The sequence below is a fragment of the Macaca thibetana genome, chromosome Y (genome assembly GCF_024542745.1).
Source record: "Macaca thibetana thibetana isolate TM-01 chromosome Y, ASM2454274v1, whole genome shotgun sequence".
Lineage (NCBI taxonomy): Eukaryota > Metazoa > Chordata > Mammalia > Primates > Cercopithecidae > Macaca > Macaca thibetana.
The window spans coordinates 3,568,341-3,640,429 of record NC_065599.1 but is presented as its reverse complement, the minus strand read 5'-3'; the positions used below and the strand labels follow the sequence as shown (position 1 = coordinate 3,640,429).

Genomic DNA, 72,089 nt, shown 5'->3' with positions numbered 1-72,089 from the left:
CCCAGGGGGCCCTGGGGAGTCCCAGAATGAGGTTTGCTCACAGCTCCTAGCCAGCTGGCATGCTATCTCGCCCTCTTCCTCCAGTGCCTCCTTTCTCCCCCTTTCCTGGCCATGGGGGTATTTCAGGGACTGCTTGGAAAGGGAAGCACGGGTACCTGCTCAGGTGCAGGTTGGGTGCCTGAAGGGAGCCTTGCTCTGCCCAGTGCATGCCCTGGAGGCCAGAGGGAGCCCCACTCTGCCCAGCGCCCACCCTCTAGGAGTCCACTCACCTGTCCTCTTGCTCCCCTTTAGGACGCCTGCTGGGGGGAGTTGTAGGGTCTCTGCTGTCCAAGACATGCTGGGCCCTCTCGCACTGCTGTTGCTGCTCTGGCCTCTGGGACCCGTTGCGAAAGCCTCGTCCTCATGCAATTTCAGGGGTTTCAGGCTGAGGTTGAGTATAGCATGAGGGAGCTTAGGACTGGGTGGCTGCTGTCTCCTCTGCCCAGGGCCCGCATTCACCTCAGGGTGCCTGCTTATGCCCTGGGCTTCAAGAGTGGGAAACCCTGTCTGCCACAGAGCTGGCTCTGGACTGTGTCTCCTGTGATCAGAGAATCCCTGTGGGCAAGACTGCCTCCCCTATCAGTCTGGGGCTCCTTGAGAACTTTGCTTCCCCTATCAGTCCAGGACTCCTTGAGACTCCTCAGGGCTCTGCCTCCTCCATCAGTTTAGTGCTCCCTGAGGGCAGGGCTGTGCCTCTTCTGTCATCCTGTGGCGTCCTAAGAGTAGGACTGTGCCTCTCATCAGTCTGGGCCTCATTAGGGCAGGACTGGGCCTCCCACATCTGTCTAAGTCTCCCTAGAGCAGGGTTGGGCTTCCCCTGTCAGTCTGGGGCTTCCTCCTATACACTAATCTGTGCTCTGTGTGTGAGCTTATGTTTTCTGGACATTTCCTTTTAATGAGCTCAAACGCTACATGAGTTTTTCTGTCTCCCTTCCTTCTACCGGATGTACTGAAAGTTCATTTACATCACAGCACTTCACTCCTTACACAAGCTGCTAACCCATTATTTTTGAGAGTTGTTTCCACCACAGTACTTCTAGGCACAAGTATTAGTTTGAGTACACTTACTCCATTCTGGGTATAAATGAGTGGAGTTTCTCAATCATATGATAATTATGCGTGTTTTCTTGAGGACCCTTCACATGTTTGCATAGAAGTTGCATCATTTTCCATTCCAAGAAGCACTGTATCAGAGTTCCAATTTGCCTCTATCCCCTCAAAGACATGATATTTCCAGCTTTTTACAATTTTTTAGTGTTCCTGTATGTGAGACGTGCAGTGTCTCATTTTGGATTTTAAGTGCATTTACTGAATCTCAAATTATGAGTATCTGTCCCACCTGCTTTTTGGGTATTTTCATATTATATTTGGAGAAATATCTGTTTAGAGGTCTAGACCTTTAATTTTTTTATGTTGTAAACAGGTTATGATTTGGATACTAGAAGCTGATCACTTAAAATTTGTTGCTTTAGCTTATGCAATCAGACATCGTCCAAGTTCCTGACACGCCAGAGATTATGCTCCACCAAGTAAAGACTATGCATGCCATGATTATGGTCATTCTCTCCGAGATGAACATTTCTGTAGAGAATATGGGTACTATGGCACTATAACATTTTCTGATTTTGTCCAATAGATCTCTTATATTATTATTATTATTATTATTATTATTATTATTATTATTATACTTTAAGTTCTAGATATATGTGCACAACGTGCAGGTTTGTTACATATGTATACATGGGCCATGTTGGTGTGCTGCACCCATTAAGTCATCATTTACATTAGGTATATCTCCTAATGCTATCCTTTCCCCCTCCCCACAATAGGACCCAGTGTGTGATGTTCCCCTTCCTGTGACCAAGTGATCTCATTGTTCAATTCCCACCTATGAGTGAGAACATGCAGTATTGGTTTTCTGTTCTTGCGATGGTTTGCTGAGAATGATGGTTTCCAACTACATCCATGTCCCTACAAAGTACACGAGCTCATCCGTTTTTATGGCTGCGTAGTATTCCATGGTGTATATGTGCCACATTTTCTTAATCCAATCTATCACTGATGGACATTTGGGTCGATTCCAAGCCTTTACTATTGTGAATAGTGCCACAATAAACATACATGTGCATGTGTCTTTATAGCAGCATGACTTATAATCCTTTGGGTATATCCCCAGTAATGGGATGGTTGGGTCAAATGGTATTTCTCATTCTAGATCCTTGAGAAATCGCCATACTGTTTTCCACAAAGGTTGAACTAGTTTACAGTCCCACCAACAGTGTAAAAGTGTTCCTATTGCTCCACATCCTCTCCAGCACCTGTTGTTTCCTGATTTTTTAAAGATTGCCATTCTAACTGGTGTGAGATGGTATCTCATTGTGGTTTTGATTTGCATTTCTCTGATGGTGACTGATGATGAGCATTTTTTCATGTGTCTGTTGGTTGTATGAATGTGTTCTTTTGAGAAGTGTCTGTTCATAACCTTTGCCCATTTTTTGATGCCGTTGTTTGTTTTCTTCTTGTAAATTTGATTCAGTTCTTTATAGGCTCTGGATATTAGCCCTTTGTCAGATGAGCAGATTGCAAAAATTTTCTCACATTCTGTAGGTTGCCTGCTCATTCTGATGGTGGTTTCTTTTGCTGTGCAGAAGCTCCTTAGTTTAATTTGACCCCATTTGTCAATTTTGGCTTTTGTTGCCATTGCTTTTGGTGTTTTAGACATAAAGTCTTTTCCCCATCCCTATGTCCTGAATGGTATTACCTAGGTTTTCTTCTAGGGTTTTTATGGTTTTAGGTCTAACATTTAAGTCTCTAATCCATCTTGAATTAATTTTCATATAAGGAGTAAGGAAGGGATCCAGTTTCAGCTTTCTACTCATGGTTAGCCAGTTTTCCGAACACCATTTATTAAATAGGGAATCCTTTCTCCATTTCTTGTTTTTGTCAAGTTTGTCAAAGATCAGATGGCTGTAGATGTGTGATATTATTTCTGAGGGCTCTGTGCTGTTCTGTTGGTCTATATCTCTGTTTTGATATCAGTACCATGCTGTTTTAGTAACTGTAGCCTTGTAGTATAGTTTGAAGTCACGTAGCGTGATGTCTCCAGCTTTGTTCTTTTGGCTTAGGATTGTCTCAGCAATGTGAGGTCTTTTTTGGTTCCATATGAACTTTAAAGCAGTTTTTTCCAATTCTATGAAGAAAGCTGTTGGTAGCTTAATGGGGATGGCATTGAATGTATAAATTACCTTGGTCGAAGTGGCCATTTTCACGATATTGATTCTTCCTATCCATGAGCATGGTATGTTCTTCCATTTGTTTGTGTCCTCTTTTATTTCACTGAGCAGTGGTTTGTAGTTCTCCTTGAAGAGGTCCTTTACATCCCTTGTAAGTTGGATTCCTAGGTATTTTATCCTCTTTGAAGCTATTGTGAATGGGAGTTCACTCATGATTTGGCTCTCTGTTTATCTGTTATTGGTGCAAAGAATGCTTGTTATTTTTGCACATGGATTTTGTATCCTGAGACATTGCTGAAGTTTCTTATCAGCTTAAGGAGATTTTGGGCTGAGACAGTGGGGTTTTCTAAATATACAATCATGTCATCTGCAAACAGGGACCATTTGACTTGTACTTTTCCTAACTGAATACCCTTGATTTCTTTCTCTTGTCTGATTGCCCTAGCCAGGACTTCCAACACTATGTTGAATAGGAGTGGTGAGAGAGGGCATCCCTGTCTTGTGCCAGTTTTCAAAGGGAATTTTTCCAGTTTTTGCCCATTCAGTATGATATTGGCTGTGGGTTTGTCATAAATAGCTCTTATGATTTCGAGATACGTTCCATCAATACCGAATTTATTGAGCGTTTTTAGCATGAAGGGCTGTTGAATTTTGTCAAAGGCCTTTTCTGCATCTATTGAGATAATCATGTGGTTTTTGTCTTTGGTTCTGTTTATATGCTGGATTACGTTTATTGATTTGTGCATGTTGAACCAGCCTTGCATCCCAGGAATGAAGCCCACTTGATCATGGTGGATAAGCTTTTTGATGTGCTGCTGGATCCAGTTTGCCAGTATTTTATTGAGGATTTTTGCATCAGTGTTCATCAGGGATATTGGTCTGAAATTCTCTTTTTTTGTTGCATCTCTCTCAGGCTTTGGTATCAGGATGATGTTGGCCTCGTAAAATGAGTTAGAGAGGATTCCCTCTTTTTCTATTGATTGGAATAGTTTCAGAAAGAATGGTACCAACTCTTCCTTGTACCTCTGGTAGAATTCAGCTGTGAATCTGTCTAGTTTGGGACTTTTTTTGGTTGGTAGGCTATTAATTATTGCCTCAACTTCAGAGCCTGCTATTGGTCTATTCAGGGATTCAACTTCTTCCTGGTTTAGTCTTGGGAGAGTGTAAGTGTCCAGGAAATTATCCATTTCTTCTAGGTTTTCCAGTTTATTTGCATAGAGGTGTTTATAGTATTCTCTGATGGTAGTTTGTATTTCTGTGGGGTTGGTGGTAATAGCCCCTTTATCATTTTTTATTGCCTCTATTTGATTATTCTCTCTTTTCTTCTTTATTAGTCTTGCTAGCAGTCTATCAATTTTATTTTGTTGATCTTTTCAAAAATTCAGCTCCTGGATTCATCGACTTTTTGAAGGGTTTTCTTTGTCTCTATCTCCTTCAGTTCTGCTCTGATCTTAGTTATTTCTTGCCTTCTGCTAGCTTTTGAATGTGTTTGCTCTTGCTTCTCTAGTTCTTTTAATCGTGATGTTACAGTGTCAATTTTAGATCTTTCCAGCTTTCTCTTCTGGGCATTTAGTGCTATAAATTTCCCTCTACTCACTGCTTTAAATGTGTCCCAAAGATTCTGGTATGTTATATCTTTGCTCTCATTGGTTTCAAAGAACATCTTTATTTCTGCCTTCATTTCGTTATTTACCCAGTAGTCATTCAGGAGCAGGTTATTCAGTTTCCATGTAGTTGAGCCGTTTTGATTGAGTTTCTTAGTCCTGAGTTCTAGCTTGATTGCACTGTGGTCTGAGAGACAGTTTGTTATAATTTCTGTTTCTGTACATTTGCTGAGGATTGCTTTACTTCCAACTATGTGGTCAATTTTGGCATAAGTGTGCTGTGGTGCTGAGAAGAACGTATTTTCTATTCTTTGGGGTGGAGAGTTCTGTAGATGTCTATTAGGTCTGCTTGGTGCAGAATTGAGTTCAATTCCTCGATATCCTTTTTAACTTTCTGTCTCATTGATCTGTCTAATGTTGACAGTGGGATGTTAAAGTCTCCCATTATTATTGTGTGAGAGTCTAAGTCTCTTTTTATGTCTCTAAGGACTTGCTTTAGGAATCTGGGTGCTCCTGTATTGGGTGCATATATATTTAGGGTAGTTAGCTCTTCCTGATGAATTGATCCCTTTACCATTATGTAATGGTTTTCTTTGTCTTTTTTGACCTTTGATGGTTTAAAGTCTGTTTTATCAGAGACTAAGATTGCAATCCCTGCTTTTTTTTGTTTGTTTGTTTTCCATTTGCTTGGTAGATCTTCCTCCATCCCTTTATATTGAGCCTGTGTGTGTCTCTGCATGTGAGATGGGTCTCCTGAATACAACAAACTGATGGGTCTTGACCCTTTATCCAATTTACCTTTCTGTGTCTTTTAATTGGACCATTTAATCCCTTTACATTTAAGGTTAATATTGTTATGTGTGAACTTGATCCTGTCATTATGATATCAGCTGGTTATTTTGCTTGCTAGCTGATGCAGTTTCTTCCTACTATCAATGGACTTTAAATATTGACATGTTTTTGCAATGGCTGGTACCTGTTTTTCCTTTCCATGTTTAGTGCTTCCTTCAGGATCTCTTATAGGGCAGGCCTGGTAGTGACAAAATATCTAAGCATTTGCTTGTCTGTAAAGGATTTTATTTCCCCTTCACTTATGAAACTTAGTTTGGCTTGTTTTGAAATTCTGGGTTGAAAATTCTTTTCTGTAAGAGTGTTGAATATTGGCCCCCACTCTCTTCTGGCTTGGAGAGTTTCTGCCGAGAGATCTGCTGTTAGTCTGATGGGCTTCCTTTTGTGTGTAACCCTACCTTTCTCTCTGGCTGCCCTTAACATTTTTTCCTTCATTTCAACTTTGGTGAATCTGACAATTATGTGTCTTGTAGTTGCTCTTCTTGAGGAGTATCTTTGTGGTGTCCTCTGTATTTCCTGAATTTGAATGTTGGCCTGCCTTACTAGGTTGGGGACGTTCTCCTGGATGATATCCTGCAGAGTGTTTTCCAACTTGGTTCCATTTTCCCCGTCACTTTCAGGCACACCAATCAGATGTAGATTTGGTCTTTTCACATAATCCCATATTTCTTGGAGGCTTTGTTCATTTCTTATTACTCTTTTTTCTACACTTCTCTTCTTGCTTCATTTCATTCATTTGATCTTCAATCGCTGATACTCTTTCTTCCAGTTGATCAAGTCAGTTACTGAAGCTTGTGCAACTGTCACATAGTTCTCATGTTATGGTTTTCATGTCTATCAGTTCTTTTAAGGTCTTCTCTGCATTGATTATTCTAGTTATCCATTCTTTTTTCAAGGTTTTTAGTTTCTTTGCTCAGGTTACATAGTTCCTCCTTTAGCTCTGAGAAATTTGATCAACTGAAGCCTTCTTCTCTCGACTCGACAATTCTCCATCCAGCTTTGTTCTGTTGCTGGTGATGAGCTCTGTTCCTTTGGAGGGGGAGATGCACTCTAATTTTTTGAATTTCCAGGTTTTCTGCACTGCTTTTTCCCCATCTTTGTGATTTTATCTGCCTTTGGCCTTTGATGATGGTAATGTACTGATGGGATTTTGGTGTGGGTGTCCTTTCTGTTTGTTAGTTTTCCTTCTAACAGTCAGGACCCTCAGCTATAGGTCTGTTGGTGTTTGCTTGAGGTCTAATCCAGACCCTGTTTGCCTGGGTGTCAGCAGCGTAGGCTGCAGAAGATAGAATATTGCTGAACAGCGAGTGTTGCTGTCTGATTCTTGCTCTGGAAGCTCCGTCTCAGGCTTGTACCCCTCCATGTGTGGTGTGAGGTGTTGGTCTGCACCTAGTGGGGTATGTCTCCCAGTTAGGCTACTCAAGGGTCATGTACCCACTTGAGCAGGCAGTCTGTACATTCTCAGGTCTCAACCTCCATCCTGGGAGATCCAATGCTCTCTTCGAAGCTTTCAGATGGGGCATTTACCTCTGCCGAGGTTTCTGCCACTTTTTGTTTAGCTATGACCTGTCTCAAGAGGAGGAGTCTACAGAGGCAGGCCAGCCTCCATGAACTGTGGTGGGCTTCACCCAATTAGAGCTTCCCTGTGGCTTTCTTTACCTGCTTAAGCTTCAGACATCCCTCCCCCAGCCTCGCTGCTGCCTTGCAGTTAGATCTCAGACTGCTGTACTAGCAATGAGGAAGGCTCCATGGGCGTGGGACCCTCTGGGCCTGGTGTAGGATATGATCTCCTGGTGTGCATTTGCTAAGACCCTTGGTAAAAGACAGTATTAGGGTAGGAGTTACCCGAAAGTCCAGGTGTTGTTTGTATCAATTTCCTTTGGCTAGGAAAAGGAATTCCCTTTCCCCTTGCACTTCCCGGATGAGGCGATGCCTCACCCTCCTTCAGCTCTTGCTGATAAGGGCTGCATCCACAGACCAGCACCAACTGTCTGACATGCCCCAGTGAGATGAACCTGGTACCTCCGTTGAAAATGCAGAAATCGCCTGTCTTCTCTGTCGCTCTCGCCAGGAGCTGGAGGCTGGAGCTGTTCCTATTTGGCCATCTTGGGTGCCAGCAACCCCAGTAGATCTCTTAAATTTTAAATTGTTAATTCTGAAATTAAAGAAGTTTTCTGGGTTTTTTTTTTTTTTTTTTTTTTTTTTTTGAAAATAATTCTCACTCATTCTGTCACCAGGCTGGAGTGCAGTCGTGTGATCTTGGCTCATTGTAACCTCTGCCTATTGGGTTCAATCAATTCTCTGCCTCAACCTCATGAATAGCTGGGATTACAGGTGTCTACCACCACACCCAGTTAATTTTTTTGTATTTTTAGTAGAGACAGGGCTTCACCATCTTGGCCAGGTTGGGATTGAATCCCTGACTCCATGATCCACTCGCCTCAGCCTCCCTGAGTGCTGGGATTACCTGCATGAACCACTACACCCAGCCTCGTTTTTGTTTTTTTGTTTGTTTGTTTGTTTGTTTGTTTTAATATACTGATCATGTTGGCCATGGTAGAGATCATTCTGAACGTCCAAGTGGAAGTTCTTAGAGAGATGCATATCAGAGTTATAGTAAAAGTCCAGGTGTTATTTGTAAATTATAGAATTATATTTAATAGACCAGATCATTGTTTTAATGAAATGTTAAGGAAAATTACAAAGAAAAAATAATGTGAAAATATTGAGAATTGTTAACAGTATAAAGCATAGAGATTTACACGAAGGTTAGAACTTCAGTTCATTTTCAGAAAATATGACTCAACCATTATTTTAGAATAAACTTTCTTAAGCTTCAAAATACTACTCTTACACTTCTTTGAAATAAAACATTTTGACTATTGCAGTCACAGTTAATATCCACAACAGAGGCAGAGGAAAGCAGATATGCCCAAGTAGTACTTTAACTGATTCATGGTTTAGTGATACCATTAAAAATGTTCAAATATAGTTCAACATAAGTTCTATTATTTTATCAACCCTGAAGGGACCTCTCATGGTGCAGCACATGCACCAGGTCCTCGAATGACTTTCGGGGGAAGGAGTTGCCATGATTATAACAATACACAAGATAGAGATGACAGAAGCTGGGAGAACTATTCAAGGAGCTGTGGTGATTTCTATTCCAGTGTTCATGAGCACAGTGACAGAAAAGAATGAATGTATCCATCTTCAGTGGATAGGGTACACTGTGATTCTCATGAAGAATATGGTAGCTCAAATTACAGGGCTTCTAGAAAAGGTGTTGGGGGAAGTCAATCTGAAAAAGGAGACTGAAGCAGATATTTAAAATAGTCTTTCTCACATACGAAGTTTTGTTTGTATATTGAAAATTAAAATGTTTTTGCATAGTTTCCTGAGTATCACCATAAGAAACAGGTTTGCTTTGCGTGGAGAGGTAGATACTAACCTCCTCCATGAAGTTTTTGAGATATTAGGATGAAAGAGATTTTTTAAAAGTAATTATATATATAATGTATGTATGTATATGTATGTGTGTGTATATATACACATACATATATATGTAAAATTTTTTTTATGATTAAGTCTCACTCTGTCGCCCAGGCTGGATTGCAGTGGCACAATCTTGGCTCACTACACACTCTGCCTCCCAGGTTCAAGTGATTCTCCTGCCTCAGCCTCCCAAGTAGCTGGAATTACAGGTGCGTGTCACCACACCCTGCTAATTTTTATATTTCTAGTAGAGATGGGGTTTCACATGTGTTAGCCAGGTTGGTCTTGATCTCCTGATTCACCCATCTCGGCCTCTCAAAGTGCGGTGATTACAAGCATGAGTCACTGCACATGGCCAGTAATTTCATAATTTTTAATGCTATTTGAAAAATGCCAGCTTACGTGTAATGTCTGTATTAAAAGTTTTAGAATGAAATTATACATGTAATGCAAAATGCCAGATTTTATTGTTACACAGGCTCAAAAGCAAATGCATTAGGAGAGTAAATTGTGTTGTTTGTAGAAAATTGACTTTGTTGCTTTGCACATAAATAGATACAAAAGTAAGCATATGTGAAGTCTCCCTTGGAAACTGCACAAGTTTCCTAATTAGGCTGTGTTTCTTTTTAAAAACTTAACAGCTTCGACCAGGCAAGGTGGCTTATGCCTGTAATCCCTGTGCTTTGTGGCGCAGAGGTTGACGGATCACAAAGTCAAGTTTCAAAAGTCTTCAGAAAGACTACAAAACTGTCTGCCTCAGCTTAAAACATTTATCCTTCAGAGGAATAGTAAACGTCAAAGGAAATAATTAGATATGGTTGATAACTAGAGTTTAAAACATCCAGAACATTCTTCTTGAAGAATTCTGTGACTGGAGTGGAACAATAGTTAAAAACATATTTTGCACCAAAATCAAAATGGAACCAGGTAAGTTTCTTAAGTACATGGCTTAATGAAAATAAATGTTCCTAGTTTAAATAGTGGAAAATTAGTGTTTAGATTTGGAAGATACTCACATTAATATTGTCTTGAAATATTTGACATTGGTTGTTGTAACCAACACATTAGTAAGATATTCTTACCAATAGGAATAATCTGGGAGTGTTGAAAATTTATCAGAATTTTTTTTTTTTTTTTTTTTTTTTTTTTTGGAGATAGTGTCTAGCTTTATCACCTAAGCTGTGGTGCAGTTACTCGAGCTTGGCTCACTACAACCTCCACCTTCTGGGCTCAAGCTATTGTGCTTTCTCAGCATTCCAAGTAACTGGAAATACAGGAGTGTGACACCACAGCTGGGTAAAGTGTTGTATTTTTAGTGCAGACAGCATTTCATGTTGGGCAGGCTTTTCTTAAAATCTTGATCCCTCCTCTTCTGCCTCCCAAAGTGTTAGGATTACAAGCATGAGCCACCATGCTCGGCCTATCAGATATCATTGAAGATATGAATAGGAATATTTTAAACCTTATGCTTTTGGGGAAGTTAAGTGTATAAAACAACAGAATGAAGATTCAGATAGGGGATGGCTTAAAGGTTTAAGAAATGATCTAATGATAAAAGTGTAAGAAATAGGACCCAAATAAGAAAACCAAATAACTTTGCTGAACCTACAACTTACAGAAATAGAATATATGCACTTCCAGAAGTTTTACAGTGATAATTCTTGTAATTAACAGCATAATCTGCAAAGAGGAAGCATTTTCATGGAAAATTTTGGCAAGATCATCAATTTTTATAGGGAAAGTCTGCAAACAATTTTAAAGGAGAAGATACCAACTTTGATTTTCAAGTGAGTTATTTACATTATGAAGTTATGTTTTCCTTCACATATAATGTAGAACTGTGAGGATTAAATGTAAAGATAAAACTCCCTAGTCTTGTCTATCTTCACAGTGGCAGCATAAGAATTAGTGTCGGTCAAGTTGTGATGGTTCAGGTCTTTAATCCCAGCATTTTGGGAGGCTGAGGGAGGCATATCGCTTTAGCTCAGGAGTTTGACTCATGCCTGGGCAACATGTAGAAATCTTGTCGCTATAAAACAGACAAAAATTTGATGCAGGTGGTAGTGCATAAATTTAGTCCCACTGCTTGGTGGACTGAGGCAGAAGGATTGCTTGTGGCCATGAGGACCAGGTTGCAGTGAGCGTCTTTGCTCCACTGCACACTGCATTTTCACCTGGGTGACAAACTGAGACCCTGCCAAAAGAAAAGAAAGCAAAACAAAAAAGACAAAGTGTCTGTGATACTCCAACCATGGGAATTTTGCACACAAATTATCTTCATGAGGCATTCTGTCATAATGATTTAAAGGAATGGGAGACAGAAGTATAACCTGTAAAGGACAATTCATCAATCTTCGAATAGGGACTTCAAGTTAGAGTAAATCGTGAAAAGCCCTTCTATAACAAGCCTTTCTATAAAGCCTTATTCCTTAATTTTCATAGGAAAGTCATGCTTTCTAATGAATAATAGAATACGTTTTATCGTCTTCGGCCACCAGGATTGCTATGAGAAAATAGCTAGACTTGGTGGTTTATAACCAACATTTCTTGTAATACCAGACCCTGAGAAGCCAAAGATGAAGGAATCAATAAGGATAGTGTTCTGGCAAGGGCCCACTTTGTGGATTTTAAACTGACATCTTATTGAGTCCACACATGGTAGAAAAGGTTGGGAACTCTTGGGTTTCTTATAGGAGGGTACTAATAACATTTATGAGATTTATGAGGGTGCTGTCTTCCTGACCTGATCAGTTCTAATCAAAGGCCCTGTTCCCCATCCAGAGGCCAGCCAATTGACATTTCTATATGCTGAACTTAAAGTGTATTTTAGATGGTGGAGTGAGGATGGCAGTGATGATTGAATGAATTTCCTGGTTTGCAGTTTTTAGTGACTCTGGTGTTGCCATCAATTGTTAAAGGCATTAAGATGACTGTTTAAAATGTTGGTATAGAGTCATCCAGCTTCAGATTACAAGGTTTGGGGACAACTGGGCAGTTTTAGTTTTCAGTGGTGCTAAATCACTATAGGGGGACACAATGTTGAAATTTTAGTTTGGAGAGTTGTAGTTTTATATTGAATAAAATGAGAATTGAAAATGTAGACTAATAAAAACTTGTAAGATATCTCATGTGGGTGCTCTATAGTTTTCCATTGAAACACAATTCTGCAGTTACTTCTCTTGACTCTTGTTTACAAAATAAGTCTGGTCTTACTAGTTTCGTCATTATTTACCTAAATGCAGTAACAGTGGTCATTGACCACAAAGACCTTTATTTATTTATTTATTTATTTATTTATTTCTTCATTTATTCATTATTTACTTTTTAAAATTAGACACAGCATCTGGCTCACTGCAGCCTCAACGTCCTGGACTCAAGTGACCCTCCCACTTCAGCGTCCAGAGTAACTGAGACCAACATGCCAGACTAATTTTGTATTTTCATTTGTTTGTTTTTGGATATTAGTGATCTCCTGGGCTCAAATATTCCTCCCACCTTGGCCTGTGAGAGTGCTGGGATTACAGGTATGAGCCACCATGCCTGGCCACAGAGGCCTTTCCAGTTCCCTTTGTGAAAACTTTCTATAATTAGTCTCAGATTATATTTTGTAAAACTTTGAGACTAGATGCCAAGCCAGGAAATTGCCACCAGCCTTTTCTGTGAGAACCTGTATATTGGGTTGAATTCCTGTCCTCTCAAAGTCACCAAATATTGTGAGGTTCCAGAACTTGCCCATTCTTTCCCATCGTTTAGTCTAAGAACTCCATAAACAATTATGAGGCTGTTTTTACCAACAGGCCTTTGTAAGTTCCCACTGTCAACTTTAGATTTTAATGCTACCTGGTTATATCTGATTCTATGGAAATCATTCTCAAATGTATTTGATATTTTAGAAAAGGTTTGGTAATAAAACCAGTTTACAATAACGTTCTGTTAAAAAAAGGACACTTTTTTACTGAATAGCAGAAATGCCTCTGTTTTCATAAAAATGTTTATAAAATATTAAATGTTGAGTAAATGTAACACAGCTCAATTAGTGAATTAGCAAATCCAAGAAGAATGCAAATGTATTCTCTTTTTTCATGTTTTTTTTTTTTTTTCTTTTCACTGAGAGTCTCCCTCTTTCGCCCAGCCTGCAGTGTAGTGGTGAGATCTCAGCTCACTGCAACCTGTGCCTTCTGGGATCAAGCAATATCTTTCCTCAGCCTCCTGTGTAGCTGGGGTTACAGGTGTGCACCACCATTCGTGGCTGAATTTGTATTTCTAGTAGAGTTTGGGTTTTGCCATATTGGCCAGACTGGTCTGGTCTCAAACTTCTGAATTCAGATGATCAACCTGCCTTGGCCTCCCAAAGTGCAGGGACTATAGACGTGAGCCACTATACCTGGGCAACAAATATATTCATACACTTACACCATAACAACTCGTGATCATTTAAAATAATTTAATAATTTAATTTTTAATTTTAAATAAATAATTTTAAACTAATCTCATTTGCTAAATATTTGCATGAGACATGTGAACTTGGTCATCTATTTCTGGGATTTTAGGAGTATATAATTCACAATAGTGTTCATTTGTCTCTAAACCAATTAGAATACCACCTTTTTAAGTGATATTCAAAATTAACATGGTAATAACATATATGGTAGAAATATAACACACACAAAATGCATATGCAAAAGATATAGATAATGGCAAACAAATTTTATAATTCTCCTAAAATTTAGTCATGAATAAAGCAATAGAGTAATGTAAACTTCACTGGTTTTTATCCATTATATATTTTATCTAAATTGTGCTTCCAAAAAATGAGACAAGTTTATCTACTCAACAGGAGGTCTAATACCTTTTCTCTGTATTGGTAAAGAAGAATTTGCTGAGATTATTTAGCCCTAACATTTAATCTAGGGAGTCAGAGGACTACATTTTGCCCATAGGATACATTCAATGACAGTCTGGATGTCTTCAAAACCTGGGTAGTTAAAATTCTCAATCTCTTCTAATGAGCCATTTTTCTTTTCCACTTCCATCAGATAATTTTTTGGAAGGTGGGCAAGATCCTTGAATCTCTCAAGAGCCTCTGATTTTGAGACTCTAAATTTCTCATGACGATAGTGGGTTGAGTGGCTGAAATAGAAAGAAAAAGACTTGTTTAGTGGTAGACAGAAGGATGGAAGATGAGAGACTTGAAGTGGAATATGTTAAAGAATTCAAGGGAGCTCAATGGAAGATAGATGATAGTAAAAGGACAAGCAAGGATCACGAATAATAGGAAGGAATACATGAAAGATGCACCAGTGTAGGGAGATGTTAAGTTTCTCAAAGATCATTGAAGTTCCAGATTACCCTACAACAGCATTGCAACAACAAGGATGCCTATTTAGCAAAGCCTGAATCGACCAGCGTTCAAGAAGATGGGTTTCAGTTGACTGAGAGAATCATGTGCAGAAGCAATAATCCAAATAAAGAGCAAAGAGGTGTCAAACAGCTTCAAATGAGATAAGGATAGAGTTAAAGAGGTATAAAGATAGAGATAGAGACAGAAATAGAGATGCAGACAGAGACAAAGACGGACAGAGAGATAGAGATAGGCATAGATAGACATAGATATAGATGTAGACCTTGACATAGACATAGACATAGTGACAGAGACAGAGAAGGTTCCAGGCAAATGGGAAACATCCCATTAATGAAAATTGGTCTCAAACATAGGGAGTCTTTAAATAATGTCCACTCCGGAAATATGCTAGAAAGAAGGGAACCAAACACATGATGTTGCCCCGCTACTTGGATTGCTGGATCATATGATGGGTGGTTCTGCTTGTAGATTTCTTAGGAGTCTCCATACTTAAATGGACATAAAGCCCTGTGTAAGGCCTGCACTAATTTACATTCTCACCCAAAAGAATGCACGTATATCCTTTACTCTGCAACCTCATCAGAAATATGTTTCTTTTGTCTTTTGGATAATAGCTATTCTGACTGAAATGAGATGACATTTTGTCGTGGATTTGATTTGCTTTTGCCTTACGTATTAGGGATGATGAGCACTTTGTAGTATGCCTGCTGGGCAACTGTGTGTTTTACGTAAACAAATGAATATTCATGTCATTAGCCTATCCAGTTTCATGCTCTTTAGTCATTTGAGTCCCTATGTACTGTAAGTATTCACTCATTGTAAGATGTATGGTGATCCAATAATTTCTCCCATCCTGTAGGATGTCTCCTCCCTCTGTTTAGTTTCCTGTGTTCTTCTGAAGCACCTTAGTTTGATATAACCCCATTCTCTGTTTTTGATGTTCTTTACTGTTCTTTTGCAGTCACTTTGAGATCATCATTACCAACACCATTGTCATGGAGCTTCTTCCTTCTGATTTCCACTGGTGTTTCTATCGTTGCATGTATGACATTAAGGACTGGTGAGAAATTGTCTACTCTTTTATTTTTTATTTTTGTGGTAGAATTTTGCTCTTGTTGCCCTAGTTGGAGTTCAGTGGTGTGATCTTGGTGCACTGCAATCTCTGCTTCCATTGTTGAAGAAATTCTTCTGCCTCAGCCTCCCAAGTAGCTGGGATTACAGGTGCCCACCAACACTCCTGGCTACTTTAGGGTATTTTTAGTAGAGACAGGGTTTTGCCATCTTGGACAGCCTGGTCTCAAATTCCTGACCTCATGTTTGAGACTAGCCTGCCTCGGCCTACCAAAGTGCTGGAATTACAGGCATGAGCCACCACGCCTGGCCAAAATAATCTAATTTTAAAATCCTTTACGTAGACATTCAGGTTGTTCTTCGCCTAGTTTATAGAAAAGACTTGATTTTGCATTGTGCGTTCTTGCTTCTTTGGGAAAAGTTCATGAGAGGCAAAAGCAGTGATGTAGTTCTGTGCTCCTACTGTTTTTCTTTAGCTCATCTACCTTCTTTTCCTTTCTTCTGTGCTATTTTAGGTAAAACTTTGCAGTATATTGTAAAGTTAGGCAGTGTGCTGCCTCCAGCCCTATGCTGTTTACCGGGTTGCTCTGGCTCTTCAGGATCTTCATCGATTTCATAGCAAATTTAGGATTTTCAGAGTGTTTTTGCATGAGGAATGGATCACTGATATTTACACAAGCGTTGCATAAAATCTGTAGATCACTTAGGTAGTATTGATAAACCCTGTATCCTGGAGGGGAGGACTCCCTAAGTCTTATGCTAAGCATACCCTTCCACATACCACCTCCTCTACCATGCCAGGAGGCATTCCTTTAGGAGGACACCAACACAATGCTCCTTAGTGATCACTTCCTTGCAGAAGTAAGTGTTGTGACAAGAGGAAAACTTCATTCTGCTGCCAGGACCCAGGATGGCCGAGTTCCTCCACCTGCCTGGCTAAGAAGGAGAAAGAGGAGAGACTCAAAGCGACCATTTCATCTAGATGGGTGAGGTGGCTTGCTAGCTGGGGTGAAGCAAGCTTTTCTTCTTCTCAGCTCTCCTGCTGAGACACCCGGAGGTACCAGGGGGACATCAGCCTGACTCAGAAACCCGACCTCTTCTCCAGACCGAGTCTCCACAGCCTGACATGCAGTTCCATCATGTAGCTAAACAGGACTTCATGTTGTGTGATCCGGGCTGATTTCTGGGTATGCACATTGGGTTTCTGGCATGAGCCTGCTGGAAACAGGCATGGGGAGTGGGGATAGTTTCATGGCTGGCATGGCCATGCAGACTCCCCTTCCTCCAGGGACTTTCCAAGAGAAAAGTGCCCTTCAACAGTCTGCTGTGTGTGAAGGGTCCTTGGTGCCGTTATTCTCCATTGTTAGTGATGATCTGGGCTACCCCTTCCCTACCACGTGCTCTCACAGCACCCGCAAACAAGCTGCCCTCCTATCTACAAGAGCCTGGACTTGGTTTCTCCTCTGTCCTCCATCCCCTGTCTTCTGTCTGACCCCCTGCAGCTCTGGCCTGGCCCCACCCCATCTTGCCTTGAGAAGCATAACACCCAGCCCCAGCTGCCAGCCATCCCGAATGGGCAGCTGCAAAGTTTAGGATCTGGTCTAGAAACTGGGGATGCCCTGGGGCCTGGGGTGTTCAGATAGCCAAGCTCCAAGAGTTGGATGTCCAGAGAGTCCGTTGCTGGCTGGGGCCAAGGCCAGGCTGTGCCCTCTGGTGCTTCTGCCACTTCTCATCGACCTCCTCCCTGGCCACGACCTTGACCGTCGCCATTATGTTGTCCACCACCAGCACTGCATCATCCCCCAAGGCTGCCTCTTTGCTCTGCACCCCAGATGCCCTCCCCTGCCTCTAGGCTGAACAGGGGCACCCTCCTCCAGAGCTCCCACATACCATGGCCTACTCCTCCCACCCCACACCACCGCAACCCCTGGCCTCTGGGGGCTGCTCCCCTGGAGGTCGGTGGGCGTCCCCTGCTGACAATCCTTTGCCACACCTACGCTGACCCAGGGTTCCTGGGAAGCCCTGCCAGGCCCACAGCCCGCTGCACTGACTGTGGGACCCTGGGCCACAGCACGGTCTGCTGCGTACAGAAGTCTAGGAGCCATAGGCCAAAGTCCTGGTCTTGCAGAGCCCTGCCAGCAAGCATCGCGGGTGCCTCTGTGCTTACAGGAGCCTCGGGCTTGGCAAGGCAGTGCACAACAGCATCCACACATGCCATCCATGGGCATCCCTAGCTGCTGGCCTCTGGTGTTCACAGGGCACTGGGTGAGAGGTCCTTCAGAATGCTCCTGGGAGTTCAGCATGGTATCATGCTCAGGGAGGAACTATGGTACTGGGAGACTCTATTTGCCTAGACCTGCCAGAGTCCCTGCAGGATTCCTGGCCTCAAGAGCAGGGGAATTCCACTGTACAAGGCGACTTTCCTCCCACACTCCTGCCCAGGCCCAGTGCCCCAAGATGCCCAAGCAACCAGCACTGATCCCTCTCTCTCTCCACTAGATCGGCAATATGCAGTACCATCTTTCTGGCCTGCCAAAGGAAGAGAGATGTTTCATGCGTTCACTGTGGATCAACGGCTTGCAACTGTCAGGATGCCGGTTAGGGCATGGGACATCCAAGCACCCAATTCCAAAGTGCACAATGCCGGCGCCACCTGGCACAAGCTCTGATGGCTTCTCGCAGGAGGTTTTCCCCAGGAGGGTGGAACTGCAGGCCACCAGGGTGCGGGAAGCCTCAGAAGATGCCCACCGCCCTCGCACTGATCAGCCTCAGAGAGAGGCTGGGTTTTTCCAGCACTTTCGGCATCCTTTAGGTATAGTACGGATGTGACATCTCACCCCGCGGTTGGCCACCTGTGGTTCCAAAACCAGATGCATGCGCCGTGAGGGCCCTGTGACCCAGAGGCTGTTTGTCCTACTCTAAAGCAACTTTGTTTTCTATTTCTGTGGTCAGGTTGGTCTCTCAGCAAAAATACAAAGACAGCGAGGTTTTTGGATGTTGTCTATAAAACAGGCTGGGTTTTTAATGTGTCTGTATTGAATTACGGGAAGAGACAGTAGGGAAAGAAATCGCTAGTGTTATTTAGAAACTCATTTTTGTAAACTCATTGTCTGTTTCATGAGGATTCTTGCTTCTACTGTCAGCCATGTCTGACAGGTGGGCAAGTTGTGGGACAGCGAGCTAGGGCGCCTCATGTGCACTTTTTATTAAAGCAGTTTTCCTTTGTGCATGTGGCCATAATTTAAATAGACAGGCAATCTACTTAACCACTGTGATTAAAAACTTGTCCTTTCAGTTAGCACATGTCAGATTTCTAGTTTGCTTGACAGAATTTTATAGATATTTTACATAAAATGCGTTACTTTAGTGTACGTAGAAGTCTGGGACCATGAATAATCACAGTTTAAATTTCCCTCTGTAAAGCCTTGAATTGTCTCCCTCCTTACATGACAGGATTTGAAACTTGTTTCCTGTATCTCTGGCATAGTAAATAATTTAATCCGAATCAGTGAGTGCAATCAAGATAAATGGCAATAGCCTAAAACAGAAGCAAAATAAATGTGCTTAAGTTATTTTATTTACCTGGGACACTGACTTACTCTTGTAATCCTGGCATTTGGGAAGGTGAAGGTGGGAGGATGGCTTGTGGTCAGGAGATGGAGACCAACCTGAGTAACATAATGAACTCGTTTAATCTGTTACCATTTTGGCACCAAGGACTCGTTTAGTGGAAGATGATTTTTCCCCAGACTAGGAGTGTGTAAAGGGAGAAGGCTGTGAGTTGGACACGTTGGGGAGCCTGGAGGGCGTCAGGGTTCCAGTGCGCACGGGTTGTGGCGGGGCTGCGGGTCACAGCAGTGTGACGGGGGTGGGGATTGGGCAGCGGATCTGTGAGGAGGACAGGGCGTGGCAGCGGGAGGATAAGTAGGACGGTTTGCAGATGAAACTGTTCCACCTCAGGTCGTCCTCAGATATTACATTTTCCCAAGGAGAGCGCCACCTAGATCTTTCGCATGCGCAGTTCACAGTAGGGTTCCTCCGCTGATCCCACAGGTGGCGCGGCTCAGGCAGTGCGAGTGGTTCACCATCCAGGTTGCCAACGGGCCAGAGACAGGTACCCGCTGGAGGCTAGTGTTTGGGGATCTCTGATCTCTCGTATATTTGAAATCACTAAAAGTTAGTAAAATATTTAAAATATTATCCCCAAGAAAGCATGTACTTGAATTAGGTTAATTTAGTCATATATCAAAATATCAGGCTTGGCGTGGTGTTTCACCCTTGAAATCTCATCGATTTTATAGCCCCATGCCAGCAGTTCACCTGAGCCCAGGAGTTTGAGACCAGCTTCGGCAACCTGGGGAAACCTGTGTGTATTCACGCGCACACACACACACACACACGGACACACATGCACATACACATACACACACACACACACACACACACACTCAGCTAAGGTTGCGAGCGCCTCTACTCGCAGTTACTTGGGAAGCTGAGACTTGGCACGATCACTTGAGGCTGTGTGGAGGACGCTTCAGTGAGCAGTGCACTTTGGCTAAAGGAAATTGAAGGTTCTCGAGGTGGGGGCGAGGGGCGGGGGGCGGGGGGGAAGACAAGAAAACAAACAAAATCACTTTGTACCTCCCAAATGCATAATTTTCAAATTAAAGTGTTTAAATAGGCTTCCTGTGTATTGCAACTTTAGAAAATCACAAGGCTTTTCTTATCTGATTTTCACAAGCAAGTTTTTGTGAGGTACATAGTAAAATGCAGCGTTTGTCCATGAAGTCAGTGCTGCTTTTGCTCTGTATGTTACACATTTTTCATAGTTCAAGTAAGAAATACTAAAAAGATGTCAGCCTCTGTAAGGGTACTTCACTTCAGTTTTCAACACCGTATGTAATAAAATTTTATCTTTTGGGCTTCCTTATCGTTAGCTAAATATAGATAATTTTTTACCATTTACAGCAAAATGATGGAAGTGAATCAGCCTGGCAAGCTGTTCATTTGTGGTCTAAGTAGAGAAGCCAAGGAAAGGATGCTTAAGGCAGTATTTGGGAAACATGGTCCCTTATCAGAAGGTAACTCTTAACACCAACATCTATTTTTGGGTATTCTGTAAACATATATTTTTACAAGTACAAGTAAACATATACTCAATATATTTGCTTGAATATATGCGTCCAAAGTGATTTTTTGTTGTTGTTTTTAAACTGCTGTTTTAAGTTTCAATTTGATATTTGAAAAAATCTCATGGCCTGCAAGTGAAGGGTCTGTGGTAAGGGTCACCTACTACTGTGAAAGGAAAACAAGCAAAAGTACATTATTTGTGCAGGTAGCGAACAAAATGAAGTAAAATAGGCACACTATACGGGTGACTTAGTATTAAATCACAGTAATGATGTAAAGTGCATTTTTTTTTTTTTGGTTTGATGTAACTTTCAGATGGTTAGTACTATGGTTATTCCGTTACATAAATGTAAAATGTTTTCATATATTTTAGTTCTTTTGAAGAAAATCGAACCGACAAGTGCAGAGGCTTCACATTTATTCCTTGTGAGAACGCTGCAGATGCTAAGAATGCTGCCAAAGATAGGAATGGAAAGGTAAGGGTCCCTAGTGAATAATATCCTAACTCCGTTTTTTCAGTTAACAGTATTAGTAGGTCTTTTTAGTAGGATTAAACTTTTGAAGATAGCAGAATGCCACATGAACTGAAATGCTTTAGCCATCCTCTTCCTTTTGCCATATAAATGCAAGTGTAGTTGAAACGATATAGGAATGCACATTACATAAATTAGTATATGGTAATCCAGTTTCCATGTTTGTATTTCAATAGGAGTGTCAGCAGGTTTTCAAAGCGTACAAAGAGCGGTACAACTTAGAAGAAATCCTCAGGAAAATGAGAGAAAGCAGTCAGTATCTATTAAATGCTAGTAATGGAATTATTTCCAATTACAGAAATAATTGTGTAGCATATACACACTGTGGATAGACACCGAGTCTGACTTACCAGAAAGAAATCTTCTGTAGAAGACACCTAGACAGACTCACGTGATGGAAACATTCTTCCCCACTCTCTGAAAGTACATTCTAGAGAAAGTATATTTAAAGAAGGCGTTTTCATTTAAGGAAGTGTTAAGAAGTTGAAAATAGAAAATAATCTGAGGACATTGAATTTGGATAACAGAACAACTAACTGGCATTTTTACCCCATCGTTGCCCTTTTCTCCTAAGAATGTCTTTAGTCATCAGAGTGGTTTATGTAACATGCATACGTAATTACTAGTTTTCCCAGTGTATTGGATAACTTGTTTTGATGCAATCAATGGTCTCTTGTCCTATTGAGTCTTAACAGTCAAGGGATTGTTTGTTTATTACAGCTTTAAACTCTTCTGTAATACTATTAACTACAGAATTCCTTTACGTTGCAGTCAAGATCATTCCATTCTGGACCCTTTGGAGCTTTTTGTTTTATAACATTATCACAATCTGATTGTAGTTTCTGTTACCCCTCATGCTATCTTGAATATGCTTTCTTGAACTGCGTGAGCATTACTGTTCTCTGTAAATGTCTCAGAAATAACAATTTACGCTTCAAAAACAACTTAGAATTTATAGTTTCTTCTTCATCCTATATAGTAGGTATTTTGTACTCCCTGTACCATGTGTATCGTATCTCTTGATTGTTAAATTGCCTTTAGTGTATATTTAAATTTTCCTAGTTGCTTATATTTCTGTCACATGTAGCACACTTCCCAGTACATAGCAGACAGAACATGTTTATTTATTCTTCCACTTTTGTATCTGAAGGTGTGGTAGAACCTGAGAGTTTCTTTTGGTTCATTGCATGGTGTCAGGACTGGAGGTGTTTCTGACTTATGTATAATAATCTGTGATAATATTTTTCCACTAGTTTTCAAGCAGAAAACAGGCAATTTTTGTAGATGTGATTTCTAAATTACTTCATGTCACAAGGTTTATTGTGTGTGTGTATATATACACTATAGGTAGTATATATATTTATATTATATTATACATACATGTGTGTGTGTGCGCGCGCGTGTGTGTTATATGCACCTAAGTATTAAGAATGGACACAAAGGAGGTACTTTCAGGGGCAAAGAACAGTTTAAGAAATTTTGACTAACCTCAGAATACTAGGAAGCAAGCACCCATATGCAAATCTGGGGAAAATCTTTTAGGACTAGAAATAACAAAAGAAGTCTCAAAGTAAGAAAAGTTGGCTATGTGACTGAAAGAGATCTTGGAAGGGATTTAAGATCTTCCACCAAGGACCAAAGCCATGTAATTTTTAAATAGAGTTCTTAGCTGAACTGTTTTCAAACATTACTTTAGACTATAGAAAAGATTAAACTGGAGAAAGTTATTGTGAATTTAATTAGGACATTTAAACATTTCTGAGAAATGACATGTAGTACTCTACTAAGAGTTGTTTTTTAGGGACACATAAGAAACGAGTAAGGCTGAAAACATGAACGACACCAACCAAGGATCACATTTAAGGAAACAGAAGTAGAGTAAGTGTAGAATTTTAAATCATACAGAGACATTGTACATAACTATAAGCAAATAAACAAGAAACAATACAAAATCAATAATGTGACTAATCACTTTGACTAAATAACCTCACCTCACTTTTTCTTTTCTTTCTTTTTTTCTTTTTCTTTTCTTTTTTTTTTTTTTTTTTTTTTTTTTTCCAGATGGGGTCTCCCTCTGTCACCTGGGCTGGAATACAGTGGCGTGATCTTGGCTCACTGAAAGCTCCACCACCCAGGTTCACGCCATTTTCCTGCCTCAGCTTCCTCTAGTAGACTACATCACACCCAGTTTTTTTTTTTTTTTTTTTTTTTTTTTTTTTTTTTTTTTTTTTTTTTTTTTCTGTAGTAGAAATTCGGGTTTCACTGTGTTAACCAGGATGGTCTCCATCTCCTGACCTCATGATCTGCCCACCTCGGCCTTCCAAAGTGCTGGGATTACAGGCATGAGATACCACGTCTGGACAATAACCTTACTTTTCTAATGAGACATTCTTTCATATACACCTGAGACACTGACGTTTTTTAGTTAATGATGTGGATGCAAAGATGAAGTATATTATGCATTGTAAAAAAAGATGTGCTACCTTGTCTTATAGAATTTATGACAGGTTAATTTTTCTTGAGGTGTTATTTTTTAACACTGGAGGCCTTTCAAGAAATTTGAATAATGGAATATGTGTGAATCCCTTCATGGAAGGGCATGTACTCCGTAAATATCTCAAGTTTCACCTTGTGAATGGTGTGGTCATTTCAGGAAAAAAAAAAAAGAAAAAAGTTTGTTTCAAAGAAAACATCTAGACCTGAAATACGGTTGTTGAAAAATGTTTGTAAAATGTGTTTAGGTTAAATGTAACAATTGTATTGATAGTATACTTAATACTTTTAGTTTTTGCATGGAAAAGCGATAAAAGTAGAACAAGCCAACAAACCGTCTTTTCACAGTGGTGGTACGTGGAGAACACCATCTCCTTCAGGACACATAAGCCCTTTAGGAAGTCTGAGATTGAAAAGAGGATGTAGCGGAGGAACAAGAGGATGGCATCCCTCAGGTGGAGGACACTAGGGTAATATTTTAACACATAAAGATGAAACCAGAGTAAATGAAAGACAGCGTTTGGAGATGTAGAAATTTCTCAATTATATTTACTTCCTATGAAAAGTAAATTAAATTCTTGTTAATGAACAAAATGGTTTGTAAATCCTAAAGAAGTATTACAAGAATGATTGAACTTATATCTAAAAATTGTTTTCAAATCTTAATTACTCTGCATAGAAATAATGCAAATCTCAAACTGAATTGAGTTTATGATTGCTGATTGTCTATACTCAACAGGATTTCTGTAGAACTCATTCCCATTCCTAATACTTTAGAGTTTCTTACTTTGGGACCCCAAAGTTCATAAAAGTTGCATTGTCAAAATACGACGAAATCATGGAAACCCTCCGACAGGACATTAGTAACTCAGTGTTTTAGAATTGATTTCACAATATTTGTTTTTCTCTGAATACATGTGCACACACGTAGGCAGATCTATTCCTTTTTCATTTTGATATGGAGAAGATGCACATTGGCCTGCCATACAGAATCTTTCATTTAAGGAATGTAGAACTTTAATTTCTCCGAAGAGTCTATGACTCAGGAGAAGTCTAAAAACCACTGCTTCACAAACAAGTATGTAACTTTCCTCGCTGGAAGATGAGTCACTGAAAATGGTATTTCTGAGAGATTTACTCGATAGGAATGAGGGGCCAATTTTTACTTAAAAAAACAAAAAGCAAACTATGCATTAAAAATATACCTATTGGTTAGATTGTATTATCTATCAACCAACCTTCAAAAACCTAACATGTCATTTGGAGTTTGAACAACTAGATGTGTACTTCATTGAAGATGTTTTCTCAGGTTGAAATTGCAGTGTATGTTCCACTCTCTTATAAGAGACAGAGCTTTGTGTCCTTTTTAGTCTCAATTGATCTTGAGGTTGAAGTTTAATAATACTCTGCCATGCTAGGAGAATGTCACTGTTGATGCCTGTGACACCACCAGGGAATTGGAATATAACTACATTTTTTGTAGACATATAAAAATTTTTCATTATTTAGAATGCAATTCTTAAAGATTATTAAAATGAGCATAGCCTAAGCTGAAAATTACTGTGTTTCATAAAGGAACTGTAGGAATGCTAAATTCTGTTAGCACATTTTACAGAGAATTAATTTTTCTGAGGTGTCACTTTTTGATTCTGTAACTATTTGATTTCCTTTGAGTGGAATTTGGTTTAACATTCTGATGTTTTGATGAAGCTTTTTTCATACCACAATGATATGAACAGCCATTTATCATTGATCTCCTAATACGTTTTTCTTGATTTAGATTATAATTACATATTTAACTGATAGCTTTCTGCTCTCCACTCTCCACTTATCCCATATCTGTCTCACACACCAATATATAATGATTCCTGATTATTTTTGTAGATTTTCTAAACGGACTTTTATTGCTTGAATTACACTAATCTCATATAGAAATGCTGAATTTTATTTAGAGAAATGTGCAATTTTAAGATTGCAATATGTAAGAAGAAAGATTTATAACATCTAAAATTTAGCCATTTAAGAAACAGTGATACTTCTCAAGATTTTGTTTGAAACACAGATAAGGGCAGATACACTGCTGATCTCCACCTGAGTTCTTCTAGGGAACATTTGGAGTTAAAAGAGGTCCATCTTCAAGAATTGGAAGTCCTCCTCCTAAAAAAGCTGCTCCTTCGACTGTGGCAAGAAGCAATGGTGGGATGGGAGGCCAAGGTAAATGCTACCTGAGAGCCAGACCATAGTTTTTGTGTGACTGAAAATGAACTATTTACCTGAAAGCTTAAGATTGAGAAACATATTAGAATTGACACATACATGGACCTATTTATTGATAGATAGCTTTTATTTTAGTTTGAATCTCACTAGGCGAATTTCAGATTTATGGTGAAGAAATACTTGACCTTCTAACTGCAGATCAAAGAAATGATTACAGAGGCAAACGCTCCATTTAATGCTTTGTTTGCTAGAGAATTCCTCTCAATTTTCCTTAAAGTTCCTGGCAGTATTCTTTGATGACAGGCTTCTTAATCTAATCAATTCTTCCATTTCCTAGGTCCCGTTTTATTGGATCCCCGGTGTTCCAACCTAAAAATTGCATGTTCAGTTTCTTTGTCAGTTTGGAGTCTTGCTCCCACCAGACCAGGCACTGGTAAGATGATGGCTCACTGCAGCCTCAAATTCCTGAGCACATGCAATTCTTCTGTTTCAGTCTCCTGAATTGCTGTGACTAGTGGCATGCACCACCACACCTATCCAATAGTTTTTTTCTATATTTTTCTAGAGACAGCATTTCACTACATTGTCAGAGCTGACATTAAAGCCCTGGGCTCAAGTATTCCGTCTGCCTCAGTCTTCCACACTGGCTCCAGTGTGAGCCACTGTGCCTGGCCATAGTTTCTGTGACTTCAGTATATGCAAAGCATTCTTACTGGTTATGTGAGGATACTAAGTACTACAAGAGCATTTAGCAGAAAAGCAGTCACTGGGCTTAAATACTATTTAAAAAGGAAAGTATTTGTAAGCCTTCAAATGTGGACACGGAAGAGTCCAACATTTTTCAGTTAAGTGGGTATCACCGAAACGCAGAGTTATGAAACACGAGGGGGCTGTATATTTATCATTAATATTGTACAGGGAACTTTACACCTTAACACAAGATCCTTAGTGCAGGATTTGAAATTATTTCAGGAGAGAATTTAGAACCAAGCAACATGAAGCGAGCAGTAGGATAGAATAGAAGGAATAATCTTGAGGAGGAGAAGAGTAAGATTTCAGACTGAACAGAAAAAAGGAAGACAAAACAGTCACAGTTCTCAGCAAGAAGTTTAAGCAGAACAAATTGAAATTCTTACTCGAGCCTGCATCATAACATGGAGGAAATGGAAAACTTCCATTTTCAATTTTACATTTCAATTAGAGGATTGGTGAATTTAGGTAATAATTGAGTTCACAATACACCAGCTAGCACGTTTCCACTAAAAGATTAGCCATGAACGCATCATTGGTGAAAGACTGACCTCTAAGAAATAGCACGTGAAGAGTATATTAAAGGAAAACTTTAACAGACGTTTCTGTGTGTGTGTGTGTGTGTGTGTGTTGTTGGGTCTCAAGCACCTGGGATGATGTTTCTGTATGTGTTTGTGTTTTTGTGTGTGTGTGTGTGTGTGTTCTGGGGTCACACACCTGAGATGATGCTTGTGTGTGTGCGTGTGTGTGTGTTGTGGAGGGGTGATTTTGTGTGTGTTTATGTTATGGGGTCTCACACACCTGGGATGATGTTGCTGTGTGTGTGTGTTGTGGGGTCACACACCTGGAATGATGTTTGTTTGTGTGTATGTGTGTGTTGTGGGTTCACACACCTGAGATGATGTTTCTGTGTGCGTATGTGTTGTGGAGGGGTAACGCTTTGTGTGTGTGTTTGTGTGTGTGTTGTGGGGTCTCACACACCTGGGATGATGGTTCTGTGTGTGTGTGTGTGTGTGTGTGTTGTGGGGTCTCACACACCTGGGAATATGTTTCTGTGTATATTTGTGTGTGTGTGTGTGTGTGTTGTCAGGTCTCACACACAGGGTGATATTTCTGTGTGTGTGTTCTGGGGTCACACACCTGAGATGATGTTTGTGTGTGTGTTGTGGAGGGGTGATATTTTGTCTGTTTGTGTGTTGTGAAGTCTCACACACCTGGAATGATGTTGCTCTGTGTGTGTTTGCATTGTCGGGTCACACAACTGGAATGATGCTTCTGTGGGTGTGTGTTTGTGTGTTCTGGGGTCACACACCTGAGAAGATGTGTGTGTGTGCGCGCGCATGGTGGAGGGGTGTTTTGTGTGTGGGTGTGTATTTGCTCTCACACACCTTGGATGATGTTGCTGTGCGTGTGTGTGTTGTGGGGTTACACTCCTTGGATGATGTTTCGGTGTGCGTGTTTACATGTTGTGGGTTCACACGCCTGAGATGTTTGTGTGTGTGTGTGGCCCCCTCATGCCTGGCTCCGCCTTTCTGGGGGATGGCAAAGTCTCCTTGGCAGCCTTGCCCTCCTCTCTCACCCCCTCCTGAGGCAAAGTTTCTCTGCCCCCAGTGGATTTAGAGCTAGCATGGACGGATGGGGTCTGGGGCTGGCGGTGAGGTCTGCAGATCTCTCCTGCATGAAGACCCCGTGGAAGTGGAGAGTAGAGGGGTCTTATAGGCTACAGCAGGAACAAAGCCGACATTTTAGAGGAAAAAGCCATGGGCAGCATCTGATGGGCATTCGGGCACTGCCCTGGCTGTAGCAGCTGGTGGCACATGCTGGCCAGTCCTCTCCTCAGCTGGCCTGCAGGTGGCCAGGATGCTCTGCCTTTGGGCAGCCCCTACCCTCCCTCACCCCATGTCGCCCAGGGCCCCCATGCAAAAGCAAGAGCACACTGTGGAGGGAGGTCTGAGGCTTTATTCACAGGCCACGGGAGGACGGAGGCAGCGAGGACAGAGATGGGGGCGGTGCTCCAGGATGGCCTCTCCACCCCCAGGATTGTCAGGGAGCCCCTGATGATAAGATTGTGGGGCTGGAGGATGCGAAGTCCCAGGAGAGGCGGAGGGTCTCTGCCTTGAGGGTCCTTTCTGGCCTCTCTACTTCCAGCACCCACCCACTTTGCCCTTGGCCCAGGACCCAGCCTTCTTGCTCTTGCAAGTGGGAAGCAAGTGGTCCTTGAGGGTCAAGGCCTCTGGCCATACCCCTTTCACTCCCCGACTCTGGGAGGACTGTCAGCCCAATGCCAGGCCGCTCTCAGGGCGCACACCCAGTTTCAGTCCAGGCAGTGCGCACTCACCTGTGCCTGGTGGGCCTGGGTCGTTAGTGTGGTTAGGGGGCTAGCACGTGAGCCCGGGACACACTCCCTCTGTCCTTCCTTCCTTGCCTGAGGTACCACTGCAGACAGACCCCCAGCTGGGGAAGACTGTCTTGGCAGACAATAATCCTCCCAGATGCTTGGCCTCAAAGGAGCTCATGGCCCTCCAGGCGGTGGCCTCCGAGGGGTGATGATCCCAGGAGCCTGCCCCATTTGTCAGAGGGCTTCACATGACCGTGAGTGAGGAGGAGCTGGGTGTGGCTGAGGGATGGAGGCAGGCGGGGGAGAGGAGTGCTTGGGCCTGCCAGGCCAGCCCCTTTCAGACAACGCTACTCAGCAGGATGCGTGGCTGGGAAAGGTCGTGCCCTCACACGTTCCTGAGCACCCTCAGCACATGCACACGTGCACACACGCAGGCACATGCACACCACGCCAATTGCCTGCCCTCAGAAGGGCCTGCACAGGATCCCTGACAGCACAACGGGGAAGCTGTGACGTCACCTGCACTGTGGAGGAGACTGCCCTAGGCGCCGCAGGGAAGCCAGGGCCACAGGAGGAGGGAGAAGAATCCCAGAAAACATCCAAACTCCAAGTAGCCCCCAAACACGGCGATCCTTGGGGAAATGGAACTGGCTGCACAGCTGGGCTTGGTGACAGGATGCCCAGCGTGACATCGTTGGGAGCACCCTGAGTGCAGCCCCGTGCAGGTGGTCGAGTAGCTGTGCCAAGGGATTCCACAGCCTCCAGGGACACGATTTTATGGAAGAGGCATCACCATCCTGAGGAGTCCATGATTTTGCCCAGCGTCACAGAGGGGCTGGTGACAAAGCCCTGGCTGCTTAACTTCCTGTCCTAGGTCCCTGGGAGGGCGGGTCACTTGAGGGATGACCCTGGGCCCCGGTTGGCCACACCAAAGGCCACCCTCGCAGCCCCATCCGGAGGTCCCTTGGCTGCCTTCTCCCTGCAGCCAGTGCCAGACTCGGGGCGAGGGCATGATGGGCGAGTCCCACTGGGCTCCCTCCTCCTGACTCTGCCATCCGCCAGGGCTCCCCTGGGTGCAGGAGAGGCAGGAGGCTCCAGGTCGCTGGTCACAGGCCTGCAGATACTGGCCCGAGTGGCCTGGCCAGATTAGTCTTGTTTCTGTCCTGCTGAGACCGGCCACCACCAGCCCGTGTTAGGGATCAGCAGCTGGTCCCACAGGCCCCGGCATGGAGCAAGGACGGCAGGACTACTCATTGCTTCTGGGCCTGGTCAGTGTACCTCCTGAGCATGGTGATCTGTGAACAACACGAGTGACTCACTGTGACGACCCGAGGGTCAGGCCTGCGTGCGTTGGTCAAAGGCCCATCTCCACCACAGGGTGGGCGGGGCTGCTGGGACCCCACCAGGGCTCTTCGGTTCCCTTACTGTCTCCTGGCTCCTTGTGCAGGGCGACGCCGTCCTTTGGCCCTCTGGCTCGTACCTGGTCTTACTCTCAGTGGCCTGTACTGGACTCGGCTGCCACACACAGCAGTCCAGACCTGGCCACTTGCCTTCAGCCTGTGGCAGGATGTGGGGCGGGAAATGTGAACCATGAATGGGGCAAAGGTGCAGGTGACGCCTGCGGACACCTCCTTCCCAACTCTGGCTCCCTTCAGCCTTATCCCTGAGGCAGAGGAAGTGGTGAGGCTTACCTGAATAAGCCCCCAAGGTAGGGCCAGGCCCCTGGAGTCCTCCTCCAGCCAGCGAGGAACAGGGGCCTGGGGTGCCTGGGGAGGAGTTGCCAGGTCCTGCAGGGTCACCCCCCGACCCTCAGGGCTGAGTCCTGCAACATCTACCCCTCACCTCAGTTTGTCTTCACTGAGGTGGTTGATACCGGATCTCTCAGACAGAATCTTCTTCATTTTGCAATCCGTCTGCTTCTTACCTTTCTTCTGGTCAGCCTGTAGGGTCCAGGCCCAAAGAGAGGGGCCTGGTCTCTGGAGGGCACTGGGAGCAGCCCACACTGAAGGCTGCCACCATGCTCCCAGCAGCGGTACGCACCTTGACCAGATAGCTGCTGTAGTTGGCTGCCATGGAAGACAGAGCCTTCCTCTTCTTCAGATTGTTCTCTGCCTTCCTCATGGTGTCCTCCTCCTCACTTCTGGCTTTTTCCTCCAGTGGAGACCCTGGCCCCAAGATGCTCAGGGATGGAGGGAGTGCTGTGCTTTCTGGGCAGGCTTTAGGGACCCACCCTGGGCTTAGAACTGTCTGGAAGGAAGCTCCAGGTCTTGGCCAGGATTGGTTCCCTTGTGCGGGTTACTGCAGGGTGTGGGGGCCTTAGTCAGTGGCTCTGCTCATTGGCCAGTGACCATGAGAAATCCGGGAGGAGGAAGGCCTCAGCCCCCTACATTTCTCTGGACCTGGCTTTCATTCACTGATGAGGCAGTGGTGGGGATGGTGCACTCCTCACTGCCAGTCTGACCTGGCGTTCCCTCTCCTTCTCTGCCCGAATCCTCTGCTCCTCTGCTGTCTCTGCACGGGTGCTTCTCCTGCTGCCAGAGACCGGGGTCTGCTCAGCCATGACCCCAGCTCCTCCCAGGGTGCCCACCAGTCCGTGCTGCAACCTGAACTGCCCTTCTCACGATTCTCTCCTTGAGAGCGATCAGCTCTTCTTCCTCCTTCTTTCGAGCCTCAACGTGGCTGTCAATGAGGGCCCGGAGCTCCATTAGGTCTTTGTTCGGACGCTTCTTTTGGATGTTCTGTGGGCAGGGTCAGTGGGCGTCAGCCCCAACCCTCTCTCCAAATGCTGCCCTGCCTGGCCTGCCTTGCAGCAAGAGGCCCCTTCCCTTGCTCCAGCAGAGAAGCCCTGTCTCCCTTGGCCACCATGAACATGGCAAGTGGCAAGGAATGTTTTGCCTTCTTCACATTCCCATGGCTGCTATCCCCATAGGGGCCAAGGGTGACCTGACTGCAGAGCCACAAAGCAGGGATGGTGCCTAGCCAGAAGGTCCTCAGCATCGTTGGGATGGACTGATTCTGACTTGCTCTGTCATCAACCTCAGAGTTGCCCTGAATGGGCCTGACAGAGAGAAGACTGCCGAATGAGAGAAATTTGTTGGATAAATAGATGGGCATGTGAACAGATGAACTCATGGATGGGTGGACGAGTGATATAGGATGGAGACAGATGAGTGGGTGGATAGATGGATGATTGGAGAAATGGAAGATGGATGGATGGATGGATGAACGGATGGATGGATGGATGGGTAGGTGAATGGATAGAAGAGTGGGTGGATAAGTGGGTGAGTTTACGGATGGGTGATTGGGTGGGTAGATGGATTGATGAATGGGTGAGTGGATACGTGGCTGGTTGGATGGATGGAAGTAAGGATGGATGGATGGATGGATGGATGGATGGATGGAGGGATGGATGGATGGACAGATGGACGGATGGATGGATGGGTGGATGAGTGGGTGGGTGGGTGATTGCATGGGTGAGTGGATAATGGATGGATGAATGAACGGAAGGGTGAACGGGTGAGTGGATGGATGGAGAGATCTATGGTTAGGGGGATGCATGGGTAGGTTGGTGGGTGGGTGGATGGATGAATGAAGGGATAGATGGTTGGGTGAATGGGTGAGTGGGTCGGTGAGTGTATTGATGGGTAGGTGAATCCGTAGGTGCTTATGTGGGTGGGTGGATGGATGGATAGAAAGATAGATGGAGGAGAAGGGAAGAGAGATGTTTGTTTTTACAGGGGATTCCTCTGGTCCAGGAAAAGGTTATGGTAGAATTGCCTGGATCCAGGGGTCCTCAGCTGTGCGTGCTGGGGAAGAAGTGACCTTCTGAGGCCTGGCCTGGAGCCCAAAAGCTGGGGTGTGGGGAAATGGTGGCCATGTTGACCGGAGCCCTATAAACTTGCATGGAAGTCCACTTTCTCCTTTTCTGGGATCTTAGGAGCAGTGAGTCTCAAGAGCAGACAGAGAGGCTGCTGAGTAGAGACCCGGGAAGCCATCCCAGAGGGTCAGCCTCGTGCCTTTCTCTGCCTGGCTCCTCCTGACCCTGGTGACCTCCTGCTCTGGCCCCCTCCTGAGGATGCCCTGCCTAGTGGTATGTTTGCCCTAGCTTTATGCTTCTGAGGTTTGTAGCCCACCATCCCAAGAGTGGCTTGAGCCCCGTCAAGAAGGCCTCAGCTCCAGCGCCGCTGTCTGCCTTTTGGCTTTCGGCCATTGCAAGTGTCGCTGCACCCCAGCTACCAGGAAGGGTACCTCCGTTTCCTTCTCAAACAGATAAACTAATGCAGTCAGGTCGTGTGAGAAGCTATGGTGCGGTGGACTCCCTGGGCAGGAATGGCCGCTGCAAGCCTTTGCCTTTCCCCAACTCCTGATTTTCTCCAGCCCCTCTTTTTCCCCAGCCCCTCTTTCATCTTTCTCTCTGGGGACCCAAAGGAAAGAGGAGAGGAGGCTGTGAAGAAAGCAATCTGAAGGGGAAATGAGGCCCCCTCTACGGATGGGTGTGTGATCCCCTCCTCTCACCAACACATTCCAGATGCAGCAAAGAGTTAAAACAACACTTTTTTTTTTTTGTTTTCAACAATATCAATCAAAAACTGGAGGAGGGAAGGGTTTCCTAAGCTCAGAAGCAGCAGAAGGTGGCTCTAAGGGAAGGAAAGCCAGATGACGCCACACAAATGAAAAACTTATGTATGTGAAAAAAAAAGAACAATATAAAGGCCAAAAAGAAAGACTCAAAATATATTTTCAGCAAATACAGAGAGGACTTACATCCTTAGGCAAACTGATGACTAAGAAAACACAGAGACACCTCCACCATGAGACAAATGAGCAACAGCCATAGCTACGAGTTCTTAGAGAGACGACCCATCCACAAATACAGGGAAACGTTGGCCCCAAGTGACTATCGGGGCACAAAGCCAAGCAACCATGAGGTGCTCTTTCTCATCCATCGCAGGCTGTGACATTAAAGCACGTTTCTGTGCTTGAGTGAGGAGGGTGTAGGACACAGACCCGTTCACATTGCACGTAGAAGACAATGTTGGCCAGGCCTCGTGGGAACCAATTTGGCATTGGATGTCAAAGTCTTAACAACATTCATACTCTTTGAGATAGTAATTCCAGTTCTGGGAATGTGGCCTACGGAAATAACCCTAAAGACTGAAAACGCTTTCCAACCAATGTTATTTATGACAGTAAAGTATTGGGGAAAGCCTGCAATAGGGGAATGGTGAGGAAAATTACGGTTTGTCCAATTGATGGAATATTATGTGGCCATTCAAAATATTTAAGAAGACTGTGTAAAAACATGGAAAAATACTTACGAATAGTGCTACATTGTACAAAAGCAGAATTCAAGGCTGTATAGACAGTATGATGTTTGAAAAACAGTGCCCAATTTTTTTTCCAGGCCCTATGTGTGGGAAAAAGGAACAGATAAGGCTCTTTATTTATTTCTTTTTATTATCTCTTTTCCACAGTGTGGCTGGCTGGGTGGGAGAATTATAGATGACGTTTTTTCTTCATTTGACTTTTATATATTTCCAAATGCTCTTTCATGAGGTGTCTTGTTTTCTTTTTTTTTTTCTTTCTTTTTCTTTTTTAAAATTATTATAATACTTTCAAGTTCTAGGGTACATGTGCGTAACGTGCAGGTTTGTTACATATGTATACTTGTGCCATGTTGCTGTGCTGCACCCATCAACTCATCAGCACCCATCAACTCGTCATTTACATCAGGTATAACTTCCAATGCAATCCTTCTCCTCTCCCCCCTCCCCGTGATAGGCCCTGGTGTATGATGTTCCCCTTCCCGAGTCCAAGTGATCTCATTGTTCAGTTCCCACTTATGAGTGAGGACATGCGGTGTTTGGTTTTCTGTTCTTGCGATAGTTTGCTGACAATGATGGTTTCCAGCTGCATCCATGTCCCTACAAAGGACACAAACTCATCCTTTTTTATGGCTGCATAGTATTCCATGGTGTATATGTGCCACATTTTCTTAATCCAGTCTGTCACTGATGGACATTTGGGTTGATTCCAAGTCTTTGCTATTGTGAATAGTGCCGCAATAAACATACGTGTGCATGTGTCTTTATAGCAGCATGATTTATAATCCTTTGGGTATATACCCAGGAATGGGATGGCTGGGTCATATGGTACTTCTAGTTCTAGATCCTTGAGGAATCGCCATACTGTTTTCCACAATGGTTGAACTAGTTTACAATCCCACCAACAGTGTAAAAGTGTTCCTATTTCTCCACATCCTCTCCAGCACCTGTTGTTTCCTGACTTTTGAATGATTCCATTCTAACTGGTGCAAGATGGTATCTCATTGTGGTTTTGATTTGCATTTCTCTGATGGCCAGTGATGATGAGCATTTTTTCATGTGTCTGTTGGCTGTATGAATGTCTTCTTTTGAGAAATGTCTGTTCATATCCTTTGCCCACTTTTTGATGGGGTTGTTTGTATTTTTCTTGTAAATTTGTTTGAGTTCTTTGTAGGTTCTGGATATTAGCCCTTTGTCAGATGAGTAGATTGCAAAAATTTTCTCCCATTCTGTAGGTTGCCTGTTCACTCTGATGGTAGTTTCTTTTGCTGTGCAGAAGCTCTTTAGTTTAATTAGATCCCATTTGTCAATTTTGGCTTTTGTTGCCGTTGCTTTTGGTGTTTTAGACATGAAGTCCTTGTCCATGCCTATGTCCTGAATGGTATTACCTAGGTTTTCTCCTAGGGTTTTTATGGTATTAGGTCTAACATTTAAGTCTCTAATCCATCTTGAATTAATTTTCGTATAAGGAGTAAGGAAAGGATCCAGTTTCAGCTTTCTACTCATGGTTAGCCAATTTTCCCAGCGCCATTTATTAAATAGGGAATCCTTTCCCCATTTCTTGTTCTTCTCAGCTTTGTCAAAGATCAGATGGCTGTAGATGTGTGGTATTATTTCTGAGGACTCTGTTCTGTTCCATTGGTCTATATCTCTGTTTTGGTACCAGTACCATGCTGTTTTGGTTACTGTAGCCTTGCAGTATAGTTTGAAGTCAGGTAGCGTGATGCCTCCAGCTTTGTTCTTTTGACTTAGGATTGTCTTGGAGATGCGGGCTCTTTTTTGATTCCATATGAACTTTAAAGTAGTTTTTTCCAATTCTGTGAAGAAACTCATTGGTAGCTTGATGGGGATGGCATTGAATCTATAAATTACCTTGGGCAGTATGGCCATTTTCATGATATTGAGTCTTCCTATCCATGAGCATGGTATGTTCTTCCATTTGTTTGTGTCCTCTTTTATTTCACTGCGCAGTGGTTTGTAGTTCTCCTTGAAGAGGTCCTTTATATCCCTTGTAAGTTGGATTCCTAGGTATTTTATTCTCTTTGAAGCAATTGTGAATGGAAGTTCATTCATGATTTGGCTCTCTGTCTGTCTGTTACTGGTGTACAAGAATGCCTGTGATTTTTGCACATTAATTTTGTACCCCGAGACTTTGCTGAAGTTTCTTATCAGCTTAAGGAGATTTTGGGCTGAGACAGTGGGGTTTTCTAAATATACAATCATGTCATCTGCAAACAGGGACCATTTGACTTGTACTTTTCCTAACTGAATACCCTTGATTTCTTTCTCTTGTCTGATTGCCCTAGCCAGGACTTCCAACACTATGTTGAATAGGAGTGGTGAGAGAGGGCATCCCTGTCTTGTGCCAGTTTTCAAAGGGAATTTTTCCAGTTTTTGCCCATTCAGTATGATATTGGCTGTGGGTTTGTCATAAATAGCTCTTATGATTTCGAGATACGTTCCATCAATACCGAATTTATTGAGCGTTTTTAGCATGAAGGGCTGTTGAATTTTGTCAAAGGCCTTTTCTGCATCTATTGAGATAATCATGTGGTTTTTGTCTTTGGTTCTGTTTATATGCTGGATTACGTTTATTGATTTGCGCATGTTGAACCAGCCTTGCATCCCAGGGATGAAGCCCACTTGATCATGGCGGATAAGCTTTTTGATGTGCTGCTGGATCCGGTTTGCCAGTATTTTATTGAGGATTTTTGCATCAATGTTCATCAGGGATATTGGTCCAAAATTCGCTTTTTCTGTTGTGTCTCTGCCAGGCTTTGGTATCAGGATGATGTTGGCCTCATAAAATGAGTTAGGGAGGATTCCCTCTTTTTCTGTTGATTGGAATAGTTTCAGGAGGAATGGTGCCAGCTCCTCCTTGTACCTCTGGTAGAATTCAGCTGTGAATCCATCTGGTCCTGGACTTTTTTTGGTTGGTAGGCTATTAATTATTGCCTCAACTTCAGAGCCTGCTATTGGTCTATTCAGGAATTCAGCTTCTTCCTGGTTTAGTCTTGGGAGAGTGTAAGTGTCCAGGAAATTATCCATTTCTTCTAGGTTTTCTAGTTTATTTGCGTACAGGTGTTTATAGTATTCTCTGATGGTAGTTTGTATTTCTGTGGGGTCGGTGGTGATATCCCCTTTATCATTTTTTATTGCATCTATTTGATTCTTCTCTCTTTTCTTCTTTATTAGTCTTGCTAGCGGTCTATCAATTTTGTTGATCTTTTCAAAAAACCAACTCCTGGATTCATTGATTTTTTTGGCGCATTTTTTTGTGTCTCTATCTCCTTCAGTTCTGCTCTGATCTTAGTTATTTCTTGCCTTCTGCTAGCTTTTCAATGTGTTTGCTCTTTCTTCTCTAGTTCTTTTAATCGTGATGTTACAGTGTCAATTTTAGATCTTTCCAGCTTTCTCTTCTGGGCATTTAGTGCTATAAATTTCCCTCTACTCACTGCTTTAAATGTGTCCCAGAGATTCTGGTATGTTGTATCTTTGCTCTCATTGGTTTCAAAGAACATCTTTATTTCTGCCTTCATTTTGTTATTTACCCAGTAGTCATTCAGGAGCAGGTTATTCAGTTTCCATGTAGTTGAGCCGTTTTGATTGAGTTTCTTAGTCCTGAGTTCTAGCTTGATTGCACTGTGGTCTGAGAGACAGTTTGTTATAATTTCCGTTCCTGTACATTTGCTGAGGAGTGCTTTACTTCCAATTATGTGGTCTATTTTGGAATAAGTGTGCTGTGGTGCTGAGAAGAATGTATATTCTGTTGATTTGGGGTGGAGAGTTCTGTAGATGTCTATTAGGTCTGCTGGCTGCAGAGCTGAGTTCAATTTCTGGATATCCTTGTTAACTTTCTGTCTCGTTGATCTGTCTAATGTTGGCAGTGGGGTGTTAAAGTCTCCCTTTATTATTGTATGGGAGTCTAAGTCTCTTTGTAAGTCTCTAAGGACTTGCTTTATGAATCTGGGTGCTCCTGTATTGGGTGCATATATATTTAGGATAGTTAGCTCTTCCTGTTGAATTGATCCCTTTACCATTATGCAATGGCCTTCTTTGTCTCTTTTGATCTTTGAGGGTTTAAAGTCTGTTTTATCAGAGACTAGCATTACAACCCCTGCTTTTTTTGTTCTCCATTTGCTTGGTAGATCTTCCTCCATCCCTTTATTTTGAGCCCATGTATGTCTCTGCATGTGAAATGGGTCTCCTGAATACAGCAAACTAAATGGGTCTTGACTCTTTATCCAGTTTGCCAGTCTGTGTCTTTTAATTGGAGCATTTAGTCCATTTACATTTAAGGTTAATATTGTTATGTGTGAACTTGATCCTGCCATTATGATATTAACTGGTTATTTTGCTCGTTAGTTGATGCAGTTTCTTCCTAGCCTCGATGGTCTTTACATTTTGGCATGTTTTTGCAATGGCTGGTACCGGTTGTTCCTTTTCGTATTTAGTGCTTCCTTCAGGGTCTCTTGTAAGGCAGGCCTGGTGGTGACAAAATCTCTAAGCATTTGCTTATCTGTAAAGTATTTTATTTCTCCTTCACTTATGAAACTTAGTTTGGCTGGATATGAAATTCTGGGTTTAAAATTCTTTTCTTTAAGAATGTTGAATATTGGCCCCCACTCTCTTCTGGCTTGGAGAGTTTCTGCCGAGAGATCTGCTGTTAGTCTGATGGGCTTCCCTTTGTGGGTAAGCCGACCTTTCTCTCTGGCTGCCCTTAACATTTTTTCCTTCATTTCAACTTGGGTGAATCTGGCAATTATGTGTCTTGCAGTTGCTCTTCTCCAGGAGTATCTTTGTGGCGTTCACCTGTATTTCCTGAATTTGAATGTTGGCCTGCCCTACTAGGTTGGGGAAGTTCTCCTGCATGATATCCTGAAGAGTGTTTTCCAACTTGGTTCCATTTTCCCCCTCACTTTCAGGCACCCCAATCAGACGCAGATTTGGTCTTTTTACATAATCCCATACTTCTTGAAGGCTTTGTTCATTTCTTTTTCTTCTTTTTTTCTTTAGATTTCTCTTCTTGCTTCATTTCATTCAGTTGATCCTCAATCGCTGATACGCTTTCTTCCAGTTGATTGAGTCGGTTACTGAAGCTTGGGCATTTGTCACGTATTTCTCGTGTCATGGTTTTTATCTCTGTCAGTTCGTTTATGGCCTTCTCTGCATTAATTATTCTAGTTATCAATTCTTCCACTCTTTTTTCAAGATTTTTAGTTTCTTTGCGCTGGGTACGTAATTCCTCCTTTAGCTCTGAGAAGTTGGATGGACTGAAGCCTTCTTCTCTCATCTCGTCAAAGTCATTCTCCGTCAAGCTTTGATCCGTTGCTGGCGATGAGCTGTGTTCCTATGCAGGGGGAGATGTGCTCTTATTTTTTGAATTTCCAGCTTTTCTGCCCTGCTTTTTCCCCATCTTTGTGGTTTTATCTGCCTCTGGTCTTTGATGATGGTGACGTACTGATGGGGTTTTGGTGTGGGTGTCCTTCATGTTTGTTAGTTTTCCTTCTAACAGTCAGGACCCTCAGCTGTAGGTCTGTTGGAGATTGCTTGAGGTCCACTCCAGACACTGTTTGCCTGGATATCAGCAGCAGAGGCTGCAGAAGACAGAATATTGCTGAACAGCGAGTGTACCTGTCTGATTCTTGCTTTGGAAGCTTCCTCTCAGGGGTGTATCCCACCGTGTGAGGTGTGGGGTGTCGGTCTGCCCCTAGTGGGGGATGTCTCCCAGTTAGGCTACTCAGGGGTCAGGGACCCACTTGAGCAGGCAGCCTGTCCGTTCTCAGATCTCAACCTCCATGTTGGGAGATCCACTGCTCTCTTCAAAGCTGTCAGACAGAGTCCTTTGCATCTGCAGAGGTTTCTGCTGCTTTTGTTGTTGTTGTTGTTTAACTGTGCCCTGTCCCCGGAGGTGGAGTCTACAGAGACTGGCAGGCTTCCTTGAGCTGCTGTGAGCTCCACCCAGTTCGAGCTTCCCTGCGGCTTTGTTTTCCTACTTAAGCCTCAGCAATGGCGGGCGCCCCTCCCCTAGCCTCGCTGCTGCCTTGCAGTTAGATCGCAGACTGCTGTGCTAGCAATGAGGGAGGCTCCCTGGGCATGGGACCCTCCCGGCCAGGTGTGGGATATAGTCTCCTGGTGTGCCCGTTTGCTAAGACCCTTGGTAAAGCGCAGTATTGGGGTGGGAGTTACCCGATTTTCCAGGTGTTGTGTGTCTCAGTTCCCCTGGCTAGGAAAAGGGATTCCCTTCCCCCTTGCGCTTCCCAGGTGAGGCGATGCCTCGCCCTGCTTCAGCTCTTGCTGGTCAGGCTGCAGCAGCTGACTAGCACTGATTGTCCGGCAATCCCTAGTGACATGAACCCAGTACCTCAGTTGCAAATGCAGAAATCGCCCGTCTTCTGTGTTGCTCACACTGGGAGCTGGAGACTGGAGCTGTTTCTATTTGGCCATCATCCTTATTTTCTTAATGAATAAACAAACACTTTCTCTAAAATGAGAAAATATCTCGTGATCCGGCATTACTTTACTTAAAATCACTGAAAAATAAAATGGAAAGGATGGAAATATGCCGGTGATACTCTTTGGATGTTCTCACTCTTCTTCTGAGACTCTGCAATGCTCCCCAAGTGGGAGCCAACAGTGAGAGTGTGCTAACATACTCTAAGATTGCCCCCGGTGCAGAGCAAAACACAGGCAAAAGCACTCAAGAGATGAATCACATAGTGAGTGCTGTGTCTTCTGAGTACTGATCAAAAGCAGAAAAGTTGCAAGAGCTGCAGTAAAAAAACAAATCCATGAACTGCTCACAAGCAAGTACGATGAGAATAAGAGCCTCCAAATTCTTCTGCCCCAAAGGGGAACAGGGGCCCCTGCACAGCAAGCTATTTTGGACATGGTCAAGGTGTCATTCTGAGGTGGGTTTCTGGGGTGAGTCCCCCACCTTTCTCCCACTTCCTGATTCACTTTCCCGTTGATTTTCACATCTAGGGCTCTGGGAGTCCTCGAAGTATGGTAGGGCATACTGCAGTCTCCCGAAGCCTGTGGGTGTTGCGGTGGCCTGAATCCCTGCACCCTGTCTTCCTTCCTTGACTCTCTCCCACCCACCTCTCCTCCTTCCTTCCTCATCGGTAGCCTCCTCCTGCATGAAGCCCTCCTTGTTTGCACCACATGACCTTGGGCAAAATCACATCCTGCTGGGCCTCCCAAGCCCATCTCCCAGGTGACCCTCGTCCCTCCCACCCTGCACTCTGAGCATTCCTCCAAGCATCTCTCCGAGTGTAGGCTCCAGCCAGCTGGCCCTGGCCCACTCCCCTACCCCCACCATGGAACACACTTGGTGCCAGGCCTGCCAGGACCTCACACTCATTTGGGTCTTGGCTTCTCCTCTGGTCAGCACATCACCAGCGTGGGGAGAGGGAGAGAGACAGCTTGCATGAGACTAGGCGGCCTGGAGCCTTGGGTTCCCCCTGCTGAAGGCTGCCCTCCTTTTCAGCTGGGCGTACCCCCATCCCCCAGAAACAAGACAGTCCGGTTTCTGCTCTAGGCTTCCAAAAGCCCCAAGCAGAGTTGGAGAGGAAGAGCCCCAGGGCCTGGGGCCAGGAAGGAGGGTGAGGAAGAGGAAGGGAAGAAATAGGAGTGAGACAGGCAGTATCCTTGAAGGCTGGGAAGGGAGGAGAGGGAGGAAGGGAGATAGGGGCTTGGAAAGAAGATTGGGAAGGAAGAGGCTTGGGAGAAAGGGGAGAGGGGGCGCGCCCTTTCCGGGCTCTAGCACTGCTGGGTGGTCCCGCTACCTCCCCCTCTGCGGTGTGGCAGAAGCTCGGAGCGGTGGCACCTGGGAGGCCCTGGCAGCCTGACCCTGGCAGCACCATGTGGAGCAGCAAGGCCTGGCCTTCCGAGGTCCCTGTGTCAGGGGAAGAGAAAGAGGTCAGAGGGAGACAGAGACAGGGCAGCCAGAGGGGCGGGCCCTTACTTTCCGAGTCTTCCTCTGCGGTGTCTTTGAGGCGGTAAAAAGCACAAGCACACATGCAAGAGAAAAGCCAGCATGGCTGCGGGGGAGCAGTGGGCATGGGGTGTGTGGTGGACAAGGGGCCCCTTTCACTCGGACCTTCTCTTCCCCAGGGTGTGCCTATGGGTCCATACAGGTGCCCCGAGCTTAGGCCGGGGAATCGATGCTTGCGGACAGGGTGGAAGGGGCTGGGTGCCCAGTGGAGCCCCTGCCCTGAAGATCTGGTGGAGAGGAGGGGGCCATGGGGACCTCGTGGGGCAAGGTAGGGGACTAAGAGCACTGGGTCTCATCTGTCCCCCAGGTCTGTCCTCGGGTCTGGCAGGGCCAAAATTGGAATCTGGGACCCTCACCACCAAGAGGGCGTAGCAGCTGGGATGGGTGTCACCCCATCGTTTGGTGCTTCCCAGAGTGTGACCCCTGCCTGTAAAGTCTGCGTTACTGGGTAGAACTCATCAGGTCATGGAATGACTACAGGCCCTCAGGCATCAGGAGCCTCTGCCAGCAATGTGATGTCTAACTCCTTGCTGGTCTCAACTCTAGGAGCCCCTACCCGAGTCCAGAATGTCCACCACAGCTGCTGTCCACGGGCCAGGAGCCCAGGTGAGGTCATCCCTGACCTCCCCAGGGCCTGCCCGCTGACTGCCACATGGCTGCTCTCCTGAGACTGGGACGGGCCCCTTTGGGACACCCCGCTACTTCTCCCTGGCCACCTCTGGGGCCTGCCTGGCCTGCCCTGGCCACCCTCATAACTGGTGGTTTCCTTTCGGGTACACTCTGCTGCTGGACCCTGGGTTGGACCTGGCTGTCCTGGCCCAGCTGGGCCCAGAACAGGGGTCTGCTGCCGGCCTAGAGGCACTTGCCCACCCTGACCCATCAGTCCCTGCTCTGGGCCTTAGGTGGCAGCAAGGTCGCTGACACACGATGCCCTCAACCCTCTGAGTCTGAACCAGTGCCCTCCTCTGCACTTGGCTGAGGTCAGCAGGCCTGGGCCTGGGGGTGGGAGTGGGGGTGCTGCCCAGGGGTGGGGGTAGGGTCCTGCCTTGCCAGTGCCCAGCCCAGTGCACACTGGCCCTCGAGTGTCCTCACTGGCAGATCTCTCGTTGCCTGGGAGCCCCCTGCATATACCGCAAAGCTCCTGGTTTTGCTGGTGGGCCTGAGGTCACCCGTTCCGGATACCTTAGTGGGTGTGTGTGCATGGGGAGTGAGCGGTGGGATATCCTGAGCACTGCAGTCTGGCCAAGGGCCCAGAAGGAGTGGCGTGGTGAGGACGAAGAATGGGCTGCCAGCCCCGGCCTCCCTGACTTAGGGGTCTTGCTGGACGCAGTACCTGGCTAAGGAGGAACCCCTTGTGGTGGTAAGGCTGGCCAGAAAGGAGGGCGAGGTCTGGTAAGAGGCTGAGTGCTTGTGGGGAGCGGCCACAGAGCCAAGCGGCAAAGCTCTCCTGGTGGCCCTGCCTCCTCTGCTCCTGCCCCACTCTGCCCTGCTGTCTGTCTGTCTGTTCACTCGCTGGCCTCAGTGCTGCTTCCAGAGTGACCTGGTGGCCCTGTGTCTCCCACAGGCCATCTATTGGACACCTTCTCCCTGCATGGCTGGAGCCCCATCCCCCTCCTAGCATGTCCATCCTTGTCCCAGGGAGTCTCTGGGGCTGGAGTCATGCAATAGCTCAGTCCCAACACGTAGGAGCCCCTCAGCCCCACAGGCTTGTGAATGGGGGGAGCTGGGAAGCACTCCCCACCTGGGGCCCCTGACTTGAATCTGCAGCTCTCCGACCTCTACCAAGTGGTACTGCCGGCCCCCACTGCCAGGGAGGCCAGGCCCACCCAGGGGGTATCCTCATACCGGGTGTGTCTGGCTCGGGCCCAGGCGATGGGTGGGATGCTAGGACCTGACTGTGCCTTTGCATGCATGGCCCCCGGCTGTTTCAGGTCCCCAGCATTCCCACCTTGGGCCTCAGCCTGGCTTTCACTCCACTTGCTCCTCCACAATCCCTCCCACCTCACTCCTCCCTACCTTCCTGCTTCTGGCTTGCCAACTGGGGCAGGGTGGAGGTTTCTCCTCCTGCACTCTTCCCACCCTAACCCCGTGGATGCAGAGGGTCCCACTGGACCCCAGCACTGTCCTCCCAAGGTCTGTTCTGCCTCAGACTCAAGGTTGGCCACCCCCAACTCCCATCTTCCTGTCGGTGGCCCATGAAAAGCCTCGTCCACAAGCTATAAATCAATCCTCTCTGCCTGGGAGACCTGCATTCCATCGGCCAGCCATTCCTCAGCCAGGGTCCTCACTCTGTCCCCAGCCCAGAGGCCAGATCAGGTTAAGTGTTTGGTGGCAAACCTCACAGGGGGTGTGCAAGAGGGAGGAAGTGAAAGAGGACAGAAGGGAGGACAGGGGCTCTGACCTGGAGGCTGGGGAGCACCGGCATACCTTCTTGAACTTCCTCTGCAGAAGCAGCATCATGGTGGGCAGAAAGGGCAGGAGGGAGAGAGAACCGGTGTGAGTGGTGGCAGCCCAGAGAGGAGGAGAGGGCAGGGTCGAGGCGGTGGTGTGAGCAGGCCAGGCTGTGTGGGGTTACGGAGCCCCTCTTGTTTCTTCTTGGGTTCTGCACCCCCCACATGGCCACACCTGCCCATGTGGTATTGAAATCATGCACATACCTGGTACATGAACTTCATGGGACAAGGAGGCCACTGAACAAGAGGTAAAACCGTAGGTCAGCGGTCAAAGGAGAAGGGTCCAAAGTTAATGGAAAAGCCACCCATCACCACTGTAGCCCAAGGGTGGGGTGTGTGCGGGGAGCTAGCGAGACACGGTGGAGAGTTAGCCCAGGCGCCGCCACTGCCCCAGTCCCATGTCCCCAAACCCTGATCTCAGCATCTGGGAGCACCCCAGATGGGGAAACTGAGCCTCAGAGGGTGGCCGGGAGCTGTGGCTCTTGCCCTTAGTGGTGGAGGTTCAGAACTGGGGCTGGGCAGTCCTTTGCTAGTCCCCATCCCCTTTCTGTCCCAGGGCACCTCCGAAGGGTGTCCCTGCCTTTGGTTGGGGCGCCAAGGCCTATGTGTGAGGTTGCAACTTGGCTGGGCAGCACCAGGGGCCCCCAAGGGCAGGGCTGGTGGCCCTGGGAGGCAGAGCCACAGATGGGCTATGGGAGGAGTCCCCCGGACCCCCACTCCTTGCCATCCCAATAGCTGACGACCCATTCGTTCTTTCCCTGATGGGATTCTTTCCACCCTCCCAGGGTACTGGCAGCCCAGGGCGCCAATGACAGCTCTGTCTGCTGATCTGGGCATGACACCCCAGCCGTCTTATCTGCCCCCAGGCTGTGTGCACCACAAGGGTCTCATAGCAGAAGGCTGTGCGGGGGCCTGGCGGCAGGAGTGGCAAGGGCATGCGCACAGGGGAGCTGACAGTGCCAGGTTGCAGGGCTCTGCCCCCTGCTTCCTTCTCTCCCCTCACCCTTTACTGTCCCAAGATGTGGCTGGGGTCCTGGCCAGGCCCAGGGGTCAGTGCCACCACGGACTCTCGGCTGCCCACCCTGGGGTGGAAGCCTAGGCTGCGCCCGCTTCTGGCCACGAAGCATCCCCTCTGGCCCATGCCTGGGGATGCCCTGGTGACAAGGAGGCTAGCCTGCACCTGCCTGGGGAGTCCCTGGCCCTACTGCTGCCTGGAGGACTGTGGGGAAGGGGTCCCACCCTCGAGACCCCATTCGCTCTCTGGTCAAGCATTGGCCATTGTTAGTGGGTCACATTAGGTCCACTTGTGGGGGCCCCTTGGCTGGCTGGTAGCTCGTGCCCCTTGGCTGTTGGGTACCCTCTCCCACACTCCCATGTGGGCTCAAGCCAGGCCCTGGGCCCCTCATGGGAACCAGAAGTCCTGTGTTCTCATACCTTTCCTCATGGATTTCTGCAGCTGATGAGAGCTGGGGCTTGCAGGTGGCAGGGGGAGATAGGAGAGGATTAGACAGGGACACACGGCAATCCTTAGAGGTGAGGTGGAGGTCAATGTCTTGTAGGGCAGAAAGGCTGGGGAGGGGGAATGGGGGCCGGGGCCTCGGACCCCACTTACCTTCCTCCAGGGCTTCCTCTGAGAGCTGGAGAAGTCTGGAGCAGGAGAAGGCGGGGTTGGGGGAGAGATAGAACAGAGACAGTGATTAGCGCGTACTCAGGTCGCAAGGACAGGAGGCTGGCTGGCTGAGAGAAGAGGCCTTGGGCTTGCTTGGCTGGGGTGAAACATGGGGGTCAGTTCTGAAATGTGGATGTTACAGTTCCCTGATGAGCCTTTCTTCCTCAGCCCATGAATGGTCTGGGTTTGTTCACTGCAGTCTCTTTTCTGAACTTTGGGTTCTCCAGGTGTCTCACAGCTCCAGTACCCACAGGCCTATCAGCCCCCAGCCGTGGCCTCCTCTCTGTTCCCTCTCTGAGGCCCTAACTCCCTCAGGTAGTACTACAGTGGATTGAGCTACAGGCCCTGGCTGATGATCTGGGGGACTGGGGAAAGTGTTCCAGGACATGTCAGGTCTTGGCTCAAAGTCAATTCCCCAGAGGCCAAGGAATAACCCCCAAGCTCCTTTCACGTAAGGCCCCACAGTGGCCCCACCTCAGCAAGGCTGCAGTCTTGGGCATTCACAGTCAGGCAACCAGCTGAAGAACCTCAGTTAGGCAGAGTCCTGCTGGTAGCTGGGGCTTGACCTTCATGATCCCAAAACCCCTAGCCTGCAGTGGAATGAGAAACCCAGTATCCTAGAGGGAGAGGGGTCCCAAAGTCTTATGCCAGGTGTACCCTTCCACATACCACCTCCCCTAACATGCTGCGAGGCACTCCTTTTAGGAGGACGCCAATGCAGTGCTCCTTCATGATCACTTCCATGCAGAAGTAAGTGTGGTGAGAAGAGGGAAACTTCATCCTGCTGCAGGTTCCCGGGACGGCTGAGTTCCGCCACCTGCCTGGCTAAGAAGGAGAAAGGGGAGAGACTCAAGGGACCATTTCATCTAGATGGGTGGAGGTGGTCTGCTAGCTGGGTGAAGCATGCTTTTCTTCTTCTCAGCTCTCCCGCTGAGACACCTTGTGGCACCAGGGTGACATCAATCTGACGCGGAAACACCACCTCTTCCCCAGACACAATCTCCACAGCCTGACATGCAATTCCATCATGTAGTTAAGCAGGTCTTCATGTTGTGTGATCCGGGCTGACTTCTGGGTGTGCACGTTGGGTTTTTGGCATGAGCCTGCTGGAAACAGGCATGGGGAGTGGGGATGGTTTCATGGCTGGCATGGCCATGCAGACTCCCCTTCCTCCAGGGACTTTCCAAGAGAAAAGTGCCCTTCAACAGTCTGCTGTGTGTGAAGGGTCCTTGGCGCTGTTATTCTCCATTGTTAGTGATGATCTTGGCTCCCCGTCCCTACCATGTGCTCTTGCGGCACCTGCAAAAAAGCTGCCCTCCTATCTATAGGAGCCTGACCTTGGTGTCCCTCCTGTTTTCCATCCCCTATCTTCTGGCTGACCCTGGGCAGCTCTGGCCTGGCCCCACCCCATCTTGCCTTGGGAAGCCTAACACCCAGCCCCAGCTGCCAGCCATCCGGAACAGGCAGCTGCAAGGTTTAGGATCTGGCCCAGAAACTGGGGATGCCCTGGGGTCTGGGGTGTTCATGTAGCCCAGCTCCAAGAGAAGAATGTCCAGAGTCCTTTGCTGGCTGAGGCCAGAGCCAGGGCCAGTCTGTGCCCTCTGATCCATCTGCTGCCACTTGGTGTCGGCCTCCTCCCTGGCCTCCACCTGGACCACCGCCATTATGTTGTCCATAACCAGCACTGCATCCTCCCTCAAGGCCGCCTCCTCCCTCTGCACCACTGCCGCGCTCTCCTGCCTCAAGGCTGACCACGGGGGCCCTCCTCCAGAGCTCCCACAGTCCACGGCCTACTCCTTCCTCCCCACACCTCTGCAACATCTGGCCTCTGGGGGCTGCTCCCCTGGAGGACCGCGGGCGTCTCCTGCTGACTATCCTTTGCCACACCTACGTGGACACAGTGCTTCTGGTAAGCCCCACCGGGCCCGCAACCCGCCTTACCCGCTGCGGGCCCTGGGCCGCTGCAGGGTCACCGGTGTACAGGATTCTAGGGGCCATAGGCAGAAGTCCTGGTCTTGCGGAGCCCTGCCAGCAGACATTGCGGCCGCAACTGCGCCTGCGGGAGCCTCTGGGTCAGTAAGGCAGCACGGCACAGCGTCCACAAAGGCCATCGATGGGCATCCCTGGCTGCTGGCCTCCAGTGTACCCAGGGCACTGTAGGAGAGGTCCTTCGGAATGCTCAGGGAGAAAGCATGATACTGGGAGCCTGTATTTGCTAGACCTGCAGGAGTCCCTGCAAGGGTTTTGTCCTCAAGAGCAGCGGAATTCCTGTACTTCTGTAATAGAAGGCGACTTTCCTCCCACGCTCCCGCCCGACTCTACTGTGCCTAAGCCGCCCAAGCACCCGGCGCTGGTCCCTCTCTCTACACACTAGATCGGCAATTCTCAGTAATATCTGCCTGGTCAGCCAACCGAAGAGAGATGTTTCATGTGTTTACTGTGGGTCAATGGCTTACAACAGTCAGCATGCCAGTTAGGGTGCAGGACTTCCAAGCACCCAATTTCAAAGTGCACACTGCCGGTGCCACCTGATAGAAGCTCTGATGGCTTCTCGCAGGAGTCTTTCCCCGGGAGGGTGGAACTGCAGGCCTCCCGGATGCGGGAAACCCCGGAACACGCCCACCACCCACGCACTGATAAGTCGCGGAGTGTGGCGCCTGTTCCGGCACTTCCGGCGCCCTTGGCGTAAAGTGCGGATGTGGCATCGTACGCCCCAGTCGGCCAACCGCCGTTTCGAAGCCAAGTGCGTGTGCCGTGAGGGCCCCGGAACCCAGAGGCTGTTTGTCCTACTCAAAAGCATCTTTATTTTTTGTTTCTCTGCTCAGGTTGGTCTCTCGGCAAACATACAAAGACAGCGAGCTTTTTGGGTGTTGTCTGTAAAAGCGGATGGGTTTTCAATGTGTGGGTGTGGAATTATGGGAGGAGAAAGTAGGGAAAGAAATCGCTAGTGTTATTAAGGAACTCATTTTTATGAATTCATTGTCTGTTTCTTGAGGATTCTTCCCTTTACCGTCGGCCGTGTCTGACCGGTGGGTAAGTTGTGGGACAGCGAGCTAGGGCCCCGTTGTTTTCATGTTCACTTTTTATTATAGCGGTTTTTCTTTGTGAATGTGGTCATAATTTAAATATACAGGCGGCCGGGCGCGGTGGCTCAAGCCTGTAATCCCAGCACTTTGGGAGGCCGAGACGGGCGGATCACGAGGTCAGGAGATCCAGACCATCCTGGTTAACACGGTGAAACCCCGTCTCTACTAAAAAATACAAAAAAAAACTAGCCGGGTGAGGTGGCGGGCGCCTGTAGTCCCAGCTACTCGGGAGGCTGAGGCAGGAGAATGGCGGGAACCCGGGAGGCGGAGCTTGCAGTGAGCTGAGATCCGGCCACTGCACTCCAGCCTGGGCGACAGAGCGAGACTCCGTCTCAAAAAATAATAATAATAAAATAATATAAATAAATAAATAAATATACAGGCAATATACTTTACCACTGTGATTAAAACCTTGTCCTTTTACTCAGCACGTGTCACATGTCTGATTTGCCTGGCAGGAATCATCAACTTTGGAGGTAAATTGCGTTACTTTAGTGTATGTAGAAGTCTGAGGCCATAAATAATCACAGTTCAAATTTGTGTCTGTAAAGCCTTGAAATATCTGCCTTCTTGTAAGACAGTATTGATAGTGTTTCCTGTATCTCTGGTATGGTAAATACTTTAAACCGGGTAGGTGAGTGTAATCCAGATAAATGGCGATAGATAGCCTAAAATGGAAACGAAATAATCGCCCTCAAGTTATTTTATTAACCTAGCACGCCGAAGTACTCTGGTAATCCTGGCATTTTGAGAAGTCAAGGTGGGAGGGTGGCTTGTAGTCAGGAGATGGAGACCAGCCTGTGTAACATAATGAGCTCCTTTAATCTGTTGCCATTTTGGCACCAAGGACTGGTTTAGTGGAAGGTGATTTTTCCCCAGACAAGGGGTGGGTAGGGTGAGAAGGCTGAGCGCTGGACTCGTCGGGGTGGATGGTGGGCATCAGGGCCCCAGTGGGTACGGGAAGTGGCGGGGCTTCGGGTCAGAGCAGTGTGACGGGGGTGGGGATTGGGCAGCCAACCTGTGAGGGGGACAGGGCATGGCAGCGGGAGGATAGGTGGGATGGTTTCCAGATGAAGCTGTTCCACCTTAGGTTGTTCTCAGACATTACGTTTTCCTAAGGAGATTGCCACGTAGGTTTGTCGCATGCACAATTCACAGTAGCGTTCCTGTGAGAATGCAGTGCCTCCGCTGATCCCACAGGTGGCGGGGCTCAGGCAGTGGGAGTGGTTCACCACCTTTTGTGCACCCGGATTGCTAACAGGCCAGAGACAGGTACCCGCTGGAGGCCAGTGTTTGGGGATCCCTGATCTCTTGTATATTTCAAATCACTAAACGTTTGTAAAATATTTAAAATATTCTCCCCCAAGAAAGCAAGTACTTTAATTAGGCGAATTAAATCATTTATCCAAATATCAGTCTTGGCGTGGTGTTTCACCATTGAAATCCCATCAGTTTCATAGCCTCATGCCGTCAGATCACTTGAGCCCAGCAGGTCGAGACCAGCTTCGACAACATGGGGAAACCTGTGTGTATTCACACACACACACACACACACACACAGACACACACGCCCAGCTAAGGTCCCAAGGGCCTGTACTCCCAACTACTTGGGAAGCTGAGATGTGGCACGATCACTTGAGGCTGGCTGGAGGACACTTCAGTCCTCCTCTCAGGAACAATGAGAAAGAAGTCAATATTTATTTAATGCTATTAATGGAAGTACACTTTGGCTAAAGGAAATTGAAGTCTCTGGGGGAAAAAAAGGAAACAAACACACAAACAAAATCACATGTACCTCCTAAATGTATAGTTTTCAAATTAAAGTATTTAAATGCGGGCTTCCTGAGTATTGCAACTTTAGAAAATCACAATAGCTTTTGTTATCTAAGTTTTATAAACGAGTTTTTGTGAGGTTTATGGTAAAATGCAGCGTTTGTCCATGAAGTTGGTGCTTCTTTTGCTCTGTATGTTATACCTTTTTCATGTTTCAAGTAAGAAATACTAAGAAGATGTCAGCCTCTGTAAGGGTATTTCACTTGAGGTTTCAACACAGTATGTAATAAAATTTTTATCTTTTGGGCTTCCTTCTTGTTATCTGACTGTAAATAATTTTTTACCCTTTACAGCTAAATGATGGAAGTGAATCAGCCTGGCAAGCTTTTCATTGGTGGGCTAAGCAGAGAAGCCAATGAAAAGACGCTTAAAGCAGTATTTGGGAAACATGGTCCCTTGTCGGAAGGTAACTCTTAATGCCAACATATATTTCTGTATATTTTGTATTTATTTTTTACCACAGTAAACATATACTCAAAATATTTCCTTAAATTCTTAAAGTGTTTATTTTTTAACTGTTGTTTTGAAGTTTCTGTTTGATATTCGGATAATTCTCATGGCAGCAGCTGAAGGGCTTGTGGAAAGGGTCACCTACTACTTCAGAAGGAAAACGAGCAAAAGTAAATTATTTGTGCAGCTAGCGAGCAAAATGAAATATAATAGGCAGACTATACAGATGACTTAGTATTAAGAATCATAGTGATGATATGAAATGCAATTTTTTTAAATTTCATGTAACTCTAAGATGTTTAGTACTATGATGAGTTAGTTATATAAATGTAAAATGTTTTCATATATTTTAGTTGTTTGGAAGAAAGATCGAAAAAACAAGTGTAGAGGCTTTGCATTTATTACTTTTGAGAACCCTGCAGATGCTAAGAATGCTGCCAAAGATATGAATGGAAAGGTAAGGGTCCCTAGTGAATAATGTTTTAACTCCGTTTTTCAATTAGCAGTATCACTAGGTCCTCTTAGTATTACTAAACTTTTGGAGATAGCAGATCGCCATATGATTTAAATGCTTTAGCCATCCTCTTCTTTCTGCCTTATAGATGCCAGTGTGTTTGAAAGCATATAGAAATAAACATTATATGAATTAATGTATGGTAATCCAGTGTCCGTGTTTGTACTTCAATACGAGTGTAAATAGATTTTCAAAAGCTTACAAAGAGGTTTAAAACTTAGAAAGAACCCTCAGGAATATGGCAGAAAGAAGTCAATGTTTATTAAATGCTGTTAATGGAATTACTTCCAATTCCTGGAAATACTTTTGTAGCATAGACAAACTGTGGATATATACCTAGACACACTTACAAGAAAGAAATCTTCTGTAAAGAGACACCTAGACAGACTCACAAGATGGAAACATTCTTGTCCATTCTCTGAAAATATATTCTAGAGAACGTATATTTAAAGAAGACCTTTTCACTGAAGGAAGTGTTAAGAAGTTGAACATAGAAAATAATGTGAGAACGTTGAATTTGGATAACAGAACAACTGACTGCCATTTTTGCCCCATTGTTGCCCTTTTCTCCTAAGAACATTTTTAGTCTGTCACCAAAGTGATTTATGTAACATGCGTACATAATTCCTGATTTTCCCAGTGTGTTGGTGGACTTGTTTTGATCCAGTCCATGGTCTCTTGTCCTGCTGAATCTTAAATTTGAGGGACTGTGTGTTTATTACAGCTTTAAACTTTTCTGTAATACTGTTAACTACTGAATTCCTGTACGTTTTGCAGTTAAGGTCATTCCATTCTGGACCCTTTGGAGCTTTTTGTGTTTTATAACATTATCACATATCACAATCTGATTTTAGTTTCTGTTACCCTTCATGCTATCTCGAGTATGCTTTCTTGGACTTGGTGAGCATTGCTGTTCTCTGTAAATGTCTAAGAAATAATAATTTATTCTTCAAAAACACCTTAGATTTTATAGTTTCTTCCTAGGCATATATACTAGGTGTTTTGTACTCCCTGTACCATGTATTAATCTCTCGATTGTTAAATTGTCTTTAGTGCATATTTAAACTTTCCTAGTTGCTTTTATTTCTGTTACATCTAGCACACTTCCTGGTACATAGCAGACAGTACATTTTTATTCACTCTTATACTCTTGTATTTGAAGGTGTGGTAGAACATCCTTTCTGTTCATGTCATGGTGTTGGGACTGGAGATAATTTTGACTTATGTGTAGTAGTAATCTATGATAATTGTTTCCACTAGATTTTAAGCAGCAGAAGAGGTAATTTTTGTAGATGTGATTTCTAAACCCCTTCATCTCACATATTTTATTGTATAAAAATAAATATAAATGTTATATGCACATAACTATTAAGAATGGAAATAAGGAGGTACTTAGAGTTTTCAGGAGGAATGAAGAGTTTAAGAAATTTTGGCTGACCTCGGAATACTGGGAAGCAAGCAGCCAAGTGCAAATCTGGGGAAAACGTTTTTGCCGAGAAATAGCAAAAGAAGTCTCAAGGTAGGACCAACTGGCTATGTGGCTGCAAGAGATCTTGGAAGGTATTTAAGATCTTCCCTCAAATAACAAAAGCCATGTAATTTTTAAATAGAGTTCTTAGCTGAACTGTTTTCAAACATTACTTTGGCCTATAGAAAAGATAAAACTGAAGAAAGTTATTGTGATTTAATTAGGACATTTAAGCATTTCTGAGAAATAACATGCAGTACTCTACTAAGAGCTGTTTTATAGGGACACATCTAACGCCAAATAAGAAATTAGTACAGCAGAAAACATGAAGGAGACCAACTCTAGGTCACATTTAAGGAAACAGAAGTAGAGTAAATATAGAATTGTAAATCATACTGGGAGATTGTAGGTAAGTGTGAGCACAATAAATAAGAAACTGTTCAAAATGAATAACTAATGTCTTTGAATAACTAACATTACTTTTTAAAATGACACATTCTTTATATGCACTTGAAACACTGAAGCTTTTAAATAAGTGAAGTGGGTGCAAAGATGAAGTAAATTATGTATTGTAAAGAACAGATGTGCTACATTGTCTGACTGAATGTGTGATGGGTTAATTTTTTTGAGGTGTTATTTTTTAATACTGGAGGCTTTTCGAGGAATTTGAATAATAGAATTTGTGTTTATCCCTTCATGGAAGGCATGTGCTCAGCAAATTGTGAAGGACGTGATAATTTCAGGAAAAAATAAAAAGAAAAGAAAAATGTTTGTGTTCAGTGAAAACATGTAGAACTGAAATATAGTTGATGTAAAATGTTTGTAAAATGTGTTTAGGTTAAATGTGACAACTATTGATAGTATACTTTATTCTTTCAGTTTTTGTATGGAAAAGCAATAAAAGTAGAACAAGCCAACAAACCATCCTTTCAAAGTGGTGGTACGCGGAGAATACCACCTCCTTCAAGACACAGAAGCCCCTTGGGAAGTCTGAGATCTACAAGAAGTAGTGGAGGAACAAGAGGGCGGCATCACTCACGTGGAGGACACTTGGGTAATGTTTTAAAACATAAAGATGGAACCATAGGACTGAAAGACAGTGTTGGAAGATGTAGAAATTTCTCAATTTTATTTACTTCCTAGGAAAAGTAAATTCTTGTTAATAAGCAAAATCATTTGTAAATACTAAAGATGTATTATAAGAAAGATTGAACTAATATCTAAAATTTGTTTTAAAATCTTAATTACTTTGCTTGGGAATAATGTAAATTTCTAACTGAATTGAGTTTATGAATGCTGATTGTCTGTACTCAGCAGGTTTTCTGCAGAACTCATTCACATTCATAATACTTTAGAGTTTCTTACTTTGGGGCCCTGTAATTCATAGATACTGCTTTGTCAAAATACAGTGAAATCTTGAAAACCTTCCAAAAGGACATTAGAAACTCAATATTTTAGGATTGCTTTCACAACATTTATTTTTCTGTGTATACACGTAGACACATGGATGCAAATATTTTGATAGGGATAATTTGCATAGTGGCCTGCCATAAAGCATTTTCCACTTAAGGGATGTGGAACGTTAATTATGCAAAAGAGTCTGTGACTCAGGAAATATCTAAGTTTAAGTCTTTCTTGAACTTCAAAATCCTACTCTTGGCCGGGCGCGGTGGCTCACGCCTGTAATCTCAGCAGCGCTTTGGGAAGCCAAGGCAGGTGGATCACGAGGTCAGGATATCGTGACCATCCTGGCTAACCCAGTGAAACCCCGTCTCTTCTAAAAATACAAAAAATTAGCCAGGCGTGGCAGCGGGCACCTGTAGTCCCAGCTACTCGAGAGACTGAGGCAGTAGAATGGCATGAACCCAGGAGGCAGAGCTTGCAGTGAGCAGAGATCATGCCACTGCACTCCAGCCTGGGGAACAAAGCAAGACTCCGTCTCCAAAAAAAAAGAAAGAAAGAAAAAAGAAAAAATCCTATTCTGACACTTCTTTTAAATAAAACCTTTTGACTATTGCAGGCCTAATGAATATCCTGACAACAAAGGCAGAGGAAAGCAGATATTTCCTAATAGTACTTTAACTGATTCATGCTTTAGTGGTATCAGTAAAAATGTTGAAATAGGTCAACATACCTTCTATTATTTTATCATCACCGCAGGGACCTCTCGTGGTGCACCACGTGAGCGAGGGCCTCGGATGACGTAGGTGGAAGGAGGCACCACGTTATAACAGTATACGAGATAGACATGGCAGAAGTCTGAGAGTTACTCAAGGAGCCATGGTGATTTCTGTTCCAGTGGTGGTGAGCATGGTGGAAGAAGGGAACGGCGCACCACCCTCCTTGTGAAGCACATTGTAGCTCAAGTTACAGGGCTTCTATAAGTTGTGTTAGGGAAAGCCGATCTGAAGGAGGAGATGGAAGTAGATATTTAAAATAATAGTTCTTGCATATCAATTCTTGCTCACATATCGAAAATTAAAATCGTGTTTCAGCATTATTACCTGAGTACCACTATAAGAAATAGGTTTGTTTTTTATACCTTGTAAGGAGAGGTAGATACTGATTTCTTCCATGAATTTTTTGAGGTATTCTGAATAAAAGGAATTTTTTCAAAGTAATTTTATAATTTTGAATGCTATTTGAAAACTGTCTGTTTAGATGTAATATCTGTAACTCAGTATTTTTTTTTTTTTTTTTTTTTTTTTTTTTTGAGGCAGAGTCTGGCTCTGTTGCCCAGGCTGGGATGCAGTGGGGTGATCTTGGCTGACTTCAAGCTCCACCTCCTGGGTTCATGCCTTTCTCTTGCCTCATCTTCCCAAGTAGCTGGGACTACAGGTGCCCGCCACCACACCTGGCTAATCTTTTTGTATTTTTAGTAGAGATGGGGTTTCACCGTGTTAGCCAGGATGGTCTCCATCTCCTGACCTTGTGATCCTCCTGCCTCGGCCTCCCTGTAGTGGGACAGGCCGCAGGCATAACCTCTGAGATACCAAGTTGTAGAAGGAAGGGCTTTATTCAGCTGGGAGCATCGGCAAGCGACCGTCTCAAAATCCAAGCTCCCCGAGTGCACAATTTCTGTCCCTTTTAAGGGCTCACAACACCAAAGATTTCCCAGGAGAGGGTCGTGATTGATTTGAGCAAGCAAGGGGTACGTGACAGGCGTTGCATGCACCGGTGGTCAGAGAGAAACATAACAGGGCTGGGAGTTTCACTGCGTTCTTTTACATAATGTCAGGAACATCAGTCATAAGTTGATTTTTAACTATTAGGATTAGGCCGGGCAAACCCGGCCAGGCTGTCTGTCTTTAGTTTTGCTTCATTGTTTCTATTATTAATTTTTTAAAGAACAAGTGCTGAGGATACAACATTGTGAGAGGGTCTTTTTCTTTCCTCAATTCCCGCCTTTGAGACTTTCACTCATTTTATTAGTGGGAGCTCTCACTCTCATTATTTATGTTTTCCTGTGTAATAGATTGATAGTGATTTATATAGTATGCTTGTGCTGAAGCATTTTGGTGAACTAAAGTAGCGACGAAGCTTTTTATCATTTGGAGAAGTATAGGTATCAGACACGGGAGCAGTAAGCAGATTCCTGTTATTATTATTATTCCTATTATAAGAGTTTTAAATCATCCTATTGCTGGAAACCAATTTCCAAACATGGCTTCCAGATTAAATCCATGCCACATTTGCATGGGTACATATGCCAGTTGTGTAACTGTATCTTCGGCTACCTGCCCCGATCATCTATGTGTAGACAACCTGCCCCTGATCATCTATGTGTAGACAACCTGCCCGTGATCATCTGTGTGTAGACAACAATTAGTAAGGTTGAATTTTCCACAAACTCCTCCTTCAGCTGCTAGCAAGTAGTCAAGCACTAGTCTATTTTGATAGATAGCATTTCTCATTAGAGTTTCTTACTGGGCAAGAATAGTCAAGGTTTGACCGGTTTTATTATTAATAATTTCTAAAACAGCTTGTAACCGTATGATTCAGTTGAGCATGTAGATGGGGGTCTGATATCCCCATGAGTCATCTTGAGCCCACGTGGCGGGGCCGTAGTATTGTATGATTCTTTCTGGGGGCCATTCATCATCTTTCCAGTTACTTATGGCTCTGCTCCGTTTTTTGTGGGAAGCATAAACTGGGAAGCCCAGGAGTTCACCTGTTTTTATGGGCAGTAAGAAGAAAGATGGCTTAATGCTACCAATTACACAGCTACCTGTCCACTGATCAGGCAGCTTAGCATAAGCTCTGTGTCCCCTTATCCAGTATAACCGCCGTCCAGTCTTGGTGGAATTCTGGGTGGGCCCAAACAGTCTGCAACTTTGGAAGTTTACTGAATGGATTTCTTTCTGTGTAGTTGGAACTCCACCGTGTAACTGTCTTTGTGGTACCATTATATAGCTTTTGCCCAAGACAAGTCAGCCGCCCTACAGGATGAGTGAATCCCTTTCCTTCTCTAGCTATGCAATACTGTCTAATAATTGAGGTTTTTAGAACCCAAAAATTGTTAGGGTGGTTCTTTTTGGCTGGGAACTCATCAGGAACTGGGTCTGTAGGAACTAATTCTCGGGCTTCCCATGGCCAGTGATCTCCTGTTACGGTTCCTCCACAAACATAACATGAAGTGACATTTAGAGACTGGGCTACATGCTCAGCTACTTGCAAAAACAAATTTTTAGTTTTTCCTGGAATCTCAGGTACTGGCACATTTAGTTCATCATAGAAAGTCTGAAATACTGGTTCTGGGGAGCATCTTTGAATATCTCCTTTTATTAGGAGGCTTACGCTAGGATCTACTCCTTTCCCATCAATGCCTCATGTTGCATATTTTCCCTGATTCTATTCTGGGTCTGAGGGGTTTGTGATGATCAATTCTAAAGGATTGCAGCCCCCACTCATACAGGAGGGGCTGGCTTTTCCTTTTTGGAGGAGCCAAACAGGACCTTTCCCATCTTCTTTCCAGGTAGCCCAAATGACACAAGACCAGTACTGACACATGTCATGTGAATATGATTCTTGACAGATATACTTATTTTCTGCTGTGTAACTTTTTCCCCAATCTAGAGAATGGCATCCTATCCCGTGCAGCTTACTATTAATAGTGGCACAGGCATCAAATTTTAAGGTTACATTTTTGAGGACCCCCCTTTCTTCTGTTTTAACTATTATTTTACTTGTGTCTTTTAGGAAAGGACCAGTCCTTAGTCTTATTTCAAAGACTGTGATCATGGGAGGTTGAGAGGGGTCCATGTTATAAGGAAAATAAGTCCCACGACAATTTTCCTCATGCTTCGGCCATGCGTAGACCAGTCAGCTTCCGGGAGTGACTGGAGCAGGGCTTGTCGTTTTCCTCAGGGTCACTTTGCAGTGATTGTCCAGGCTTGGTTTGACCTCCCAGGTCTCAGCTGCTGCAGGCTTCACACGACTATGGTGACTCCAGGCTGGGATTCCTTCCACCTTTACAGCTGTGGGAGTGGTCGGGACAACAGTCTGGGGTCCCTTCCACTGTGGCCGCAATGGAGTCACGTTCCAGTCCTTGATCCACACATGGTCACCTGGAGAAAAAGGGTGAACTGCGGAGAATAAGCTGACTGGGCACCTCTGATTTACCCAAGCTGAGATAGTCTGGGCAATTTTCCCCAAAGCCGGTAGCTGCCGCTGTAATTCAATCTCACCTAACTCTTGGGGAGTACGCGGAAGTCCTCGCAGTATAGGAGGAGGCCTGTGATACAGAATTTCATAAGGGGAGTATCCTGTTTTCTTAGAGGGGTACACCTAATTTTAAACAATACTGTAGAAAGGGCTTGTATCCGTTTTAATCCTGTCTCCTGACATACTTTCCCTAGACTATTTTTGATAGTTTGATTCATTTGCTCCACCTTTCCGGAACTCTGAGGTCGATAAGCAGCATGTAACTTCCAAGTGATTCCTAATATCTTTGCCGTCTTCTGTGCCAAGTCAGCCACAAATGCTGGCCCACTATCTGAGCCAATTCATAGGGGCAGTCCAAACCTAGGGATGAGATCTCGAAGAAGCACACAGGTTACTTCATGAGCTTTTTCGGTTCATGTTGGATAAGCCTCCACCCACCCAGAGTAAGTACACACTAGAACCAGTAAATACTTGTTACCTCTGCATTTAGGCATCTCTGTGAAGTCTACCTGAAGATCTTCAAAAGGAGCTGCTCCATAGGCTTGTATGCCGGGAGGCACAGAGGGGCCTTGTTTTGCACTGTGTTGTCGACAGGTAACGCATCGCTGAGCTACTGTTTTAACAAGAGCTGGCAAGTGTGAGATGTAGAAATACCGGCCTAACAGCTTTTTGAGTGATTCTTGGCCTAGATGGGTAGTTTCATGTACAGCCAGCACGACTGCAGCTCCTAACGGCTGTGGCACAGCTATTCTTCCATCTGGCAACTTTATCCATCCTTCCTTTATTGTTTGTCCTCCCTCTGTTTGAAGAAAGTCTTTTTCCTCTTTAGAATAAGTTGGCACCAGGTCAAGCATTTGAGGGAGTAGTGGGGCTGTGACTGACGCCCGGTAAGGAGTAGATGCTGCTTTTTGTGCCTCTCTGTCTGCTCGGGAGTTTCCTTGGCTCACCGAGGTGGAAACCCGCTGGTGTCCCCTGCAATGCGTGACTGCCACCCTTTGTGGTTTCCACACTGCTTCTAATAATTGTAGAATTTCTTGTTGATATTTTATGTCTTTTCCCCCAGAATTTAACAGGCTTTTTTGTTTATATAATGCTCCATGTACTTGAAGGGTTAGAAAGGCATATCGAGAATCAGTATAGATATTTACAGTCTTACCTTCACTGAGTTCCAGAGCCCGAGTAAGACCAATGAGTTCTGCTTTTTGGGCCGAAGTGCCCTGAGGCAATGGCTTAGCTTCAACAACGTCATCCAAAGTTAGTACTGCATATCCTGCACACCTTTCTCCTTGCGAGTCGATGAAGCTGCTCCCGTCCACATATAATTCCCAGTCTACCGATGCCCACGGCTGGTCTCGAAGATCTGGTTGGCTAGAATAGACAGAGTCCAACACCTCTACACAGTTATGTTCAATAGGGCTGTCAGATACCGGGAGCAAGGTGGCAGGATTTAAAGTGTTACAGACTTCAGTGGTTATGTGGGAGTTTTCACGTAACAAGCCTTGGTACTTAGTTAATCTGGCATTTGTTAGCCAATGGTGTCCTCTGGTATTCATTAAGGTTGCCACCGCATGGGGGGCTTTTATATTTAAGTTCTGTCCAAGGGTTAGTTTATCCGCTTCTTGTGCTAACAGGGCCGTTGCTGCCAAGGCTCTTAGACATGGAGACCAGCCTTTAGAAACCCCATCTAATTGTTTTGAGAGGTAGGCCACTGGTCTTGGCCAGGGCCCCACAGTTTGAGTTAAAACTCCCACTGCCATTTTTTCTCTTTCTGACACATAGAGCGTGAAAAGTTTTGTCAAATCTGGTAATCCTAAAGCTGGGGCCAACATAAGTTTTTCTTTTAACTTATGAAAGGCTTGCTGTTGTAGAGTCCCCCATTCAAAGGGCTCTCTGTCGCCCCCCTTTGTAACTCCATACAGTGGTTTAGCTAGCACTGCAAAGTTTGGGATCCATAATCTGTAAAATCCCACAGCCCCTAAAAATTCTCTTACTTGCCTCCTGGTTTTAGGTTCTGGTAGGCTGCAGATGACCCGCTTTCTTTCTGACCCTAGGCTGCACTCCCCTTTTTGAATAGTGAATCCCAGGTAGCATACCTGTTGTCTGCAGATACGAGCTTTCTTCCTGGACACCTTATACCTACAGTCCTCCAGGTGCCGAAGCAGGGCATCCATTGCTTTTGCACACCCGACTGCCATGGAGTGTCCTAGCAGAAGGTTGTCTACGTACTGGAGCAGGGTGCAGCCTAGGTCTTCAGCAGGAAACTTCTGGAGATCCCGAGCCGACGCTTCCCCGAAGATGGTGCGGGAATTTCTGAACCCCTGGGGAAGCCGAGTGCAAGTGTACTGAGTGGTGACACCTGACCCTGGATCTCCCCACTGCAAGGCAAACAGCTTTTGGCTCTCAGGAGCTAGCCTGATGCTAAAGAAGGCATCTTTCAAGTCCAGGCAAGTAAACCAGCCGTCCTCAGCTGGCAGCAATCCTAACAGTGTGTATGGGTTAGGAACTGCTGGGTGCAGAGTCACTGTAACTTGGTTTACCAAGCGTAAGTCCTATACAGGTCGATAGTCTTTGGTCCTTGGTTTAGGGACAGGTAGGAGGGGGGTGTTCCATGGAGACTGGCAAGGAACTATAATCCCGAAGCCTTTTAAGTGTTTAAGATGAGCCTGTATTCCTTTAAGGGCTTCCCTGGGAACCGGATACTGCTTTTGTCTGAGTGGCTGGGCCCCAGGCTTAACTTCTGTGAGTATGTTTGGGGCTGGATTGATTGCCAGCCCCAGAGGATTGTCCTCCGCCCATACTCGGGGCCATCACTCAGCTAGAGCTGGTGTTATTTCCTGGCCTGACTGGGTTAGGAAAAGTCTCCACTCTTCTTTGCGGGGTACTGTAAGGGCCATCATGACTGCCGTTTCTGGTAACTCCAGCTGTGAAGAGCCCTGTTTTGTAAAGGAAATATTGGCTCTCATCTTGCTAAGCAAGTCTCTTCCCAACAAAGGCAATGGGCAGTCAGGCATATACAGAAATTGGTGAGTCACTTTATGCCCTCCTACCGAGCAGGTCTATGGTAGTAGAAAGCCTGCTTGGCGGACACTCATGTTGCTCCAATTATATCAATGGTCTTTTTAGATAACTGGGGTGGTTACTGCTGAGTGTTCAGCTCCGGCATAGACCAAAAACTTAATGTCCTTGCCCCCTATTGTTATCCTGACCATGGGCTCCTTGCGGGACATTTGAGCCTGGTCCCCTTCAGTCTAGCAGCCCTTCAGCTAGATTGAACAGAATTCCTTCATCTTTGTTTGAGGTCTTTTGCTCTGCATCAGTCTGTTTTTCTCTTGGTTAGGGACATTTGTTTTCCCAGTGTCCTGTTTCTTTACGATAGGCACACTGGTCACATTGCAGACGTGAGTGATTGGACTGGGCATTCCTTCTGGAACCCCCCTTTTCTGGCCCTTTCTGGGGGATCCCTTTAATTGCCACAGCCAGCAAATCAGCGTTTCGCCTGGCCTGGCGGCTTGTTGCATCTCTATTTACAAATACTTGATTAGCTATTTCCAGTAGCTGCGAGGTATTCATTCCTGCAAGCCCAGCCTGTTTTTGCAATTTTCTCTGGATATCTTCCACTCTAACTAAAGCCATATTAATCATACGCTTGTTTTCAGGACTATTCGGATCCAAAGGAGTGTACATACATACGGTAAGCTTTACAGAGTCTGTCATAGAACTGGGCTGGACTTTCCTCCTTTCCTTGGATGACTTCAGAAACTTTATTTACGTTAGTAACCTTTTGAGCCCCTTTTCTTAACCCTGCAGTTAATGCCTCCTGGTATCGTTTTAGCCTCTCCATATCTGGTCCTTCATTTGGGTCCCATTGAGGGTCCATTCCTGGCAGCTGAATTCTTACATATTCCTGAGGATTTTGATAATCAACTGGGATGTGCTCCTCTAGTCATTTAGCTGCTGCCTGCAGCACCCTTCGTCTTTCACCTGTGTTAAAGAGGTACATGAGTAGCGGGTGGCAATCAGCCCAAGTAGGATTATGAGTCTGGATAATTGTTTGGAGCAAGTCAATTAGAGCTTGAGGCTTTTCAGTGTAAGATGGAGTGTTATTTTTCCAGTTGAGGAGGTCAGCAGAGGTGAAAGGGTGATACACAAAGGCATGCCTTTCCACTATGTGTCCGTCCTCACCTACCCAGTATATCGCTGCTCTCTTAGGGGCATTTGGATTCCAGTCTTGGGCCGTAAGCAGGCTGCCAAGGGAGGAGTTTTTCCTGCAGCTTCACTTTCTTTTTTGTCTACTCTGGATGGTCTAGGGGGCTTCAGGTTCAGGAGAAGGGGGCCTCCCCGCTTGATAAGCGGGGGTGGGGGGCACAGTTGGTGCCATCTCTTGCCATGAGTCCTCGAGCTCTGGGTCAGACAGAACTTTAGGAACCGGCTTCCCTTGTCCGGTGGAGCGAGAACCTTCCTTAACCAACTGTCCCTTTGCTACTGGTACTGCTGCTGCCTGCCCCCTTAACAACTGCGGGGGATCTAAAACTAGCTGTAACCAGGAATCTATATATGGAAATTGAATTGGGTGTCCAGGCTTGCCTGTTACTTTGTGCCATACTTTTGAAACTAAAGACCTGTCTAAGCTTCCTTCTGATGGCCAGCCTACACCTAATGCTGGCCAGTCTATTTCACACAAAGTTCTAAGTTTTCCTGAAGTCATAGTGACTCCATAGTCTCCACTGAATCTTCTCTTGAAAGTTTTTAGCATAGTTCCCAATGGGGTGGGCTTGCTTTGTGCCTGACCCATGTTCTCCAGGACAAAATACCACACTCTCACCAGAAACACTCACCACAAAACAAAGAACGGGTAAAAAGGGCACACACACACTTTTATCGTTTATACCAAACCAAAATCAGAACACCACAAAATTCAAAATCCGAGCACCAAGAGATTTAAGCCAAGTCAAAACCAAATCCAAAGTATCCAGCAATTCAAGTCAAGACAAAACCAGAACAAAAGTGCCAATCCAAGCACACCGTGGGTGATCAGGCCACGCTTCCACTCAGATGGAGTGGGGCAAGTTCCAAAGACTAGTCTTACCAAGTTTCAGATGTCCGGACTCCAAGTGCCAGTTCCTTCCCAGTGTTCAGCCACTGCGTTAATCCTCCTTGGGGGCCTGCCATGCACTGCTCTGGTGAGGCGTTCCACTGGGGCAATTGCCTACCCGGGAGCGCTCTTTGGATGGTGTCACTCAGGCTGGCCGGAGTCCCCCACAGGGATGCTCCATAGGGCAGGCCTAAGCCGCCTAAGGGACTGCCTTGGCCATCGGTCAGTTATCTCGCTTCCTGGTCAGGGAGCCAAGAAATGTAGCAGGACGGGCGGCAGGCAAGACCTCTCAGACATCAAGTTGTAGAAGGAAGGGCTTTATTCAGCTGGGAGCATCGGCAAGCGACCGTCTCAAAATCCAAGCTCCCTGAGTGCACAATTTCTGTCCCTTTTAAGAGCTCACAACACTAAAGATTTCCCAGGAGAGGGTCGTGATTGATTTGAGCAAGCAAGGGGTACGTGACAGGCGTTGCATGCACCGGTGGTCAGAGAGAAACAAAACAGGGCTGGGAGTTTCACTGCGTTCTTTTACATAATGTCAGGAACATCAGTCATAAGTTGATTTTTAACTATTAGGTTTAGGCCGGGCAAACCCGGCCAGGCTGTCTGTCTTTAGTTTTGCTTCATTGTTTTTATTATTAATTTTTTAAAGAACAGGTGCTGAGGATAAAACATTGTGAGAGGGTCTTTTTCTTTCCTCATCCCAAAGTGCTGGGATGACAGGTGTGAGCCACCACGCCCGGCCGTAACTCAGTATTTTAGGATTGATTTAACTATATTTGTTTTTCTGTGTATACATGTGCAAGCATCTATGCAAATCTATTTTATTTTTCATTTCATATGGAGAATTTGCAGATTGGCCTGTCATATAGCATCTGCCATTTAAGGAATGTAGAACTCTAATTTCTTCAGAGAGTCTGTGACTCAGGAAAAGTCTAAAAATCACTGCACTGCTTCACAAATAAGTATGTAACTTTCTTTGCTGGAGGATGAGTCACTGTAAATGGTGTTTGTGATTGATTTACTCGATAGGAATGAGGGGTCAAATTTTACTTAAGAAAACCAAAGCAAACCATGCATTAAAATATACCTGTTAGGTAAATTGTATTATCTCTTAACATTTCATTTGGAGTTTGAACAACTAGATGTGTGATTCATTAGAGATGTTTGCTCAAGTTGAAATTGCAGCGTATGATCCATTCTAAGAGACAGAGCTTTGTGTCTTTTTTGATACAATTGATCTTGCTCTGCCATGTATGAGAATATCCCTGTTATTACATGTGACACCACCAGGGAATTGGAATCTATCTATCTATCCATCTATCTATCTATCTATCGCTTGATCGACTGTAATATTTTTCATTATTTAATGTGCAGTTCTTAAAGGTTACTATAATTGAGCATAGCCCAAGCTGAAAATTGCTATTAAATAAGGGAAATTTAAGAATTCTAAATTATGTTAACAAGTTTTAGAGACCATGTATTTTTCTAAGGTGTCACTTTTTGATTCTGTAATTATTTGAGTTCCTTTGAGTGGAATTTAATTTTACGATATGTTTTGATGAAGCTTTCTTCATGCCCGAATGATATGAGTAGCCATTTACCACTGATATCCTAATATGTTTTTCTTGATCTAGATTATGTTTAGAAATTTGACTTGTAGATTTCTGCTCTCCCTTCACTCTCCACGTATCCCACATCTCTCTCTCACACCAATGTATAATGATTTCTGATTATTTTTGTGGATTTTCTAAATGGACTTTTATTGCTTGAATTAAAGTAATTTCATATAGAAACACTAAAGTTTATTAGTTTAGAGAATTGTGCAATTTTACGATTACAATGTGCAGGAAATATTTATACACATCTAAAATTTAGCCATTTAAGAAACAGTGATGTTTCTCAACTAAAAAGATTTTGTATGAAACACAGGTGATGGCGGATACACTCTTAATCTCCACATGAGTTCTTCTAGGGGAACGTTTGGAGTTAAAAGAGGTCCATATTCAAGAATTGGAAGTCCTCCTCCTAAAAAATCTGCTTCTTCAACTGTGGCAAGAAGCAATGATGGGATGGGAGGCCAAGGTAAATGCTACCTGAGAGCCAGACCGTAGTTTTTGTATGACTGAAAATGAACTATTTACCTGAATGCTTAACTTTAAGATTGAGGAACATATTAGAATTGACACATACATGGGCCTATTTATTGATTGATAGCTTTTATTTTAGTTTGAATCTCACTAGGCGAATTTCAGATTTATGGTGAAGAAATATTTGACCTTCTAACTGCGGATCAAAGAAATGATTACAAAGAGGCAAACGCTCCATTTAATGCTTTGTTTGCTAGAAAATTCCTTTTAATTGTTCTTAAAGTTCCTGGCAGTATTCTTTGATGGGAGGCTTCTTAATCTAAGGGATCCTTCCATATCCTACGTCCCTTTGTATTTGACCCTGGTGTTTCAACCTAAAAATTGCATGTTCAGTTTTTTTTGTCAGGTTGGAGTCTTGCTTTCACCAGGCCAGACTGCAATGGTGAGATGATGGCTTACTACAGCCTTATATTCCTGAGCTCATGCAATCCTCCTGTTTCAGCCTCCTGAGTTTCTGTGGCTCATGGCATATACCACCACACATATCCAATTTTTCTTTCCCTATTTTTGTAGAGACAGGATCTCAGTACATTGTCATAGCTGACACTAAAGCCCTGGGCTCAAGCAGTGCACCTGCCTCAGCCTTCCAGAGTGGCTCGAAGCATGAGCCACTCTGCCTGTCCATACAGTTTCTGTGACCTTGGTAATGCTTGTGTGCAAGGCATTCTTACTGGTTCTTTGAGGATACTACAAGAGCATTTAGCAGAAAAGCAGTCACTGGGCTTTAATACTATTTAACAGGGTAAGTAGGCATTGAAATGGAGACATGAAGGAGTCCAACATTTTTCATAGAAATGCAGAGTTGTGAAATTCAGGGGCTCTATATCTACCATTAAGATTGTACAGGGATGTGTACGCCTTCACACAAGTTCCTTAGTGCAGGATTTGAAATTATTTGAGGAGAGAATTTAGAGCTAAGCAATAAGAGGTGAGCAGTAGGATTGAACAGAAGTAATAATCTTGAGAAGGAGGAGAAGAGTAAGATTTCAGACTGAACAGAAGAAAGCAAGGCAAAAAAGTGACAGTTCTCAGCAAAGAAGCTTAAGCAGAACAAATTAAAATTCTTACTAAGGCGTGCATCATATTGTGGAGGAAATGGAAACCTTCCATTTTCAATTTTCCATTTCGTATTAGAGGATTGGTGAAGTTAAATAGTAATTGAGTTCACAGTACATAAGCTAGCAGATTTCCACTAAAAGATTAGCCAGTGAACACATCATAGGTGAGAGACTGACCTGTAAGAAATAGCATGTGAAGAGTATATTACAGGAAAACCTGTTCTGTTTTGAATGAGGCACAATGATGTAGTGACTTTTTTACCGGTAGTTCTTATTCCATGTAAAATAAATCTTAGCCATCATTAGAAAAGCTGGAGTAGCATATTTTAATTTGTCCTCATTTAAGATAGAGCCAACCACTTAGAGATAAAGGAGAACTTTTATGTATAAATTTCGCTTTCAGTAGTTCATGAGTTGCAGTACTTGTGTGTGTGAGACAGATTGAACAAGTTGGGTAAATTTAGTTTCTGTAGCTGAGATAAGATGACACATGTAAACTTTAAAATCAGCTTAAATATTGATGGCTTTACACATTTTCCCTGTGTCATTAATAGTCATCAGTAATTCATATGGAAAGGAAAATAATAACTAGCTAGTTGTTAACAGTTAAGAATGAACTGTTACCCTGAGAATTAATGTTTAGCTTAAGCTGTGTTTAAGAAGAACTGGGCTTGCAGGAGCCAAGAGATTATACAAAGCTTTAAGCTATAATGAGGGTGTCATGAATGTCTGGTAACTCGGAAAGAGAGAGTCAGGGGAGAAATAATTTTTAAAGTCGTTTTAGAGAAGAAACGATAGTATTTGAAATTCTCTGTACTTTACATAATACGTAATCATGTTAAATTAAAGGTCCCATGTCACGTGGAAGAGAGAGCTACGCAGGTCCTTTACGCAGAGAGCCATTCTCCTCCTGGAGAAACGACAGTATGTCACCAAGAGATGATGCTTATGCAACTAAGGATAGGTAAAGGAAAATTGAAAAAATAGTTGATTTTTGTTGTGGTGATGAAATTCACATAACAAAATTAAACATTTGGGGTTTAACAAATAAGTGACATTTAATACATTCTGTGTTGTGCAACAACCACCTCTATTTAGTGAAAAGCATTTTCATCACTCCAGACTACAACTACACTACCGGTTAAGCAGTCCCTTTCACTTTCTTCCTTTGCGCAGCCTCCAGGAAACACCAATCTGTGTTCTGTTTGTGAACTTACCTGTTCTGGGCATTTCCTTGTATTGGGCTCAAACACTACACGGCTTTTTCTGTCTGTCTCTTTTCTTTCTGCTGGATGCCCTGAAGGTTTATTAACATCGTAGCACTTCACTCCTTACACAAGCCGTTAACCCATTATTTTGTTTGGGTTGTTTCCACTGCAGTATCTCTAGGCACAAATATTAGTTTGAGTACACTTACTCAATTCTGGATATATATGTGTGGAGTTACTTGATCATATGATAATTATGTTTGTTTTCTTGAGGACCCACCACATGTGTCCATAGTAGCTGCATAATTTTCCATTCCAACAAGCACTGTTTCATGGTTCCAGTTTACCTACGTCTTCTCAAAGACTCTATATTTCTAGCTTGTTACAGTTTATAGACATTCCAGTATGTGGGAAGCATGGTATCACATTTTGGCTTAGAAATGCATTTTCTGAATCCCTAATTATGAGTATCAGTTCCACGTGCTTTTTGGGTATTTGCATATATTACATTTGGAGAAATGTCTGTTTAGATGTCTGGCCCTTTATTTATTTATTTATTTTAGTTGTAAACAGGTTATGTTTTGGATACTAGAAGTTGATCATTTGAAATTTGTTTCTTTGACTTATGCAAGCAGAAATCATCCAAGTTTTCGAGACACCAGGTGTTATGCTCCACCACGTAAAGACTATGCATGGTGTGATTATCGTCGTTCTCGCCGTGATGAACATTCCTCTAGAGGATACAGGTACTATATAACATTTTCTGGTTTTGTTCAATATATATCTTAAACTGTTCATTCTGACGCTAACAAAGTATTGTGTGTGTGTGTGTGTGTGTGTGTTTTGTAGTGAACATGATGGCCGTGGTAGAGATGATTCAGAACCAAGTGGATGTTCTTACAGAGAGGCATATCAGAGTTATTGTAACAGTCCAGGTATGTTTTGTAAATTATAGGATTATATTTAGTAGACCAGATCATTGTTGTAACAAAATTTTATGGAAAATTACAAAGGAAAAACATAACATGTTTAAATATTGGGAAATGTTAACACTATAAAGCCTATGGATCTATATGAAGGTTAGAACTTCAATTCATTTACAGAAAATGTGACTCAACCTTTATTTTAGAATAAAGTTTCTTAAGCTTCCAAATACTACTCTGACACTTCTTTCAAATGAAACATTTTGGCTATTGCAGTCACAATTAATATCCTGTCAACAGAGGCAGAGGAATGCAGATGTTTCCAAATAGAACTTTAACTGGTTTCTGGTTTAGTGATACCAGTAAAAATGTTTAAATGTAGTTTAACATAAATGCTATTATTTTATCAACCCTGCAGGGACCTCTCGTGGTGCACCACCTGCACCAGCTCCTCGTATGACTTTTGGTGGAAGCAGTCGCCATGATTATAACAATACACGAGATAGGTATGACAGAAGTCGGGAGAGTTACTCAAGGAGCCGTGGTGATTTCTATTCCAGTGGTCGTGAGCACAGTGGCAGAAAAGAACGAACATATCAACCTTCAGTGGATAGGGTGCGCCGTGATCCTCATGAAGAATATGGGAGCTCAAGTTACAGGGCTTCTAGAAAAGATGTTGGGGGAAGACGATCTGAAAAAGGAGACTGAAGCAGATATTTAAAATAATAGCTCTTGCATACCAAACCTTCCTTGGTTATCGAAAATTAAAATGTTGTTTCTGCATTATTACCTGAGTACCATTACTAGAAACAGGTTAGTTTTGTGGGGAGAGGTAGATATTAACTTCCTCCATGAATTTTTTGAGCTGAAAAGGAATTTTTTTTCAAAATAATTTCATTATTTTTAATACTGTTTGAAAGCTATCTATTTAGGTGTAATGTGTGTAGTAAAATTTTCAGAATAAACCTATACATGGAATGCAGAATGCCTGATTTTATTGCTACACGTGCTGAAAAGCAAATTCAATAGGAGAGTAAATTGTGTTGTTTGTAAAAAAATGCCTTTGTTGGTTTGCACATAAATACGTACAGAAGTAGGCACATGTGAAGTCTCCCTTGGAAGCTGCATAAGTTTCCTAATTAGGCTGTGTTTCTTTTTTAAAAACTTACCAGCTTCAGCTGGGCAAGGTGGTTCACACCTGTAATCTCTTCTCTTTGGGGGACCTAGTAGACGAATCACAAATTCAAGTTTCAGAAGCCTTCAGAAACTGTCTGCCTCACGCTGAAATGTTTATCCTTTGGAGGAATAGTAAAGGTCAAAAAATAATACTTAGATATTGTTGAAACTAGAGTTTAAAACATCCATTCTTCTTGAAGCATTCTGTGACTGAAGCGGGACAGTGGTAATGAAAACATACTTTCCACCGAAATCAAAACTGAACCGGCTAAGTTTCTAGGTACATAGCGTAATGAAATTAAATGGTCCTAGTTTACATAGTGAAAAATGAGTGTTTAGTTTTGGGAGGTACTCACATTAACATTGTCTTCAAATATTTGGCAATGGATGTTGTAAGCAGTGTTTTAGCAATATATTCTTACAAATAGGAATAATCTAGGAGGGTTGCAAATTTACTTTTTTTTTTTTTTTTTGAGACAGAGTATAGCTTTATCATAACCTAAGCCATGGTCCAGTGACTGGACCTTGGCTCACTACAACCTCCCCCTTCTAGGTTCAAGCTATTCTCCTTTCTCAGCATCCCGAGTAACTGGCATTGAAGGTGTGTGCCACCACAGCTGGCTGAAATTTTGTATTTTTAGTACAGACAACATTTGATTATGTTGGCCAGGCTTCTCTAAAAATCCTGATCCACCCTCTTCTGCCTCTCAAAGTGCTAGGATTACAAGCAGGAGCCACCACGCCGAGCCTATCAGATATCATTGAAGATATGAATAGGAATACTTTAAACCATATGCTTTTTGGGGAGTTAAGTGTATAAAACAACGGCATAAAATTTCAGATAGGGGATGGCTTAAATATTTAATAAATTATCTGATGACAAAAATACAAAGAATAGGAGTCACGTAAGT

The 72,089-nt window shown here is 44.3% G+C and overlaps 1 protein-coding gene and 1 pseudogene across 1 annotated transcript; one reads left to right on the top strand and one right to left on the bottom strand.

The window, feature by feature from the left end:
• Positions 1-15,576: 15,576 nt before the first annotated feature.
• LOC126947179 (RNA-binding motif protein, Y chromosome, family 1 member B-like) lies at positions 15,577-70,534 on the top strand (annotated as a pseudogene).
• Positions 30,006-42,459, bottom strand: LOC126947201 (troponin T, fast skeletal muscle isoforms-like). The gene is given in 10 exon segments (XM_050777922.1): positions 30,006-30,183; positions 30,595-30,777; positions 30,957-31,054; positions 31,155-31,279; positions 31,557-31,623; positions 31,718-31,852; positions 33,017-33,062; positions 41,796-41,820; positions 42,267-42,335; positions 42,405-42,459. Coding segments are annotated over 10 exon segments (981 nt in total).
• Positions 70,535-72,089: the final 1,555 nt, after the last annotated feature.